Below are 72,089 nucleotides of genomic sequence, written 5' to 3' on the forward strand. Positions count from 1 at the left end.
GTAAACGTTTCCTCCGCTTAGCTGGTGTGTCGTGTGTTAGATTAGGAATTGGAATTCCCCTACCCCGTGTGGCCGTGTCCCTTGTGTAAAGGAAATAAATAATAAAAAAAGACAAAGTAAATTACATTTTTCTCCCTAGGGTAAAAAACAAATAAAAAGAGGACTTTCTTTTCACTAATGGAGATGGAGATGCCTTGTGTGACTCTTTCGTTCTCCAATTATTAAGAAGCGCGTACAATTTATTAGACCATAAAATATTGATATTGTTGTTCAACTAATTGTGTTTTTTTTTTGGTGTCTTCAACTTCTTGTGTTTAGAAGAGAGTGATGTTTTTCTTTTCAGTTATGGTAAGTTGATTAATAATTTTATCCCATAAAAATAAAAAAAAATATTATTTTATTGAATGCTAAATGGACTAATACTAATTAATTATTGAATGGTAAATAAGTTCTTTTTTTTTTCCGAATTGTTTCAAGTTTGCCTTAAAATAAGTTAAAGCTTTTAAATTTTAATATTAGAATTTATATATTGGTGACAAAAAAGACAAATATGAAATATGTGATATGATCTATATATGTATATATAACGTCTTTAATGGTGAAACGAGTAAACTCAGTCAATAATTCAACATATATTCAACAAAACAACAAGTCAGTCAACATATTTATATGTTCTTGTTACGCGCTTATATTATTAAATGAAAAAAAATGAAAGGGAGAATAAAGCCTTAGCTTTCTCCTGAAAAGTTTTAAGGCAACTACTCTCATGAAAATGCCAAAAACATCTTTTTATGATGATTCTTGTTTAAAAAGTATAATTTATTTATTTAACAACACTTTAAATAAAGATAACACTTTTACTTCAAATAAAATCAAGCCCTACAATCTATCATCCAATGGTCAAAATGATATATCTTCACATGATGATAATCATTAAATCTTCATTGGAGTACCTACCAAGTTTTAATATTCGAAAGCGGACTTAACTAAAATATGTCTGACATCGACAAGAAGTCTAATATGTGTTAAGGGGGCAAGACTTAACTTTCTCAAGTCAACCGAAAAAATAAATAAATAAATAAATAACTAAAAACACATATTAAAATTATTATTACTAATTTTTTTATTTTTATTTTAATAAACGTAAGAAAAAAATCCAATTTAGATATGATAAATTAAGAAGTAATATTAGAGAAATTCATATTTGTATATGTTATCTTGAAATAAATTAAATGTTTAATTACTGTGTTGGTTTTTATAGTTTCGTAAAATTTTTAATTAGGTGTTTATATTTTTTTTTCTTTTAATTGGGTTCATGCACCAATTTTTTTTTCAATTAATCCCTCTTAACAGTAATTGACTTAATTTTATAGGGATCAAACTAAACAAAAAAATTGGTGTAGGAACCCAAATAAAAGAAAAAAAAATTATAAGGACCCAATTAAAAAAAAATTTGGTACAAGGACTCAATTAAAAGAAAAAAAAGTATAAGAACCTAATTAAAAATTTCATGAAACTATAAGAACTAATAGAAGAGTAATTAAACCTAAATTAAATAGTAGATATTATCTTATAAAATAAAAAACATACTCTATGAAATTTTTGTGGCAAGCAAGATTAATTAAAATACAACCATCCACTTCCATTTCAAATCATTATTAATTAAATAATAACAAGTGTTTTTTTTATTTTTTTGAAAATATGTAACGTAAAAAATCAAAGTATTAGGCAGGTATTAATATCGAAAATATTCACATATTATTATTATTTAATCTAAGAGTCGGATTAATGAATATAAAAAACTTGTCCTATAAGTGTTTTTGATCATTGAGAAATAATAATAATAATAATAATAATAATAATAATAATAATAATAATAATAATTAAAAAATATATTTTTTTCAAACAATATTATATCACTACAGCAAAATGCGGAAGATAGCGACAGTTAATTAGCGGCTGTTTATCAAACCGCCACAAATTGATAAAATTGGGCGGTTACGGAATCAAATCAAGAAAAGAGCCAAAAGCTCTAAGCATCCTGTCACTCACTCGACCAAGTTTAGAGCTCTAAAGTCTGAATGACTCTCCCTTTTCCAACCCTAGCTTCTCTTCGACCACCAACGTAATGACACCATCGATCATCACCCCCAACGTCTTTGTCAGAACCACAGAACCATCACCGTCATCTTTTTCTTCTTCTCCTCTACCCTCTCGAAAACCCTTTCTCTCTTTCTCTTCCCTTGTCTCCTGCCTTCTTTGTCTCGCCGCCGGCTACCATCCAGCGCCGTCGCGACCATCTTCTTTTCATCCTTACAACCTCGCACTGTGGCTCGCTAGCTCGTCTCTGCCTCTCTCATTTTCAGTTGCAGAATTAGAACAGAACCACTCCAGTTCCAACGAGTTCAGATGCAGCAGTGGCTGATCACTGTTACTACATTCCTCTCTGCTATGCTCTTACTCTATTATTCGATTCAGGTTCTCAAATCACATTTTCTTCTATGTTTTAGTTAATTTAGGATTAGTTATATATATGTTTATTAATACTTAGCCAATAAAACTACTTTTATATTAATTTTTAACCAATAAATTATAAACTCTAAATTATAAGAGTATAAAAATAAATATCGTTTTAAAATATATTTTTTGTTTTGTTTATTAAAAAAGAAATACATAATTAATTAGTGATGATCATTTATACAGAAGTCAAGAATATGTAATGTATAAATAGTATTTTGAGAGAGTCTATAGGATCAACAATTTTATTAAAATTTGGCCAGTACTTAATCAGTAAAAGGAAAGTAAATAATCCTATATTATTAGATCTAATTTCATACCATTAAAAATACTAATAATAACTAATTGATGACTATAAATTACAGAACTTACTAACCCCTAGCACTTCTCTAGTATTTTTCTATTGATAAAAAGTGTTTGCCTAATAACACTTCTTCGTTCTCCTGCTATATAACATGTTGATAGCTATCACTAACTTCATCTATTCTTCAATTTTTCCAAGCCCCTCTCCCCCCGGTTTCATAAACACACACAGAGTGATTGTTTAAGTCTTTTGTTTCTACTTTTTTCCCTATAATCTATATTATGATTGGTAAAAGGAGGAATAACATATAAACATTTAATTTGTAACCCAAAAATGAGTTCTGATTCTGATGAATACGGTCTTCCTCTCCCAGAGAGTTGCATCATCGTAAGTGCTTTCTATATATGCAGTAACAATATATATAATGTCTTAATAATAATCTACATTCTCGAAGCTCTTGTTCAAGTGAATGATGAGTGGCATGTGATTTTGCATGCAGGTGGGGTTTGGTGGAGTCTGTGTGGATTTATTGGCAACAGTGACATGTTTCCCAGTTCCAGATTCCAAGATGAGAAGCACCCAACTCAAGGTATTAATTAATAATTACTATCTTTCTTCTTTAATTTCACAATCATATATATATATATATACAACTTCTTTTTCTTCTCCTTTTTCTTTTTGTTTTAAAAAAATAAAGAGACAAGAGATCATAGAAAGCTTTGTCGGGCAGGCGGGCTGTTTATATGATGGTTCTAAAAATCGGATACACTTGACTGGTTTAAATGAAATAATCGATAATTGATAACTTGATGGTTCGATTTAAACTAGAATATCGGTTGTAAAAAAATGGGTTAAAAATTAATAAGTTAGTTCATAAAGGATTTAACAGATTCCATAAAATTTGGATTATTAAGTGATTTTAGTAATAAAATATATTTTTTTAATTTTTTAATAATTATAAAATAATTTTTATTTAATTTTATTTATAAATTAATTTTTTATCTATTATTTAATTTTAAAATTTATTTTTTATTTTATTGCCAAAATATGTATGAAGATCACGATTAATAGAAGATCTATTTGGTTGTTGTTTTTAATTGTTAGTAAATATAAATGATAAATAATAAAAAAATAATTATAAAATAAAAAATAAATTTTAGAATTAAATAATAGATGAAGAATTAATTTCTAAACAAAATTAAATAAGGATTATTTAATAATTATTAAAAAAATTAAAAAATATATTTTGTTACTAAGACTATATTTAATAGTTCAAACATTATGGAATTATGAAATTTTTTACGGAGTTAGTTGATTGGATTGAAAAATTTAAAATGAGCAATAAATAAGATAAGATAAGATTTAGACTCAACTCTAATTATATCTATAAGGTAAAAACCTTTCTAAAATTTTAATTATACTGACAAATTTAAAATTCTCAATTAGAATTTTACTAGTACTTTAAAATCCTACATCCAAGACTTGATCTTACATGTAAAAAAGCAATTATTTTAAAAAATACAATATTTTATCATATAACATTTGATAAACTTACTAATAATATAAAATTATAAATTAAATTCATATTAAAATAAAAAACAACAAAAAAATCATAGTTAAATCCATGGTAAAGTCACAAAAGATACAAACATCAATTCATCAACATTTTTTTGTTAAAATTAATAACACAAATAATAATAAAAGAATTACCTTAGTGATTTAGTGAAATTATATAAAGTAAGAGTGTTTCAATTTACACCACTCAGTGTATATATAATATTTTTTTATAAAATACACTAACATATTAAAAATATTAGTAGAATTAGACCTGAATCTCCATTTTACTAATTATAGTTCAATCTACTCCACCTCCAACTCTATTTATTACGGCACGAATTGTTATATCAATCCTATTCGAATGAGTTAGATTGAATTGGATATCGATAATTAGAGTTAATATTGTCAATTCAAAAAAATCTAATTAAAAAAATTAATTTTTAAAAAAAATCACATTTACAAAAATATATTTATTTATATAAAAAATATTATTATATTCGATTAAACTCTTAAATATTTCAACTTCTAGTTTCTTGTATAACTTTAGTGTATATCCATTTCTCTCTTGATTAAGATAAAATATTTTACATTTTTCATCCTAGTATTTAGTAAAAAAAATAATTTTTTTTCTCTCTTTTATTTTATCTTATTAGTTTATGCTTCTAATATTTTATTTTTTGTTTTATATACATTAGTAGGTTAAAATTATTTCAATTTGAAAAAGTTACCTTAACTTACTTTATCTCCCCCGGCTCTTTTCCTCTTTCTATATATCATTTCTTTAATTTCTCCATTATGTACCAACTCAATTGTCTGCTACCATCACCGTTACTATTGCTACTACAGTCAAGCATCCATTATGGCTTGATTAAGCAAAGTTTTTTGAAGAGATTCTTTACACTATATTTTTTTTAATAAATTTAGTTTCAATCTCAGATAATAGTTGCTCCTTTATTTAAATACTAACATAGACAAGAAGCAACTTAATTAAATGTTGACATGTGTCATATGACCACATTAATTAACTACTATGTCAGCATTTACTAATAGTGGGGGCTCAAAACTGAAAATACAGGTCCAAGGTGGTGGAAATGCTGGAAATGCTTTAACATGTGCTGCTCGGTTGGGATTAAAGCCAAGGATCATTGCAAAGGTTTCAATTCCTTCTATCTTTCTTATTTATTTATTTAAGGCACATGATGACTACTTCAATGATGATATTATAATATTATTGTTCCACAACTTGATGGTTATTGGACATTGGTTGTGGCCAAATAAAGGGTCAATTTCTAATTAAATAATATTTCTTTTATATAATTAATGAATAGGTTGCAAATGATATTCAAGGTAGGGCCTTGTTGGAGGAGCTAGAAGTTGGTGGAGTTGACACTTCGTTTATGGTGGTATATGTCCACACCTATAAAAATATCTTTATCTATTGTCTTAATAACGAGTATGAGTTAATTATTCTTGTTTATTTTCTACCTTATAACTAGAGAAATTTATTGTCATGTGTTAACATATCTGTAAAAAAATTATATAATATTCAATTATATATTTGAAGAGGCAAACTCTTAATACTACGTGTGTGTTTGTTTTAGAAGATATTTATCATTTATGAGTTATGACATAAAACTTAATTAATATATTGAATAATTAATATTCATTTTAAATTAGTCCAAAGTTCTGTCAATTCTTGAAATAATGAAAATAAAATTTTAATATTTGAATTATGTGATAAATTAAATTTTTTAAAAGCTAAAATGTAAAAAACATTTTGAAGACTAAACCAACATTACACACATAACCAATGCAAGGTTATTCTTATGTGTTTGCCCTAGTAATTTTGGTTAATATATTTTGGTGATGTTTTAACCAAATTTATTATCATTTACTTTTAGGTTTCTAAGGAGGGGACTACGCCATTTAGCTACATCATTATTGACACCCAAACGTATGTACCATTGTTTAATGATTTATACATTAACTTCATATTTATTTTGTTTTATTTTCTTAAGAGACTTGACTAAGTGCCATAACTTTTATTCACCTAATTAAAATTAAGTGGAACGATATAATAATGTTTTTTGTGTAAGTAAAAGTTTTAGGTGCTAATATAATGTGCCTTCCAAAAGATATTATTTCTTTTTCTTTTCGATAATTAAAAGTTTAAAGTATTGTTTTAGTCTTTAGAATTTGAAATATGTCTTAATTTTATTTTTAATATTTGAAATAAATCTATTCTTATCTTAAATATTTTATTTTATCCTATTTTAATATTTTTGTCAATTTTTTTAAAAATATTCTTTTTTATTATAATGTTCTTCTAAATAATAGTAAAAAACGTAATTATATTAATCATAATAGTAGTAGTAATTTGAGAGTGAAAATTGTAGAAGAATAAGAGAAAAAAAGGCAATAATAAAAGAAAAATTATATTTTTAAAAGTTATAATTTTAACCAGAGAACAAAATTCGAATAAAATAAAATATTATAAACAAAATTATAACTTAACTATAATGTTAGTTAGAAATTAAAATAATACTTTATCTTATTAAAAATAGAATATTTTTTAGATAGTTTGTACTAGCTCAACCCAAAATAAGAGAGAAATATTTTTTATTTATAGTTTACTCCATTTGATGCCATCAAGAACAAATTATAAATCACAAGTTTTTATCAAAACACAACAAATACACTTCAAAGTCTCAATAATCAAGACATAAAAAAGTTGCATGCAAACAAAATAACAAAAACAACTCAATAATCAAGACATAATATATTTTTATCCAAAAAATCTTTTAGTTTCTACAACTCCACACTGTCCATACAATTACAAAGAAACAAATAATCCACTTTTCTTTTTCATATTTTTCACCTCTTGATTCATCCAACTTTTAAACCACTCTTTTACGTTCTTCATGTCTACCCAGACCACATCTCCTTACCTTTTGAGCCAACCACTATAAACGAGAAAAAAAAGTTGCAATGCAAAAATAAATAATTTACCATTTCTAACTCATTTTCACATAGAACACACAATGTATCTCTTTATATATTATTTCTTCTTATCAGTTTATTCTTAGTGTTCATCGCATCTGTTATCACGAATTATACAAATATTTTCACTCTCAGTGAGACTAATCTTTTCCATATGTCATAAAAAATAGGAAAAGTCTAAGGGGCTAACAACTTTGTTAAATTTTGGCCAGTATGTAACCAGCAAAAAAAAAGTGAGTTATTGGATGAAATCTCACACCCATTTCACACCATTAAAACCATCATTGATAGCTATTTGATGGCTACAAATCACAAAGTTGCTGCCCCTAGCATTCCTCTAAAAAATATGCTTCATTATTGGAACTCCGTAAAGCTTTTCTATTATTGTATTAACAAATGATTTGGTTGAGCTGAGTATCTACGCCATACTATCCTATAACCCAGGACAAACTTTTCAGAATATTTTCTCATCAATTAGTGGTTTTTCTCTCTTAAAAAATACCCTCTTCCATTGAAGGTTTCAAACCATTAGGATCCAATCCAAACACAGTCACCAATCACATGCTCTTTTTTATTTAAAATATTAAACAATCTTAAAATTTTTTTCTCTAACTCTTATCTCTTACCTAAAAATCTTTCAAAATCTTGTTCGTTTCTTTTCCTAACACATGTTGCATCTTTTCTTACTCACTTCTTTATATGTCTCATTTGTTTTTGCAACATTTACAATCTCCTTCTACAAACCATTATAACCTTTGCAATTGTTTTCCGTCATTACTATGTGCATGTCCACATCATAACAACTTAACAAGAGTTATTAACTTTTTTTTCATAACTACTCATCTTCATCTGAGAATCTCCACTACCACTTGAATAATATTACTATTTTTTCAATCAGTGTATCCCCAATTCCTAAGCTGCCATGCTCATCTGGCTTCTGAATAGTACTCCACTTTAATGTTAGTATTCATTTTTTCTCATTTTATTTTTTCCAAAAGAATTGCATTGAGATTATCCTTTTTGCAACCTTTTTTGGCATCTTAGACATTTTCAAGTAATTAGTAATCACTGCTTTTATGATCATTAATCTTCTGGTCTTTGATAACAAGTTAGCCTTTCAAAAACTCAACTTTTCAATTTTGTCCAAGATGGATTTTCATGTAGCAATTCCTTATTGGGTTTGCTTCCAAGGGAATGCCAGCTACTTAATTGGTAACATCCCAACTTGATATTTCATAGATCATTTCAACTTTTCAATCTCACCACCATGACAATTTACTGGAATAATGAACGACTTAACAAAGTTAATTGTAAGTCTTAACATCATAACAAAATACCTAAAAATTCTTTGATAATTCCTCAACACCCTCAAATTTGATGGACAAAATAAAATCGTATCGTTCGCAAATTGTAGACACATTGTTAATCTTCTTGAGTCAAGCCTATTCACTCGCTATTAGTGCACCATCTTAAATCTATGGATTTTGAATAAATGTTGTTCAAACCTCTCCAATCAGTCCTCCCATCAAAGGTCTCAATCTTTTTTCAATTACCTTAGAAATTACTTTATAAATGCATCATACCATACTAATTGTACGCAAGTCCTTTATCTATTTACCCCCGCCCAATTTTACTGCTAACACTACCTAAGTCATAATTATTTTCTTTGACATTTTTCCTTTACTAAAAAACATCCTAAACTATGTTCGTGAATTTCACTCCTCCATGTCTTCTTGATGAACCTAAAGTTATACCCATCTACCACAGTGCTCTTGATAACTCATATGCCCACCCAACATTCTTTATTTTCTCATCAGACGAAATATTTTTAATCAACTCTGCTTGTTCATTCGTTATTCTCCATATCATACCTTCCTCTTCTTTATCATTAATATATATTATTGTGAACATACATTTTTAAAATACCTCTTTGCCAATTGTTTAATTTCTCGCCAAATTCTTCACTATTTGCCCAATTTTTCACTTTCTCGATTCTGCTTATTCTTTTTTTTTTTAATAGTAGATTTTACATGAAATATCTCATTATTTTTACCAACGTCTTTTATATACCTATCCCTTTATTGTATCTCCAATATTCGTCTTGTACCACACCTCTAATTGATTTTTCAAAGCTGCCTTTTTAATTAAGTTCTCATCTTGGTTAATTCCATATTTTAACATTTTTTCAATGTTTCAATCTCCCTTTTGAAACATTTTACTTTCTCTTCAATTTTTCTGAACGTCTCTCTATTCCAATTCTTTAGAATTCCCCTAATGTTTCTCAGTTTCATAGCAACCGACTTTTCTTCTGTTTTTCTCCATTTCTTATCAAACATCTTGAATTAAGGATGTGTAAACTAAACGTCCAAGGATCTGAACGATTTGGGTCACCAATCCTTTATCTCCTTTTCAAAAATTATCAGCACATAATCTAATTTAGCACACTTGAAGGATCTAAACTTTTATGCAGGAAATTTCTGAACCCACGTCGTATCCAAGCATAACTTATTTATCTTGCTTATACTCTTTCCATCTCTCTAAGTGTATTTTCTGTCCACCAACGACATCTCCATTACCTCAAAATCTTGTACCCCTCTTTAAAATCTACCATGCCCTCAGTGTTGACTCTGTCATTACTCCTCTTATTTGGATGAGTAATCTCATTAAAGTCCCCAAATACCATAATAATAGGGATGTTATCGTGATTCTTGATGCAGTTAATCTCCTCCTATACTACCTTTTGTTCATCCTCCCTCTCGGTATTTAGGGCGTACACAACCCCAATTAGTACTTGATCATCACTTTCATCTATGATACCCTTTATGACCTGTTGGATCTTAAAGAATGCCTTCTCCCAAACACATTATCCCCATTACTATTTTCAGCTGCAGCCATATTCCACTCATAGTCAATGTTGTCCATAACCATTTTATCTCAAAATCCTTCACCTTTGCTACCTTCGTTTTCATCAGGCCTAAAAATCTCACACAATTTTTGCTCACTATTTCTCTAATCATTCCCATTTTACCGCCATTCTCCAGTCCTCTACAATTCTATAAGAGAATCATTAGGCATAGTTAATAAATCACATGTCTCCTTAATACTCTGTTTTAGAATTTTTTTTGTATCGTGCTTTTGTCTCCTTTCTCTTCGTGCTTCTAGTCTCTCCATTCTCCTCTCTCAAGTACTTTTTTGCTACATTTTCTTCATGTGTATACAATTTCAATTTGTGTTCCCAAAGTTCATGTTCTATTTGCCTCCAAAATTTAGATATTCAATATCTTTTTTCTTTCTCAATATTTTTGTCTCTCCTTTCAATCTTTGTCCTACCTTTCTTTTTGGCATCTTCTTCTTCAAACTATTGTTCTTGTATTGGTTGCCTTTCTCTCTTCTTCACTTATATTCCTATCCCCTATCTCACGTGCCTCATTTTTAAACTTGGTGGTTTAGATGGGCCAGAGCCTGAGTCCCCTTCATTTCTAATCTCATTATAATCCTTATTCGCCCCATCCTTCTTTAAATATGCTCATTTTCTAAATATCTTATTTCATTATTTTCACTTAGCTCATTAAGTAGACCCAGATTAGGCTCTCTTACAACCTCTTTTATATCTCTATCATCTTACCAAGTTTGAGTTTTTGACTCATTAGTCCAAGTTTTTCTTCCTTTACTACCTAAATTTTGATTCTGGGCCTTGATGACATCATTAGTCCTTCTCCATCCATGCACAGCCATTTGCGATTTCACTTCTATCAACCTTCCCACTTCCATATTGTTGGCTATCCTAAGCATATCATCTTATTCACCGCCACTAGCCTCTGTCTACGTGCCAGTGTGCCTCGCTTTCCTTATTGTTTCATTGGACATATTTCTATCATTCTCACATACTATAGTGTCCTGCACACCCTTATGCTTCCCATGCATCCCTTGTCCTTTTATTGTCACTTTCTTCTCCATTAGCATAACCTATCATTAGAATGCGTATTCATTTGCCCTATCTTTCTTATAAATTACCTGAAATTCCTCATCATCAATCAATATATTCAAGTATGCTTGTATGGTGGGATCGAAACTTGAGTCCACTAACACCTTAAAGGAGTTATAATGTTAATTTTTCTATCTATCCACTTTTATCACTATCCCCCAAACTCCCCCTCTATATTATCCTTATTTCAAGCATGTATGGGAAGTCCTATGACTTCCACTTAAAGCCTCCTCGACCTATTTGTTTCTTTAGAAGTCCATCTTTTGACGTCTATGAAGTGATTTAGTAGAAAAAAAAAATTGTGCTGCTTCCTCCATATTTTTCTTATTGTCAAAAGTCATCACCATCTTTACCTCAGTCATGTTGTACCAGTTCCTCATCACTGTCTATTTCACCTCCAGAAAGTCTATTGGATTAATTGCTTCCTCAATTAGACTCTCTATTTTCTCAATCATTCCTCCATTACTATCTAATACCACATTTGATTTTTCACATTGTGTCATTGTCGTCTCTTGGATCTATCGTTCCTAGTCGTCCCCTTCCAAACTTGACCACATCCTTATACAATCTTTTTCTATTATATCTCCTTCTTTCATATCATTTATATCTTTTACTATGTTATTCTTCTGCTTGGGTCTTCTCATTCTTTTCATCTTTATTCATCTTACCCAATTTTACTCTTTTGTATCTAACCTCTGATAATCTTATCTTGTATCTCTGCACCACTCACCCGTCCAGTTTTTGAATGACATTCAGAGTACCAATTCTCATCGCAAACTTCACAAAAACAAACATTAGCAGGTTCCTCATCATCTTTTTCTTTGACAAGAACACATCCACTACTCTTCCTTCTCTTTCAAACACTTGCAGATCTATGCTACCATTGTATTTAGTGGTAGGTTGTTAGTGAATACAGTAATTGATCGATATTCTTGATCCCTAAGAACTTCTCCTACTCTCTTATCATTATTTGTGAGAGCCTCTGAGGTAGTAAACTGTGATGTGTGATTGGTTGGTTTGATCTCCAATAGATTTTAAGTCTTCTCCTAGTCACAATTTGTCACTTTTCTCGTTCAAATCCCTCACTTTCTCTTTGGTTTTCTCTCTATTTTTCTCTTTTCTCTCTCATCTTTCTATTCCACTTCTCGTACTGAAAGAAAAAACTCAACAGTACAAAAGTACCTTATTCGATAAATTCTCAATGACATCTATCTCGTCATTATATTTTTTACTTAATCTATAACTAATCTTATAAAAGAAATAATTTGGACTTATAAATTTGTGGTTAATTTTATTTATTCTCCATAATTTGTAAAGTTAAACTTTTAAATATTATTCTTAAACATGTTATTAGTTCTCTCAACTTTAGTTCTTTCCACAAATATTTTCACTCAAATGAATTTTGAAACATGAATAATGATATTTAATTTATTTAATATAAATTTCTTGAACTGCCAAAATATGTAGAATAAAATTACACAAACATGTTAATAGAAATGATGTAGATTCTTATTTATTATTCATTCTAATTCTACCTTCATCTGAAGATTTTATCTTTGACAATTTCTGTGAGTAACTTTAAATTATTATCATTATATAAAATTATTAAAGAGTGTAAATTATTGGCTAATTATATTAATTAATGATAGTATTTTATGCATTCAGGAAGACACGAACTTGTATATTCAATCCAGGAGAATATCCTCCAATGAAACCAGAAGATCTTCATAGTACTAACTTGGTATCTATATTGGCTGGATCAAAAGTGGTTTATTTTGATGGAAGGATGCTTGACACCGCTATTGTCATTGCTCAAGAGGTAATTAATAAGTTACATAATTAAGTTGAATCATGAAATGTTTTCAGCTCACGGAAAATTTTACTCACTAGATTAGTGATGATAATTTACTATTATTATATTACCTATTTAATTTGTGAATCACTAACTCTTAACAAAATATGTAATGTGTAAATAACCTTACTATTTTTTTAAATAACCTTACTATTATATTACACCGTTGAATAATTGTTTTATCGATGTAATTTATTTTGTGTAAAGCCTCTTTGATTAAAATAATTGATATACCTTTCTATATATCAAATTAACAATAGTATAAAAGTTTAAAATGTATATGAAATATGAAGGGTTAATGGTCAAATTAGTCTCCGAAAGATAGGTCAATCGTCATTTTTATCTTCGAATGATTTTTTTAATCAAATTAGTTCCCAAAAGATTTAACATTAATCTCGTTTGTCCTTCCGTTTCTGGGCTAACAGTTTTCGTCACTAGGTGTCCACGTAGAACGTTAAATGACAACTGAGTAGTGACAAAACGACGCCGTTCTATATCATTAGTGTGTTTTGAATAACTCAGCATTGTTTTATGCTATTACTGAGGTAATTCTTCCATTATTCTACCACTGTTCTCCTTTCTCCAAAAACTAACAAAAAGTCACCCAAAATAGAGTGAGAAGATAAAGCTGTTTCGATCACTGGAATGGCCGTGGAAGCAATAACCGGCGAAACCTTGTAAAACCCTAGCAACAACTATCCCGGCACAAAAATCCTCACCCGAAACCAACCAACATTCAACCCTAACCCCAGCAACTACACATTCAGACTAGAAAGAAAAAACCAGAAAAAAGGAAAGAAAAATCGACGTAGAAGGATTCGTACCTCTCACCTAGAGACAGCGCCTACCACGACGGCGCAGTAAGACCCTAGAAACCCAGACAAAGAGGAGCATTCGCATTCTGTATAGCGTCACCGATGATTGCTTCCTCCACCATTCCAATGATCAGAGCTTCTTTGTCTTCTCTTTCTATTAAGTGACTTTTCGTTACCCTTGAGTGAAAGGAGAAGACCCGCGGCCGTACAACGGTGCCCTAGAGATCGAGAGGAATAAGCGTAGTCACAATCTGTTATGTGTCGTTGATGATTGCTTCCTCTACCCTTCCAACGATTGGAGCCTGTTAGTATTTTCTGTGTTTCGTTTATTTTAAGTGAAAGGAGAAGAGAAGAGTGAGTGAGTAATTTCAGGGTGGAGCTGTAATTAAAACGGCATCGTTTTATCACTGAGTTATTACTTAACACTACACGTGGAAAATCGTTAACGGAACGGATTAAACATTTGAGGGAAGACAAACGCGATTGATTTTAAATTTTTAGGGACTAATTTAATTAAAAGAATTATTTGGGGATAAAAATTATGATTGGACAATCCTTCCAGAACCAATTTAACCATTAACCCGAAATATGAATGAGTTTTTAGAACAGAATCTTATTGATGTTTAATTTTTACAAAATTTAGTACAAATGATATTTATAGTAAGTAATTATATTTAACGATTGGATCGATAAAAATTATTTTTTTTATAAAGAGTTAAATTGAAACAATGTATGTGATTTAATATGTATGTGTAGGTATATAAAAGCTTTAGGTATCTAAAACAAAAGGATACACCCAACATTAGAAAGTGGAATAACAAGATATTCAATTAAATTAAACAAAATTTGTTATTTAAACATTATAAATCAATAATCATATATTTGTATAGATTTATGTATACTATATATATATTTTTTAAGTAGAATAATCAATTTTTAAAATAATCAAATTGTTCACTACAGATTAATCAAACATTTCTACAACGGAATAAACAAATTTTTCATAAACACAACAAACCAATAACCACTATGTTTTTGTACTTTTATTCTTATTTTTTAATTATAAATGTGAATCTAATTCGATTATATATATTATCTATGTGATGTTTGATTATAACCATGAATTTAATTTAATTATATTATTTATAAAATAATTAATTATATTGGTGCTGATTTTTAATGTATATTTAATATGGTTAAAAGTTAATTATTATGATGATATTTTAAAATGATCAAGCGAATCATTCAATAAATCTTAAAATTATTTGATTATATTTGACCATTATACAGGCATTTCAACAGAATATACCTATTTTAGTTGATGCTGAAAAACCAAGGGTAGGATTGGATAATCTCCTAAGATTGACCGATTATATTATATGCTCAGAAAATTTTCCACAGGTAATTAAGCAAAATATAATATCATGAAGTAGCTTAGCTTATATTATTGCTTGTGAGTTTTATAATAGTTTCAACTTTGGTTTCTAGCTAAAACAGAGAACTTGAAAAGAATATGACAAACATTCTATTAATACTAAAAATCTACCATCAAATAAGCTATTTTAAATTCATGTATATTTATTATATGTGTTTTACATATTTTGGAAGCAGATATATACAATAATTAATCACTAAAATAATTAAACTTTTTGTAACATAATAACCAAATTTTCACAACAAATAATTAAAATTTTCAAGAAAACAAAAAAGTTAGTCACCAATGTGTTTTTGTAATTTTATTTGTATTTTGATTATAATTGTAAATTTAATTTGACTATTTTGTTTTTGAAATTTGATCATAAATGTAAATAAGTCTGATATTATATATATATATATATATATATATATATAATTTAATTAGAAATGTTAATATAAAATTGTTTTATATTTTATATTAGTGGTTAATTGATAACTGATTTCTAGTGTCTATTTGACGTGTTTAAAATATAGATAATAGTTAATAAAATGAAAATATATGAGAGTATGAATTTCTTCTTTCAAATATGCAAAATAACATTAGTTTACTTTTGGTGAAAATTAGGGTACCTTTTCCCCATTCACAAAACTATTTTCTCATTAGTTAATATGAATTAATTATTTATTTGCTAATAATATAATAACATAGTTTTTTTTTTTATTCATCATATTTGACAGGCTTGGACAGAGGCATCAACTATCTCAAAAGCACTAGTTTCAATTATGTTAAGGCTACCAAAACTCAAATTTGTGATTGTAACATTGGGAAAAGATGGTTGCATAATGCTTGAGCGATGCGTGGATGGTGAAAATACATCTTTTTCTTTCCCCTTTTGATTAAGTTTTGAATTTTGTCTAGTTTAATTCATATGATAGAATAGAAGATTAATTAAGCACAAATTGTAGCTTCTAGTTCATTAGCAATATTTTCTATGCATCTAATTATTTTTATGATTTCTATACTGAAAATAAGTGGCTATATATGCAGATATTTCTTCATTAGAAGAAATGGATATTGATAGCACATTTGAGTCATTATCAAAGAGAGAGGATGATACCATAACTATGCCTACTTGTATAGCTTCGGTAATAATATTAACTTAATTATGGTACATTTTTAATTTGATTAAGATTTTTTTTCCTAGTAGTAATTTATCTTTTGCTGCTGAAAAAAGGCCCTGCAAGTAAAATAACAAAAATCAATCAAACAAAATTTTGTACATTTGAAAATTAAAAAAGCATTTATAATTTAAAAATTATACATCTAAAATTCATGTTAGTTAATTGTTGGTTGATTTTTATTATTTTCTCATATTTTTATTATGTTCATATTTTGCGGTAAAGTATATCCGCTGCTAAATGCTTATTTGTAGCGGTTATTTAAGTGGTTAGAAAAAACTATCACTAATAGTTTAGCCACACCTTATTTTAGAGCGGCTCACAAATTGTCACTATCTAGTTTAAAAACTGTTGCTATCTATCGGAATTTTTGTAGTAATATTGATTAGTTTATGTGTGAGAAACAATTGAATAATAATAGTTTTAGTTAAAATTTAGGATAATATTCTACTTAGGTCGATAATTATTTTTTTCTTTTTTTTTTTAAATTAATCCTCTGCCACCAGTCTATGATGAGGTTTAGAACAAAAGGAGAGGGATGTATGTGTGGGAGGTTATATATTGGAACAGCTGAAAAGATTCCACCATCAAAGCTTATTGACACAACTGGTGCTGGAGATGCATTTGTTGGAGCTATTTTATATGGTAACATCTTTTATAAATATTAATACTATTCTTAACCATTTTATTTTTCAAATATTTTATTAAATACCTCAATGTTATCCTCACTTTATATACGGTCAAAAACATACTAATGGATGATGTATTTTTTTTAACTCTATTTTTTGCAATTTAGTGGAAAAAACATAGTTTTATATAGATATAGAAATTTGATAATATGGAGTGGGGAAGAATACCATAATATCTGATCTTGAATCTTTTGTGAGTTAATTTTTCTTTATTTTTCTGTTTTTAATTCTATTAGATTTTAACTATTTTTCAATTTCTTCACCACGGTAATATATATTATAAGAGTTTGCTTTATATAGAAATTATTATTGTGCATAAATCCAGTACCTTCATTAGTATCTCGTATAGAGTTAATAGTAACTGATAACATTGAATTATTTTTAAAATTCTTGAGATACAAAAATAGAATAAAAATTAACAAAAATTGATATTTTCTTCATAGGAAAAAAGTGTTCTCATTATAATTTTGGTTATACATGGAATTATTTTTTAATTGAATATTATAAGGCTAATGTATCATGAATTTAGTACATTATTTGCCATTCAATTTTCATTACTTCTAGTCTTTACATATTGCTTAATTAATTAAAAATATATCGCACAAATTTGTGTACGATACAATTGTAAAATTTTAAAATGTTATGTTTTTGTTTTCAGCAATATGTGCCAACTTTTCGCCACAGATAATGTTGACATTTGCCTCTTATGTGGTAAGTAGTTAATCATATAAATGAACATAAAATGGTATTAGATTTAATTTAAGGGAGATAATGACATTCTTATATTGATAATGTCATTTTCTTTTTATAATATAAATAACATTAAGAGAGATTGGTATTATTGATTATAAAAATAGCATTATCAATTTTCTATATTTAAAGGTATAAATGTTGATGAGAAAATTACACATATATAAATACAGATGTTTAATTTATAGCTTATTATATCATAAGTTATTAGCATTTAATGATGATTGGGATGAATTACTTTTCTTTTTCTCTTTAAAGTATATCTAGCACTTTAGAAGAGCCAAATTAATAATTTTCATTTTTATTTTGATGGAAATTTCAGGCAGCCACCAATTGTAAAGCTCTTGGAGCTCGAAGTGGTCTTCCATATCGTACTGATCCCTGTCTTAAATCTTTCACACACTAGAGCCTCAATTTGGGTGCCTAAAAATTCAATATATATAGTATAAAAAAAAATCAAGTGTGTTAAAAATATTAGTGTTCCGGTAATTTTAGTTATTGATTTTAACTATGTATATGTTGTATGATTGAGATAAATAAATAAAATTATTGAAACACTAATATTTTTTTATATTTAAAACTCTTCTATTACTATATGGAAAAATATTAGAAAAACTAACAAATAAATTTCTTACTATTTTTGTATGGACATCTGCAATTTTAACCAAAATTTAATATTTATAAGTTTTGACTATTGAAAAATGAGACAAATAAATATTTATTTATTTTTATTGAGACACATAATTCTTCTCTTACTCATATGGTTGGCAGCGGTATTCGAACTCGCAAGTACCTGTCCCGCTCCTATTCGATTAGGACGCACGGGTAATTATTCGACCCGATACGGGACGGAATCTGACTGAAGCAGAGTTCTTATCGAGACGGGATGGGTCGAGTTTAGGGTGTATCCGCCCCGATGTATATAAATAAAATAAATAAAATATATAATTTAAATATATGCATATATATTGTGAGAAGATTAGGGTTTGTGTTAGTGTGTTATTGCCTCTTGTTCTCTCAGTCGTCGCTCTTCTCTTTCACTTCTTCTTCCTGAATATGAAGCTTCCATGGCTAAATCTGATGGTTCCATGCTTTCATCCCTCTACCTCTAATCTCCTCCTCCTCCTCCTCCTCCTCCTTCTATCACGCTGCCTCACTGCCACTGTGTCGCGCTCTAACCCCTTTTAGCCACTGTGTGGCGCTCACTGCCAACCTCATCTCCTCTTAGCCGCACGTGATTCACCGGCATCGATGCATCACCTCGTCCTTGCTGCTTCATCGTTCACCTAGCTTCGCCATTGTTCATCACGCTTGCTAGTTGCACTTCACCGCAGTTCGTCACGCGTCGCTAGCATGACCCCCTCCCTTCTACTTCGTTCGCCAGCGTGACTAGAAGCTCTTCAGTAACCAGAAGCTACACACCTCCCAGACTCTTCTTATACAATCCACTACGCATCTCCATTGCTTCTCAGTGAGCTTCTTTATTTTAATTTTCAATCTTCAATTTTAATCTTTTTTTACTAATCTATGTTTTTGTTGTTGCTGAAAAATGTGTAATTTTTTGAAAGGTTTTAATTTGTTCATATGCATATTTTTATGTCTTTTATTGTGATGATTTATATTTTTTTTTTCAGAAATAATCTAGTATAAACTTCAACCGTTAAGACATTTTTGTTGAAGTTGATATTCAATATTTCTCATTTTAATTATTTATTTATTGCTGAAAACTAATGGCTAAAAAATCTGCCAATTTCTATAACTTTCATAGATTGTGAAACTCTATAGAAGATATCTGATTGTGTGTGCCAACTATCCTGAGTACTAAATGCGTTATGCGGAGTTCATAAAAACTAATGGGAGATTTATATCATCTAATTTAGTAGGATATATATGTTTTCGAAGAGTTTGTTTCTGTAAATTACTATTGTGGGTGTGAAAATTTTGTGGCAGATAGAAGTAGAGTTGTTATAGCGAATGCTGAATATCTCTGTCGCAATTGATGTTGATCGCAATTTAAAACCATTTTAGAACTTTAAAAATTAGAAAATGGTAAAGGAGATTTGAATTTGATTATGGTGTTATATTTGTTCATTTCTCATACATTAGTTTATTTTTTTAATTGGATGTTATTTGACATTCAATAAATTTTATATTTTTATTTTAATTTATGTATAAAATTTATATTTTTATTTAGATTTATGTATGGATATATAAATTTTAAAGTATTATTTAATTGTTATAGGGCGGATACCTGCAGGAATGTGTTAGGGTACTGTATTTTATTACTCGCGGATAGTGGTAAAGCGGATAGTATCTAAGTTAAAGAAAGGCAGGACGGGATCGGATGGGGCAAAAATCTGCCCTTACCTGTATAATACCCCGAGATTTTGAAAAATTAAATAATAAATTATTCATAATTTATTATTTTATTTAAAAAATTATTTTCTTAAAAGTAATTAAATCAAATTTTATAATACTTTAAATTTAAAATTTATTAGAATTTTTAAATAATTTTTATTATAAAGAAGTATTTTGAAAAAGATAAAAGTTTTATTATTATTATTATTACTATTATTATTAGTATTGTAGTTATTATTATCATTGTTATCATTGTTATCACTATATTATGATTATCATCTTATTATTTATTTTTCGAAAACAAAAAGAAAGAAAACCACAATGTGGCTTATATATGCATTACATATATATATGAAATTGAAACATGTTTATATATATAGTTCACTAATAAAATATTCAAATCCAATAATATATATAAGAGAAGAATATTCAAATCCAATAACTAAAATTCAACTAAGGATCATAGTTCACTAATCCTAGACTTCTAACACAAAATACCTCATTATCACAACAACCTCCACAATAGTTATACCTCAAATCAATAATTCACCAAATCATTAGTTAATCAACAAGCATCAAACCAACCATATTCATCAACAATAACATTCAACCATAATTCTCTCCAAATTAACATAACAACATTCACCATCCAAAATTAATAACTAATTATCCAATAAACTTCAACCAAATATATTCATCGACAAATTACTAAACATTAAACATACACCTGCATTCCAACTTATCCTATGGTCATCTAGCCTAAGTTTTCACAGAACATTATATATTAAATGCAAGAAACCTAAACCATACCTTGGCTGATTTTCACGTAACGACCAAAGCAAATTATTTAAAACCAAGGCAGTCCCTCAAAAATCAACTAATCAGCTTCCTCCAAGTTCCAGTATTCACAATTTCAAGCTCCAATTATTTATTCACAACCTAACACACATTCATAACACATATATATCCAATTTAATACTCAAAGCTCAAATTTAATGAAAATAAAATAGAATTATCATATCCTCACCTTACCCAAGCTTCACATAAGTAAGAGTGAACATTTTTCTCAAGCTAATTGGATCCTAAAACATCAGAAATAAAAGAAATTCAACCTTTCCATTAAAAAATTTGAAAATTGAGGGAAAAGAGGGATGAGAGTGATTAAACAAGTTACCAGTACAATTATTCCAGTAGAAATGTAGAGCTCGACGCGGTGAACGCGTGGCCACAAACGGTGCGGCAATCGGAACTCGGACGGAGAAGTTATGGAATTTGGAAAGTAACGTAAGGGTTTCGGTGAAGTTTTTGTTCTTCCCTCCCCTGGAAGCTGAAAACTTCGTTTCTGTTGGAATGAAGGGGACAAAGGGCTTGGGTTCACTTAAAAGGGCTGCTCTGGTTGGACTGACAGTCTGGTTTGGATCCGGTTCAATCGGTTCGGTCTTTTCGGTCTAATTTTGGACCGTTTTCTTTGAAATTAGTGTCAAAATTCTCGTTTCGATGAGCTCTACCCTACTTTAATATAATATTCACATTTCTAATCCTCCTTATTAAAAACTAATTTATTGACTAATTATCTACTAATTTAACCGGGGTTTACATATAGCTTACCGTGCATCACATTTTTATTGCATTAATCATAATCATTCATATATGAATAACCATACGTGTATGTATATATGCATATATATGAACGTGGTGTGAAGGCAATGTACATATGTGTATATATATATATGAAAAGCTAAGACACCTAATCCTTTTTATCACATTTAATCATCATCATTCAGCTTCCTTTGGTTCCATTTTTACTTTTACTAACGGTGAGAGTGAGAGATCGAAGTTGCATGGAAAGAAACCGTGACCCCACCAAGAACTTCTGGCTTCGATTTTTTGCGATCCGTAACTCCAATAAAAAATCTAATCTGGTAAAAGTATTCGTATCCTCGCTCCTCCTCTATACGTTGGTAATACTTTTGTTCGGTAGAAGTTGACGGTGACGTAGCTCCTCTTCTCCTTGAGTTCGGCCAATTGGAGTTTTAGGAGGCACAGACGACTTCTGACGTTTTCTTTTTCAGCAACTCGGTCAGAAAGCTTCTCCAAAATTTTCGTTGATTCTGATTTTATATGAAGGTAGGGGATTTCATGTTGAAATTAACTGTTTTAATTTATGAATACCATGAAAGTCTAGTGGATATTTGCAAATAATTTATGATTGTTTGGAATGACTGAATGATAATTTTGAATTGCATTTGTGACTGAATGTGATGAATATGTATTTGATTTCTTGATTGTTTAGGAATGCTGAGAATTCTAATTGTTGAGTTGGAAAGTCGGTTTGATTTGTTGGTATTGAACTGAGATTTGAAAATGATTTCTGATTTTAGAAATGTTTGAAAAGAGGTTGAGAATGGTTCGGTTGGGACTCGAAAAGGGTGGTAAAGTCCGAGTTTTAGGGGAGATGCTGTCGAAATTTTATTATGAAACTTAACACTTTGTTTGAAATATTTAGAAAAAGGTTGGACTTGAGAAATTGTATTATTTGGCTTTTGATTTATTAAGAAAAGATTTACGTTGGGTTTGATTTATTAAGAAAGATTTTATGTTTTGAGTTTGATTGTCGTCCTCTCTAAAATCTCGAGACCCTGTCCTGAGATTTATTTAATAAATGATTCCTTTAAAGAGGTTTAAATCTAAAATGGTTTTGAAGTTGGGTTGGAAAATCATGGTTAAGAAAGAACTGGTTTTTGTATGGAAGAAGAACTTGTTGTAAGTAAAGTGGTTTCGGAGGTTTAGAATGGTTATAAAGAGAGGTATTGGTTTTAAATAAAAATGACTTGAATCCGGTTTATTAAGTAAAGGGACCTCTGTCATAGAAGAGCAGAGAGCAGTGACGAAAAAGATATTGAATGTTGTTGGGCCTTAGTGCCAAGTGTCTAGTGAGGATAACGATACGTAACGCTCACTTGACACAATAGAGACGACTCAGTGACGACGGCGATACGTAACGCTCACTGAAGGCTGTGGGCTTTATGTGTGAATGATTGTGCGGAGATGCCCGTGTGTATGGACTCGCTTCTATGAGAAAGTGGCACATGCTTCAGCTGGAGAATCAGTGCCTGCAAGAAGTAGAAACTTGCAGAGGTTATGCCGCTGGAATGCCTTATCTGACTTGCGAGTCGGATTGTGTCCGGTGCGGGTCGAAACCGACAAATGAGCTCATTACCTGCGACAGGACTAGACATGCATCATCATTGTTTTCACATTTGCATTTGATTGCGTTTGCTTATCTTGTCCCTTTGTGATTGTGCTGTTTGTCTTATTGCTATTTGTTTGTATGTTGATCTGTTTCCTGTGCCATTAGTTTGTGTATTGAGGTGGCTGAGAACTGAGGTTGTGATTGAGATTTGTCTTTAAGTTCAGAAATTTAAAGAAGGTAATTAATTATATAAAGTAATAGTAAAAATTATTTTCAAAAGGTTTGATAAAAATATAGTTTTATTGAGTAAAGTTAATTATTTGCATTTTATTTCATTACCCTTACGTCATTCCCATTCCCTACTGAGAATGCGTGGTTTGTTCTCACCCCAAAATCTTCCACCCTTTTAGTGACACAGGTTCGAAGACTCAGTTTGAAGCTGCGGGTGATTATTAGTCTTATTTGAGTTAAGTTTATGTGTTGAGTCGCTTTCCTAGAATTTCCTCGCCTTTGTTAGTTAAGATTTTATTTTATACAGAGGGATAGGAGTTGTATTTGAGTTTCATTTGAATTCTTTTGTATGATATTTATTATTCTTACTAACTATGTGACTAATATTGCTTGGAGATTTTTGATATATGATTTTAATTAATAGAAACAAAACTTTTTGGCTTTTTCTTAAAAATTGAAACACGAAATCGAATTAAAGGCTCAGTATTAAATAGTAAATACGGAAAACATGTCAGTAACACCTCACTTTTGGTACGATTATGACGTGCTGAAAGTTAGGGTGTTACAACCTGCCCCACTGTCACCCCTACTTACTCAGCAGAAGGATACATGTAACTAATTTTTAAAAAATCTGATATTTATTTGTCTTCTACTCAAAAAATTAAGGTTTTGGCATATAAAATTTTATCAATGTATAAGCTTTGGCTCATTTTACAACAAGAAACACATGAAAAATCATCAGATTTTTCCAAAAGTTTATATCCAACAATGATATACCAATAAATTTTAACAACTAATCCATCGAAAACTAAAGGGGATAAAAAAAATGAACATGCCAAATTATTTGCAAGTTGTAATACATAATATTCAAATCCTTATACTCGAGTCATAAGTCAATGATAATAAGGTGGTAGGACTCAAGGTGAATTCATAATACATATATAATTAGAAGGATTTATTATTAACCAAGAAGTCTGAAAAGAGTAAAAAAAAAACGTGATTGAAAACACTCACGTATCGATGAAAAGAAGATAAAGTGTGTTCGGAAGGCGAAAAGGTAAAATAAGACACTAAAGGTAGAAATAGAATAAAGACAAGATATATATAAATATAAATATAAGTTTAGGCCGGCTAGGGTTACAATAATAAAATATCAGTTTGACAACAACATTTTCTATCTCTCCCAAATATACATCAACGCCTCTGTAGGCGAGTTTTCAAAATAAAATTACATACATATAAGTTTTTCAAAATAAGTAAGGAGAGATCTAAACAAAAGTAAAACAGGAGTCCAGTATACTTCGCCATTTTCCAGATGAATCACAGCTCACTGTTGAGCACTAGGACCTGCTTTTGTAAAACAAGAGATATATACGAAATGAGAACTCCCAATCCATGGATTTTTAGTACGGTAAAAGTGCCAAATAGATACTGAATAAAGTAACAGGAACTCACTAAGCAATCTTATACTCCATACATCATCATATCCATCCTAAGTACTCTCTAATTCATAATTTGGCAACTATCATAAGGGAGTCTAAATCTAAGTCAACCTTTTCCACCTTTACACAACTCTCCAACAGAATAGAACCAGCCTTCAGCGTCAACCAACGCTAGCATGAGGGACCTCTCAGATGAGCAAACACAAGCAATGCAAACAAGTAATACATAAGTATATTCAAGTAAATCAATTAGCATATAATCATGTAGCATATACAATTAGGCAAACCAAATACAATTAAGCAAACCTAAACAAATCAAACATATACAAATGATGTATGCCTGCCTTATGGCTGATGAGTCTCATCTGTCGATTATATAACCAACCCGACATGTCTAATAGCAAACCCTGGACAGTCCCTAGGCACGCATCTCCAAGAGTCCATGCATATATATATAATCATTCATCAATCAATTCTCATCTTATTGGAAAATCTGGGGAGTTAAAGTTCCTTGTCACAACTTGTGTTGAAGAGTCAACAGAATCTCAAATCTCAACCTGGAGCAAGTAGAGCTGACCCATTGCATCTACCTAGGAAAATTCGTGACTCAGATAAATTCTCATATCACATGTCATTCTCGACCAGGAGCAAGTGGGGGCGAACCACTGTATCTACCTCGGGAGACTCAAACCATAACCCGGAGCAAGTGGAACATCGCCACTGCATCTATCCATGTAGGTATATCTCAATCAGAATCATTTTCAATATCAATTTCATTATCAAATTTCATTATCCATCTCATTATCAATCTCTCCTTCAATTTCATCTCAATTCATGTTCAATAGTAATTAAACTCATTCTTCATCATCCTTCATCATCATAATCAATTATCACTCATCATCACAATCATCCTAATTATACATCACTTCACATTTTGTTCATTTTCCTCTCACTTCACCAACTCATCTCTTTAGCTCTCATTTCTAACTCATCAATCCTTACATACACTGGCTCTAGACTCTTATCGGGATTTATAAAGCTTTAGAAGGCTCGAGGAATGGTTGAAAGCTTAAAAATTCACTTTTCGAAAAAAAAAGGAGTGGTCACGTACGCATGCACATGTTCGCGTACGCGGAAAGTTTGGGCAGTGAAGCTCGCTCGCGTATGCATGACTTGCGTCGCGTACGCATGAGCGTAAACGTGACAAAGTGGTGTACGCAACCCATGTTCGTCTACGCATGAGCATTGGCAGTGACCAACTCCTGCGTACGCACGATGTTGTCCACGTACGCATGGCATATCAGACTTTCAAAAAAGCTGATATGCTGCAGAAACCAATTTTTCAGCCTAAATTTCAAACCTTCATATCTTTTTCCACAAAATTTATTTTTCAACCATTCTTGAACCGTTGGAAAGATCGATAAATAAATTTTCACAAAAATAAAAAATTTAAAAGTTCCCAACTCCGAGGACCGAGTTACAGCCTGCCAAAGTTGGCAAAAAATCAATTTTAACCAAAAATAGAATTTACCAACTTTTCCAAAAGTTCACAAGCCAAAACAATTTTTACTCAATAAAATGACCCCAAAACACTCAATCTCACACATTCACAACCAACCAAACTGAAACCTACTTCATTCACACATTTTAACTCAAATTCATCAATCTCGCACCTCAAGTCCTCAAATTTCACTATTCTAACAATTATAACCCAATTCCTCATACTCAATTCCAATCTTACCCTTTCAATCTCAAGGTCAACATACATTTCAATCTTAACTTACCAAATCTTACCTTTTCCGACCTCCGGCCCAAATGCACGGTCTTTGGCCCAACATTTATCAATTTAAAACATAATTCACAAATACACAATCACTATCCAAATCATTAATTTTCACAAGACATCAACTACACGTATCTATTCCATCCAAATACATAATTCAAACTTAATCCTAGGGGCATCTAGCCTAGGATTTCATATCACATTACATGGTATTTAAATGAAACTTAAACTGTACCTTTTAAAAATCAAAATCAAGTTTCTCACTTGTGAATTTCCACCAAGCTTTAGCTCCAAGCTTCACCAATGAGCAATCTAATGCCTCTAACACCACTCTATACTATTTTCACATAATATACACAATTCTCAATACACTAGGGTTTCATAAAATACCATAAACACAAGAGAAGTGGTTCTTACCTCTTGTCCACTAGAATATATGATGAAACTCAGCTAGAGCTCGTTCTTGAGTACCCCTAAACCATCAAAATCATAAGATTTCTCAATACCCAAAGCTCAAATTTGAATTCAATATATACTACAAAAATGGGGTCAAAGAATTCGAAATTCTTATCAATATTTTTAGATAAAATTGTAGAGGATGAGATAGGCTTCGCGTGACCACAAAGGATGCGGCAATCGGAGCTCCGGAGAGAAAGTTTTGGTGGATTGAATGTTGGTGAGCTAGGGTTTTCTCTCTTCTTTCCTTTCTTCTCAATTTCAGCACAAAGCACTAAATGAATGGGTGTTGGTGCTAAATGGCCATTAGTAAGGGCTAATATATGTTGGGCTTGGGCCCAGTTAACTTATCTGGCCCGTTTGGGCCAAAACCTTTAAGATTAGCATTTTAATTTATGTTTTAAATATTTTTACTTTCTAAATCATAATTTTTAACTTTTTAACCTTCTTTACTTATAATTAATTTTTTCAACCATAGTACCGGACAGATCTAAGCCGGTACTGCCAGTCAAATTTTCAGTGCGCGTTTTTACGCCAAAAACTATGTTTTCTGACACGGAAAAATTCTCTGAATCCAAATATCATCTTTAAATTCTCAAATTAAGATTGCTAAATTTTCCAACCCTTTTTTTCCATATTTAATTAATTACTTATTTAATTATTGTTCACCGGATTTTACACAAGTGACTGAAATGACAAGTTAAGTCCTTAGTAACTTTTGGCTCATTTTAGCAGCAGTTGAAACTTTGCTAACAGAATTTCTGTCAATAAGTGAAATAATTGGTTGGTGATTTCTTTTCTAGTGCTTAACAATACAAAAACTAAAACAACTACGTATTATTTACTTATAGTGAAAAATTTTACACATAATGAATTTTTAAATATTTTCATAAACCAAATAAAGCCCTAACTAGATTTCAGAAGTGAATGATTAACTAGGTATTAATTAATTAGTAAGTCTAACACATAATAAAAGTTAACGTTGTGACTAACATTGGCCATCTGACAGATTGATTGCCCAAGAAAAGACCTAAACTAGATGATTAACTCCGATCAAGCGACAGTCAGACAACTAATTTTGTTCGATCGCTAACGATCTCGACAAACCAACCAACTGCTTGCCTAACTGGTCAAAGACCATCAAATCATTGACACCACTAACCAATCGACCAATATATTGATATTGCCTGCTGACCGCCTGTCGACAGAACTATGTCGATGGACTGACCGCCAATCTACCAACCTACCACCCTTTGACTTATGTTAGACATTTTACTGTCCAAATGCCCACAAAGGACCCAAACCAATTGACCAAGCGACAATCGCACAACTTATTATGTTTGATCGGTGACGACTTGACTAACTAACAAGCCGGTCGCTTGACTGACCATAGACCATCTAATGATCGACACCCGCTAACCGATCAACTGACCACCTCCTAACCCCGACCTACCTGTCGTCTGCTTGATGATACCAAAGGAGCTACTTACTGCATATTTATCTCGCATGTCAACTAATGACCACTCGTCGACCTACCCAATCAATTCCCAGTCGACTGACTACCTAGCCCGATCAACCAACTACCAATCACGACTGATCGATTGACTGCTATCTAATTCTCGCTTATTGACCTACTGTAACTTGTCGATTCACCGCTGACCTGCCGACCTATCACTGACCTATCCCAAATCACATACTCAGTCGTCAACTGACTGAGAGACCCACACCCTATGACCTACGTCGACCTACCGGCTATCGATCTCCAATCACTGCTTGACAAATGACCTTGCCAACCTACCCAATCTACTACCAACTAACCTCGGCCAACATAGACAATTGACGGACCCCTAGCAAGATCCTGATCAATTGTTGGACGACCTTGAATTATGCAAGCTGACTATCATCGCCCATCCCTAACATCTCCCAATTGGCCTTGGATGTACTTTTTGGTCTTGGTCGCCTTGGCTAACAACGAGCTTTTAACCCTATGTATCTCTTGATACTATGGGTCTTTTACAAACCACATGACTAGGACTAAGTCCATATAGAGTTAATGCTATTGACAACATTATATATTATTTTCTTTCTCTAATTTGATAATATATTTAATATTTATGGCAAGAACCTTAGATATTATTAAATTTTTTATTTCATAGGAAAAATGAAATATTGACATAGGTTATTTTAAAATATTTACAATTTTGTAATATTATCATGGACAAATATATTTGTATAAATATAAATATAAAAAAATATATAATAACTTGATTTAATAATAAATTTTTAGTATATACCAAACAATTTTAATATATTTTTTAAGTATTGTACTCTATATTTTTTTTTTGGAGTATTATAATTTACTTTGCCGTATGTGTACAAGTATACAAGTACAATTATGTCCAATTGAATTAACTATTAAATTGGTATTCTTGTAATGACAAAAATACTCTTAAAAGACTTGAAAGAAAAAACCTAGAAGATTTTAAAATTTGACAAAAATAATGAAAGGTAAGATGGTGACCTTACTTTTAATGGAAAATGCTGAATTGGCTTGCTGGATTGCCGAGATAGAAAATTGTGTTAACCCAATGCGTTACCTGAAATTATTAATTTTTTAAATTCAATTGACAACTTGAAAATTTATTTTTCCATTATTTAATATCTTCATGGTGAATCCTAATTTAATTACTGCGATGCGAGCTCAATACCATTTTCAATTAGTTTCTTCTCAATCGAACTTTTCACACTATCTAAATTCTCTCCCATGTATACCTTGATTTCCTTCTTTACACCATTGTACATTACTTGGAGCCAACTCAAAAACAAACTTGGAAAGAAGAATAGTAATTTTGGAGATGACGCCATTATTATCAAGTCCAATGTGGTTGTCGTTAGGGTCAAAGTCCTTCTAGACGGTATCGAACTCAACTCCGACGATTTGGTTGGAGGAGTTGCCGTTGGTAAATTCATTGGTGAGAGATTTACTGGGATCCCAAGGAAGACAGGCAACCTAAATAAAATTAAGTACAATTTTCTCTTATGAGGAAGGATGACGTGTGGTACTCTTACTCTGTTATAAAACCTTTTTTTATTGTCAAGGTTAATCCTTACATCTGATTCTAATGGCTAGTATCAACACCACACGTGGATGCAAGGTTCTCGTACATACCAGCATATCAATGTGATTACTGATGCGTGATCATTTTATCTATATTTTCTATTTATTTTAGATACAAATTAAGTGAGTTTTAATTAAATTTTAGTGTTTAAAACCTCTTTGAATGCTACTTTGAGTTGCTTTAGTATTTTAATTATTTCAAATAAAGTTTACATTAGTTTGGCAGAGTTAGTATGCAAGAAAAGAGAAGAGTTGGAAGCAGCCAAGCTGGCGCTAAACGCGGACCTGGGCATTTAGCGCCAGCAGCTCAGAAGCGCGAGAGAGCTCTCTACCCACTAGGGCGCTAAATGCCAAACCTTGGTATTTAGCACCAGCAAGCCAGAATGGATAGAAGCGTTTCTACCCCCTAGGGTACTAAACACCGAATCTGACGTTTAGCGCCAGCAATGCAAATCACACTTCATAAAAAGAACATCTTTAGTTGGATTTAGCTTTTAATTATTTTATGTTATTTTAATTTAGTTATTTTTAATTACAAACAAAATCTTTTAGGTTTAGAATTTATTATTTTTATTTTAGTTTCAAATCAAATTAGGTTAGATATAAAAGTGAAAAGATTCAGCCCTTCGGGGGGATCTTCTCTCTTCCGCACTTTCACAATTTCTAAACCCTAGTTTTCTCTTGAAGTCATGAGCCACTAAACCTTCTTGGTTAAGGTTAGGAGCTCTATTTATTTCTATGGATTAAGACTATTATTGTTCTATTTTAATTAATGTATTAATTCAGTTTCAAGGATTACTTTTGTTCTTCATCTTATGAATCTGGGTAGATTGGAAGAATAACACTTATTCTACATGCGTTCTTGTGATTCCTGGAAGAGTTATCTCACTTGAACACTAGCTTGAAAGTAAATTCCTCATAAATTGCTAATTACTTAGACTTAACGGGATACGTGATATATAATCCTCTTATATCTGGGTAATTAGGATTTTTGTGGCCAATAAACTAGAATTGAACCTAACCCTCTAATCAAAATTAAGTGATCAAGACACTGGCGGTTAACTAGGTTAGAGGAGACTAAATCACTAAAGAATTAGGGTTTAGTTACTCACCTCTTTGCCATGAAATGAATCTTGCATGATTGAAATAGTTTGTAAGATAACTTAATCCGGACGAATAAATAACTCTGAGACCTTAACTATTTTCTCAAATATATTTCACACCAATTCCACTGTTTGCTTCCTTAAACTTTGAATTTCTGTTTAATGCGATTTACAACCCTCAAAACACCACTTTCTGCATGCCTGACTAATTGAGTCATTCGACCATTGTTGTTCAGTCCATCAATCCTCGTGGGATCGACCCTCACTCACCTGAGGTATTACTTGGTATGACCTGGTGCACTTGCCGGTTCAGTTGAGGTATTCAAAATCTGTAACCAAGTTTTTGACGCCGTTGCCGAGGATTGACTATAATTGACAACTAACCGTTGTCTGATTGCTTAGATTAGGCATTTTCAGCTTTTGAATTTTTTTTTATTATTTGCTTTGTTCTTTAAATTTTCAAAAATTTCAGCTCTATTTTAATTAAAGTTTTCCTTAATTTCTGAAATTAAGTTTGGTGTCCCCCTTAGTAATTTTATTTTATTTTCCTGATCATTTTTCTTTTTATTATTTTTGATTTTAGTGGTATGTTTTTCTGTGTGATTTTCAAAATTTTAGTGTTATTCATTCAGTTTATTTTATCTTATTTCGCTTTATATAGGATACCTCACTAGGAACTCTCTACATTCTAACGTAGAGATTTTCACTTTTCTTTGGTTGCTGTCTGTTTATGAGTAGGAACCGGGACAAAGAACCCCTTCTAGACTTTGATCATGAGATTGAAAGGACTGCAAGAAGACGTATGAATGACAATATAAATTTAGATAGGAATGTTCCTCATGTAGTTCAATGTGATCAAAATGCTGATAATGTATTGGTTAGAATTCATGTTAATCAGCGAGGGAAATGTTATCAAGTAACTAGGATTGTCGAGGATATTCTTAATATGGTTGGTATTAATATGGGTTTTATGAATTGACCATATTTTATTTCCACATTCCCTGCTGCCGTGCAAATGGCAAAAGTGCCAAAGGGTGTGAAGAACCCTAAATTAGTAACAAAATTTGCAGAAAAAGTTGGTGAGTCCACCACTGAGCATATTGCCCGATATATGATTGAGTTAGAAAATTTAGCAAATGATGAGAATTTGAAAATGAAGTTTTTTCCTTCTTTATTAACGAAGAATGTTTTTACTTGGTTTTCGAACTTAAGACCTAACTCAATTATTACTTAGGCACAATTAGAAACTACTTTTCATGCTCAATTTTATAGATGAGAGTTAAATATGAAAATCACCGATTTGGTCATTTTGAAGCACGATGATGGTGAATCAAGAGATGACTTTATGATTTGATTTAAAAACACTCAAAGTTGATGTTATGTTTTCTTCCTGAAAGTGAGCTAGATAGCAACTATGGGTCTAGGCTTTTACACGAGTCGAAAGTTGCTTAATGTACATATACCTGATTTGGCTCACTTGGCTGAAAGAGTTAGACAGGTAGAAATTCTTCTAAAAGAAAAAGAAGTTTTCAAAAGTGAGAAAAAGTTTAAGAATAAGTCTTTTACTCGAAAAGAAAAAGTTTTGTGTATCAAAATGGGATCTTCGAGTGAAGAACCTGATTTTGAATTTTCTGAAGTCGATTTGGTTGAACTAAAGAAAGGGCAACCTTATGTTTGCTCTTCACTTAAAAAAATCACAAATGTTGATAAGTTCAATAATGTGAAGTATAAGAGTAGTAAAAAGTATAGTTTCAATATCTCAAAATCAGAGAAAATATTTGATTTGTTTCTTAAAGATAAAGAATTGGTTTCACCAAAGGGCAAAATATTGCTTTTGATTAAATATTTGAAAGCAAAACCTTATTGTAAGTTTCATCAAGCAACTAGCCATTCAACTAATAATTGTGTCTGTTTCAGGGACTTGATTCAAGAAGTAATTATGGAAGGACGATTGAAGTTTGATGATAGGAAAAAAGAGATGAAGTTTGATACTTATCCTTTTGATGCTGAAGCAAATTTTGTTGAACCCTATTTGATAGGGATAAACTTAGCTGGTTTTACATCCTTCAAGTTTGATTCGGCCTTAGGGGATTATGAAGGGAATGTTCGACAAGTCTACCCTGGAGTAGGTGAGGGGCTGTTAGAACTTCTAATGCATCAGAAATTAAAGGATTGAGATCTTTCCATATGCCCTTAATACAATATTGTATTTAATGCTGAAGCCGTAGCCATTTTCAAGAGGGAAAGGATGAAAAAAGAATTAGCTCATAAAGAATAGCAAGTTCGTGAGAGACATCCTTCTCGGCGTCAGGAAGGTCAAAGTTCTTGAAATCTTCAATAGAATTCCTCTCCTTCAATTAATCGTTCTCAAGTGCTTGGAATTCAATGGATTAAGAATTGTCATGAGTTTCATGATCGAGAAGTTCAAGAGCATTAGTAATGCCAAGCTCAAAGGGGCTATCGAGGATTCAATCAAGGTCGTTACCCATATCCTCGAGGAAGAGCAAGAGAAAATCGAGGTGGAAGATACTTTCGACAAATTGCATCTGAGAGGCCATCAACTTCTGTGGATACAGGGGCAACACCTTCTGTTCATACAAGGGTTGTTTTTCTATCAGATGGGGAGACTTATCCAAAGGAAATACCTTCTGCAGCAAAAAATGGTAAAGGTAAAGCTGTCAAAGCTGAGCCTATTAAAACTAATAAAAAAGATGATGATCTCGATGAGGAATATTTTAAAAAAGGTGATGAAGAGATGGTTAGCACAATCTCCATTATTACTATAGAGTATTTGGAAGAATATGAGGGAAATCCTAGTGAGAATTATAATTTAGAAGATGAAGAGACTTTTGCTTTCATTTGTGAGAATGAAGAGGTAGGTTGTTTCAAAAGGCCTACAGAAAAGCAAAAGTTACACCTTCGACAATTCCATATTAGCGCTACGATGAGTGGCATATGTGTTAATAATATTTTGATCAATGGGGGAACGACAATTAGTTTATTACTGGAAAGAATGTTAAACAAGGTTGGAAAATATTTTGATGATTTGATTCCTACTAATATTTTGGTAACATACTACAGTGGAGTTTTGATGCCAGCAAAGGGTTTAGTTACTCATCGAGATTAGGTTGGTTCGTCATCTCTAACCACTGTATTTGTAGTGGTATCTTCAAAGGCGAGTCATAATACATTGCTAGGCCAAGATTGGATTCATGGTGTTGGGGTTGTACCTTCAATTGGGCATCAAAGCATCATTCTTTGGACTGATGAAGGAAAATCTAAAGTGTTAAAGGCAAATGAAAGTCTTTATGTTAAGCAAATGCATGTCCATTTAAAAGTGTATAATTACAAGATGAAACCTTTTAATATCGATATGATGCTTAACTATTACAACTATGAAGGATGTTTTTTGACTTCAGAGGGGCTGAACATGAAGCTTTGACATCCAAAGCTCGATTACACTCCTACAGGGTGGGAGTAATTGCCTTTTTGCTAAATAGTTCGATTGTGTTTTGCAATGGCTGATAATCAAAATGTGCCGAGCTATTTACTTTCTTTAAAAAATTATTTAAGTAGTTTTAATTCTGCAGCATGTTCTTCTATTTCTAGTGATGATTATTCTAATAAAATTGAGTCAAATAGGGATTTAAATTCAGCAATACGTAATTTATTCCTAGCACAGTTTCAGTTTCCAAAGTCAAATCTGAGTAATTTATGTTCTGTAGCATGTATTTATATTCCTAGGTCTATTATCGTTAGCCAGTCTTGTGTCGATGTATCTTAAGATCTTTGCTTTGTAACTAACTCGACTATTGATTTGGCTAATAATTCTAATAAAGTGTGTGTTTCTTCATGTGGTTCAATAAATTTCTCTTTTGATTGCATTTATGACCTCGAGCCTTTAGGTTTTGAGAAGACCTCGATCATTGATGATAATGTTAAAAAAGGATTTAAATCTCAAGATTTGCTTGAGGAGATTAACTTAGGTGTTAATGGAGAGGTTAAACCCACTTATATTAGCAAACAAATAAATGAGTAATTTTGAATAAAATTGATTAAACTCCTGATTGAATACAAAGATTGTTTTCCTTGGGATTACGTCGAGATGCCAGGTCTTGATTGATCTTTGGTATAATATCGATTACCACTAAATCTGTTCTCTCAACCTGTGAAGAAAGCTCCAAGACATTTTGCACCTTGAATAAACCTTAAGATAAAGGAAGAAATTGAATGCTTGATCAAGGCTAAGTTTATCCAGACTGCTCGACACATTGACTGGGTATCGAATATTGTTCCTGTAATAAAGAAAAATGGGAAGTTGCGTGTATGTATTGATTTTTGAGATTTAAATAATGCAATTTTTAAGGATGAGTATTTTATGCCTATAACAGATATGTTGATCAATTCTGATGCTGGTAATGAAATTGAGTTTTATGAATGGGTATTCTGATTATAATCAAATTTTTATTGCAAAGGATGACATATCGGAAACAACTTTTTGATGTCTTGGTGCTTTGGGTACTTATGAGTGGGTTATGATGCCTTTCATTTTGAAGAATGCAGGGGCAACATATTAACAAGCAATGAATACAATTTTCCATGAGTACATTGGAAAATTTATAGAGGTTAATATCGATGATGTGATGGTTAATTCAAATGACGTTGATCAACATCTTGAAAATCTACGAAAGGCTTTTGCTACAATGCATCGAAAAGGCTTAAAATGAATCTCTTAAAATGTGCTTTTGGAGTGTCGACTGAAAATTTTTTAGGTTTTGTGGTTCAGAAAAAGGAAATTACAATTGACCAAAATAAAGCTAAAGCCATTTTGGAATTACCACCTCCAAAATCGACGAATGTGGTCCAATCCTTTTTGTGAAAAGTGGATATTTTGCGAATATTTATTTTGAATTTATCTGGTCAAACCCGGATATTTTCTTCTTTGGTGAAATCGAGAGATGCTTCACAATATGTTTGGACTGAAGAGCATCAAAAAGCTTTCGAATCGATAAAAACTTATCTATCTAATGCACCAATTATGGCTACGGTTCAACCTTATGAGCTGTTAAAATTATATATTGTAGCTTCAATGAATACAATTAGGTATATGCTTGCTCAAGATGACGATAATGGTAATGAAAAGGCATTTTATTATTTGAGCGGGGTTGTATCTAATATCAAGATAAGATATTTTTCTATAGAAAATTTATGTTTGTCACTTTAATATGCTTGTACTAAGCTTAAGTGTTACATGATTGCAAAGAATATTTAAGTTATTGCACAAACTGATCTTTTCAAATATATGTTGTCCTACTCAGTTTTATGTTATTGAATAGGTAAGTGGATGCTTGCTTTGACTGAATTTGATCTATAATATGTTCCTACTAAGGCTATTAAAGGTTAGGTCATTACAGATCTCTTGGTTGATAAACCAAATAATCTTCATGATCAGGGGACAAATCAAGAAGTAAGTGTTGTTGAAGTTGAACCTTAGAAGCTATATTTTGATGGTTCGAAATACAAAAATGGTGCTGGTGTCGGAATTTTGATTATAACTCCAGATGAAATTTCATCGAAATTTCTCTGAGTTAAAATATCTGTGTTTGAATAATGTGGCTAAGTGTGAAGCTTTAATATTAGGACTATAGATATTGATTAGTAAAGAGGCACAAGATATTTAGATTTTCAGAGATTCTCAATTAGTGTTAAAACAACTTTTGAAAGAACTTAAATTTACAAGTGAAGTATTGCAAAGATATTTATCGATGGCATGAAAATTATTGGTGTCATTTCGAAATGTGATATTAACACATATTCTGAGGATTCAGAATGAAAAATCAAATGAGTTGGCCCAAATTGTTTCAAAGTATAAAGTTTTTCCTAAGACGTTAGAGAAATTGATAAAGGTAAAGTAAATTCTTGTCCCTATCGAGGAACGTGAACTTTTTGTCATCACGGATTGGAACGATGATAATTGGAGAAAGCCAATTCCGAGGTATTTAGAGAATCCAAATGTTCAAGTTGATTGAAAAATAAGATTAAAGACAATGAACTTTGTATCTTAGGAGATGAGTTGTATAGAAAAGGTGTCGAAGAGATTCTTATGAGATGTTTGAGTAAGTATAAAGTAATGATTGCTCTTGGAGAGGTTCACAATGGCATTTGTGGAGCGCATCAGGCTAGAGAGAGAATGAAATGGGTACTTCGACGTGATTGGGTGTTTTGGCCGACAATAATTAAGAATTGTATTGAATATACAAAAGCGTGTCAAGAATGTCAGAAATATGGTGTAATACAACAAATACTTGCCTTTGAATTACATTCGATTATAAAACCTTGGCCATTTAGAGGTTGGGCTTTGGATTTTGATTGGAATGATTCATCCTCCACCATTGAAAAATCATAAGTTTATTCTGGTAGCGATTGAATATTTTACAAAGTGGATCAAGGTTGTTCCTTTGATAGAAGTTAGTCAAAATGAAATCATTGATTTTATCGAAAAATCATAAGTTTATTCTGGTAGCGATTGAATATTTTACAAAGTGGATCATGGTTGTTCCTTTGATAGAAGTTAGTCAAAATAAAATCATTGCTTTTATCGAAGAACATATAATCCATCATTTTAGAATTCTTCAAACTTTAAGTATTGATCAAGGTACCATGATTACTAGCCAATGTATTAAAAATTTTGCAGCATCGAGAAATATAACTATGGTGACTTCAACCCCGTATTATGCGCAAGCAAATGGCCAAGTTGAGACTGCAAATAAAATTTTAATAAATTTAATTAACAAGCAGATTAGTCAAAAACCTCGTACTTGGCATGAGACATTAAGCCAAGTTTTATGGGCTTATCGAAATTCACCAAGAGGCTCGACAAAGACATCTCCTTATAAATTGGTATATGGCCATGATATGATGCTATCTTTGGAAATCAATCTTAATACTATGAGAGTGATGAAACAAGATGAATGCTAGTCGAGGATTATTGGAATGCAATGTTTGATTAATTAAATGATTTAAATAGTGATCGTGTCTTAGCACTCGACAATCTTATTCGTCAAAAAGAGAGTATAGCTCGTATTAATAATCGATGAGTAAAGGAAAAGTGTTTTGCATCGGTGAATTAGTCGTATAGGCTATTCTACCATTAGATAAGAAATCAAGAGTTTATGAAAAGTGGTCCCCTTATTAGGAGGGACCTTTTCAAGTGATCAATTTGTATTCGAGGAATGCCTATAAAATAAAAATTATAAGTACTGGTTTCGAGGTCAAATCAATTAATGGAAAGTATTTGAAATGATATCGATACTTGGAAAATAGTATTTGACATAAAAGGCAAACTAATAAAACTAAATTTTTAGAACATCAAAGTTATATAAAGTAAGTAAAATGAAATGCAAAATAACTTGGCATCCCAATCCTTCAAAGATAGGGTTCCAGAAGTTCTTCCAAGTCGAACCTGAGATAGACTCTTTCTTCACCGATTAAGCTGAAAACGAGAATTTCTTCATGTTTTTTGAGCTGCAATTTCTCGTATTTTCTTTTAAGTTTAGCTTGAGTACTTTCCGTCTCACACAGCTCTCGATTAAGATCTTTCGTTCTCTTATCAGCTTTGAGGAAAGGACCCCATAGTAAAGCTACATCTGCACAAATATGAGCAAGTTCTTTTTCCAACTATTCTTCCTGATGGACTAGTCGCTCGAGAGCTCTAGCTGCGTGAGTAATGTTGGCTTCATATTTTTTATAAGTTTTTTGTGAAGATGTATATGAAACATCAAGTTGAGCAGATTCTGTCTCAATGTCTGTCATACCCTTTTTGTAGTCAATAAGTGATAAACCATTATTTTATGATTCATATTATATTTAATTGTGTGGTTTTATCAATTCTTTACCCACTTATTCATATGATAAGCATGTATTTACAATTCCTTCCCAAAATTACTCATGATTGAAAACTTGCTTCCCAGAGACTTTTAATTATGTATTTTAATTCTCTTTTATCCCATTCGATACCGTGATTCGTGTGTTAAGTGTTTCAGGCTTCATAGGGCATGAATGGCTTGGAAATTAGAGAGGAGGCTTGCAAAAATAGAAGGAACACAAGAAACTAAGGAGATGACCAACGAGCAATGACGCGAGCGCATGACCCACGCGAACGCGCGAAATGAAGAATTCGCAGCGACGCGGACGCGTGCCTGACGCGAACGCGTGGATTGGAGTCTGCACGCATGACGCAGCGAACGCGTGACAAGGAAAATCGCTGCCTGATGCGAACGCATGGACGACGCGTACGCGTGACCTGCGCAATCTGCAAAAATAACAGAATACGCTGGGGGAGATTTTGGGCCGCTTTTTGACCCAGTTTTCGGCCCAGAAACACAGATTAAACCTAGGGAACATGCAGAGACTTGAGGAGGCGTCCACACATATTGAGATTCATCACATTAGGATTGCTCTTAGTTTTAGATCTGAGTTTTAGAGTTGCGTTACATTGATAGTTTATGCTTTTGCTTGGATTTTGGATGTTGAAAGTCATTACCTCCGTTGAAGACATCACTTTAGTTTGTTTCCTTATTCTTTTATTTTTACTTAGTCACTCATTGACCCTATTCAATTAAGTATGTTACATTTTGAATTTATTAATATATGAAGTTATTTTTATTTTAATTAATTTTAATTCTCTATTTTATTTTAATCAATTATGTCTTCTCGTATTTTTATGATTATTGATTTCATGTCAATGGAGTAAAATTTTCACTTGACATGGGGGTTGATTAAGAGATGACACTTGAGTTGGAATGCTCAAGTGCTTGGTTAAATTGGACGTTGTTAGCTAACTTCATACTTACTAACACTAGACCTCTCCAAGGGAGAGGGCTAGGATCTAAGGGTAAGAGTTAGTTCAATCACCATATCTTTCCTTATTTAGTGAGGGAAAATTGAGTGAGAACAACAATCTTTTTACACCACACTTGAGAAGATCCCAATAAGGATAGAAGTTTCACTTAATTATTCCTCCCAGTCAAGGCATTTTATTCAGAATATCAATAATTATTTTCAGTTTATTTTTATTGCCTCAGTTCACAATTATTTTAATTACTTATTATTAACTTCAACTTTCTCGGAATTTTCTGATTAATAAATTAGCACTATTTCCTGCAACTCGTTAGGAGACGACCTGGGACTCATACTCCCAGTATTTTATTTCTAAATTTTGTGACAACCCTTTTTAAATTGGTGAGGCAGATCTTAGCTGGTTAAGATCTATACGTGCAACACTGTCTCTTAATTGAAATCTTTAAATTGGTTAACTTCTGCCACGCATCAACAAGGTTGCTGTGAGAGATAAGCAAGTTATTGATAATTTTCTCAAACGTTTTTACTTGTTCGGAGAAGATGATATGTACATGATACTTAAGGGTTGAGCTCAAGATGTCAGAAAGCAGATTGTTCAAGTCATCCTGATTCGGCCATTCATCGACAGTATGCTTTGAAAATTTGACAAGTTTCTTTAAACCTTCAAGAGCAGGAAGAGATAACTCTTTTGGAAGTGAGGCTCTAGTGACCTTTTGACGGATGATTCCTGAGATCTCATGCCAATTTTATCAGATAAGTTGGAAACAGTTGAAAGGAGTTTTTTTAAATTGGTCTCGCCTGGAGCTTGATTCGATACAGGTTTATTGCATTCTTGATGAGTGTCAGCGTCGAGATTAGCTTTGTCAGTAGGTTCGGCTTCATCGACGTAAGCGGGTGTTTCTTAGCTTGAAGATTAGCTTGAGAAAAAGGTTTGATGTTTTCCTTGGTTTTTTCAATGGACTCTTCTCGATAGATGGAGAGAAAAGAGTGGTGAGATCAACATCAATCCTCCCAGAAGAAGCTTCATTTTCGATGGATTGAGTTTTTGAATGATGTTTTTGCTCTGGTTGAGCTCTAACATTTTCTTCTTTGTCAGATTGATCTACATCCTCTTCATTTTGCAGATAGTGCGACAAAACATGTCCACTTGATGATGAGGATGGTGATTTTTCTTTGTTTTCTTTGACATAAGATTTACTTTTGGATGGTGTGGTGTTCAAATTCAAAATTGATTCTTTAATGGATTTTTCAACCTAAAGAAGTAAATGATAAATGTCGAAAGTCAATATTTAATATTATGATTTTGTTAAAATAAAATAGAAGTTATTAGTATACCTTAATTTCCTGAGCAGGTGAGCTTGAAGAGTGCATCGAATCTATGGTAGTGCTGTTTGAGCTCGAAGTATACGAGGAAGCAATCAAATTGTTTGAATTTTTGGAAGAAATTCCCTATGTAATGATATGATTAAAAACATAATAATATATAAATATGTAAAATTATTATACTAAGAAATAAGGATGGAATGAAAGTCTTAAGAGTTATCATGTCAGTTGGTTTTATTAATGGTGAAGATTTACATGTTTTCTTCTTTTTCTGGTGTTGTAGTGATTCGATTTTCCTTTTTAAAGTTTTGGAGGTTGAAACATCAAGGGAATCTGTAGGAGATTTGATAAGTCCTTGGAAAATATCTTCTAATGTTTGACCATAATGGGAATAGTCGTTTTCCCACCAACCAACAAATGACTTGGTAACGTAATTACTACGAACGAAAAAAACTTTGGCTATGAACTTCTATTTTGCCAGCCAAGCCTTTTGGTAACTATGATAAAGTTTGGTAAGAATATTTTCAACCACCAAAAACTTTGGCTATGCGCTTCTGTTTTGCCAACGAAGCCTTTCGGTAACTAATGGTGTAGTTGAATCTTGATTGGACTTTTGCAATTATAGATTTCACCTTAATGGACGGGTCGGTCTCAACTAATAGCCTTATAACCTCAGTAACTATGTTTGAGTCCAACTTCGAATGATCCTGTAAAATAGTTTCCATCGTGCTCGTGTGCCTACCGTTGTATCTCCATATCTCCCAACAACTTTTTTTCGTATCAAGCTGGCTCGGATACACCAGTCGCACCCATGCCCATATGTCTTGCATTTTACATAGAACGTCTGTGACTCAGACTCATAAACATTGTAGTCGACTCCTCTAGAGATAGTGTAACTTCTAATTACTGCGACGACTGACTTTCTAGAACTATATTCCATTCCGATCCTGAACACCCCGTCCTCAAGATCAGCAACACCTACACAAAACAGAAATCGTCACTCATTGATCCATCCAAAATATAAATTAAGCAAAATGTATTATTCACTCATCACGTACCTATGTTTGCATATTCGACAGAATTTTGATGCATGCATGGCGTCAAGATCCAATTTTCGCATAAAAGGGGAAACATCCATCAGTTGACTATGTAAACCCCGCAAAATTAATAAATAATTAGTCAATAAATTAATTACTATTCAAAGATATTAGAAATAGTAATTTTTATAATCTAGAGGAGTAGAAATATTAAAAATACGAATTTTGACACTAATTTTAAAGATTTTGGCCCAAAATCGGACCAACAAGCCGAACTGGTTGGACTGGACCCAAACCGAGCCAAAGCCCAACCGATAAAACACCCAGAATGAACCTTCTCTTTTCTTCATTCCTGCTGGTACGAGAAGAAGGGAGATGTTATGTTAAAACATAAACCTAACGTCTCCGAAAATTTAATCGTCCGTAACTTTCAATCTGGAGCTCCGATTGACGAGCTGCCAGCGATCACGTGTTCGTCTCCAAATTCTTTTCAATTTTATCTGAACAAAGTGGTAAGAAATTATCATTTCTCTTTGAATTCTCCTTCTCCTCAATTTTGTAATTTTAGGGTTTGGGTATTGAGAAATTGAATGATTTTGATGGTTTAGGTGAACTGTAGTAGCGGATAATCACTAGGTTTTATCCAATTGCTTTGTGGGTAAAGTAAGGAACTGTTGAACCCTTGTGAAATATTGAATTAGTGAACCCTATGATGATTATAGATATTTGTAAAATAGATTGTGTTCTGGTTGATTTAGAGTTCAATTGGGCGGTTTGGAACGAAATCCGGGTAATTAGGCTTGAGGAATTGACATTTGGAAGCTTGGAGCTTGTGAAAGGAGAGGTTTTTAAGGTGTTCTAAACTTAGAGAGGAATCAGCCAAGGCATAGTTTTGGTTTCTTGTAGTTAATGTTTAATGTCACGTGAAAACTTAGGCTAGAAGACCTTAAGATAAGAATGAACTAAATGAATTTTTGATGGATTATGTATATGGTATAAGATGTGTGGTTTAATTGTTGTTAATGATTTGCTGTTGGAGTTGGTTGGTTTTGGGAAAAAATTTAATATTGGTATTTGTTTGGTTTTGATATAATTTGTTACTGAAAATGATTTGAATGACTGAGAGGTGTTTGGTTTGGTAGTTGGGACCCTTGAAGGTTGGTAGAAATTCGAGTTTTAGAGGAGATACTGCCAAAATTTCTTTAAGAATCGGAGTTTTAATTTGAAGTCTTATTTTAAAAAGAAAGAGATTATTATGTGGCTTGTGTATTTGAGACTATTTGTTGACCCTTTCTTGCAAAATGTGACCGGGCACTTTAACTCGCCGAGTTTCCCCATGGTCATGCATATATATATGTGTGTGTGTGTGTGTGTGTGTGTGTGTGTGTGTGTGTGTGTGGATTTTGAATATTATATATGAGCTTGGAGTTTGACTCCATGAAATATTATATTTGAGTTTCGAGTTTGACTCCATGGAATATTTTTTAGCTTGGAATTTGACTCCATGGAATACTATATTATTGAGCTTGGAGTTTGACTCTATGGAATATTATATTTGAGCTTGAAGTTTGACTCTATGGAATATTATTGAGCTTGGGGATGTGCGCACAGAGGGACTGTCCAATGGTTAACTACTAGGACATGTCAGGTTGGCTGTATAACCGACAGATGAGCTCATCAGCCATAGGACAGGCATACATCATGTGCATTTGTATGTTTTGCTTGGGTGTGCATTGTTTTAGTTTGCTTAATTGCTTAACTCTGCTTATCTGCTACTTGTTCTATTTGCTGTAATTGCATCTCTATCTGTGTTTTCCTTGCTTGAATTGTATGTGTATATTTTCTGAGAAATCCCTCTTGGCAGAGGTGTGAGGGGGGGGGTTTCCACTGGTGATTCGGAGGGTTGAAGGAGACAGAAAGTGAAGTGTTAAGTTAAAATTGGATTTAGAATTTGAATACCTTAGATAGCTTACCTAATTTCTGGTTTAGTTGGGTCTTTAAGCTGAAATCTGAGTGTCGGAGTTCTAGGAATGCATCTGGCTTTCCCGGAACCTTTAATATTAACTATGGGCATCTTTACCATACTAAGAACCCCCGGTTCTCATTCCATATATATTCCATTGTTTTTCAGATGCAGGTCGAGAGGCACCTCGCTAAGCGTTTGGACTTTCCTGTGCAAGCGAAGTTTGGTTATTTTGCGATGTTGTATTTTGTATTTATGCTATGTATATATGTATAAAGATTTTCCTCTGTATATATTTTATGTTTGTCCCTCCTAGAAGTTGACTTGGAGAAACATGTGTTTATTCTATAGTTTGAGTTATATTTTGGGTTGTATATATATATATATATATATATATATATATATATATATATATATATATATATACTTTGGCCAGCCTTAGCTTCGCAGGTCGAGTCTAGAGCTTAATATCTGTATTTTTGGAACTCTGATCTGTATATTATGTTTTTAGCCTTCTTTTGATCTCACCTATCCGTTTTACGAATAACCCTACGAGTGTGACATGATTTTTTGTTTTCGCTTTTGTTTAGCTTATGCTTCAAGGCTCCTAGATATGAATTCTTTCTACTATATTTATGTACGTATTTTACTTTTAGAGGTCGTAATACCTCGCCACCACTGCTTTACTACTTAAGCGTAAGGCTCTGTGTGGTAGGGTGTTACAAACAAACTGCGGGAGGAACCACTTCATTTTCCACTACTGCCTTACCTCCTACATCACCATCCTCGTCTTCGTCGCTGACTTCATAAGTAGCTTCGAAGTATTCTTTGCTATCACTGTTCTTTCCTTTGTACTCTTCAGCTTTAACATCCTCTATATCTGAATCATTTTAAATCACATCTTCCTCTACTTTTCAAACTCAACATACAGCTCAATTTTTGGGTGTCGCACCTGAGTCTACCGGTGAATATGGAACATATTCTGCATACTTGCTTTGTCAATGATCGGCATAATTGATGCGTGAGCATCTTTTCTATCTTTTCCTAGTAAATTTGCATTTGAAGTGTCAATTTTAATCAAGATTTAAATATTTTTTAGCCACTATGAATGCTACTTTGAGTTGTTTGTAATTTTGTTTATTTCAGGTAGCATTCGGATGGATTTGACAAGTTTGTGTAGCAGAAAAGGAAGAAAGTGAATGATGCTGTCAACCCTGACCTCCTTGCACTCTGGTGCACGAATTGTGAATCACACTTTTCACAACGCGTACCACTAACCAGCAAGTGTACTGGGTCGTCCAAGTAATACCTCACGTGAGTAAGGGTCGAATCCCACGGAGATTGTTGGTTTGAAGCAATCTATGGTTATCTTGTAAATCTTAGTCAGGAAGTCAATTATGTTTATCAGTTGAATTCCAATTAAACAATAGAGCATGGATTAAAGGTTACTTGTTGTGCAGTAATGGAGAATATGTTGGAGTTTTAGAGATGCTTTGTCTTCTGAATCTCTGCTTTCCTCTGTCTTCCTGTTCACGCACGCACGTCCTCCTATGGCAAGCTATGTGTTGGTGGATCACCGTTGTCAATGGCTACCGTCCATCCTTCCAGTGAAAACTACGCTCACGCGCTCTGTCACAGCACGGCTAATCACCGGTTGGTTCTCGATCCGGTTGGAATAGGATTTACTATCCTTTTGCGTCTGTCACTAACGCCTAGCCTTCAGGAGTTTGAAGCTCGTCACAGTCATTCAATCCTTGAATCCTACTCGGAATACCACAGACAAGGTTTAGACTTTCCGGATTCTCATGAATGCCGCCATCAGTTCTAACTTATACCACGGAGATTCTGATTAAGGAATCTAAGAGATACTCATTCAATCGGATATAGAACGGAGGTGGTTGTCAGGCACGCGTTCATGGTTTGAGGAAGGTGATGAATGTCACGGATCATCACCTTCATCATAGTTAAGCGCGAATGAACATCTTAGATAGGAACAAGCGTGTTTGAATAGAAAACAGAAATACTTGCATTAATTCATCGAGACACAGCAGAGCTCCTCACCCCCAACAATGGGGTTTAGAGACTCATGCCGTCAGAGAATACAAAGTTTAGATCTGAAATTTCATGAGATCCAAAATAAGTCTCTAAAAGTTGTTTAAATACTAAACTAGTAACCTAGGGTTACAAAATATGAGTGGACTATGATGGATGATGCAGAGATCCACTTCTGGGGCCCACTTGGTGTGTGCTGGGGCTGAGATTTAAGTGAGTCACGTGCAGAGGCCATTTGTGGAGTTGAACGCCAGTTTTTATGCCAGTTTGGGCGTTCAACTCCAGTTTTTGATCCTTTTCTGGCGCTGGACGCCAGAATTGGGCAGAGAACTGGCGTTGAACGCCAGTTTACGTCATCTATCCTTGTGCAAAGTATGGACTATTATATATTGCTGGAAAGCCCTGGATGTCTACTTTCCAACGCAATTGGAAGCATGCCATTTCGAGTTCTGTAGCTCCAGAAAATCCACTTTGAGTGCAGGGAGGTCAGAATCCAACAGCATCAGCAGTCCTTTTTCAGCCTGAATCAGATTTTTGCTCAGCTCCTTCAATTTCAGCCAGAAAAATACCTGAAATTACAGAAAAACACACAACTCATAGTAAAGTCCAGAAATATGAATTTTTCCTAAAAACTAATAAAAATAGACTAAAAACTAACTAAAACATACTCTAAACTATATGAAATTATCCCCAAAAAGCGTATAAAATATCCGCTCATCACAACACCAAACTTAAACTGTTGCTTGTCCTCAAGCAACTAGACAAATAAAATAGAAGACTAATAGGTTGAGAGGCAATAATATCTCAGATTTTTTGAATGAAGCTCAGATTCTACTTAGATGAGCGGGACTAGTAGCTTTTTGCTTCTGAACAGTTTTGGCATCTCACTTTATCCATTGAAGCTCAGAGTGATTGGCATCTATAGGAACTTAGAATTCAGATAATGTTATTGATTCTCTTAGTTCAGTGTGATGATTCTTGAACACAGCTTCTTTATGAGTCTTGGCCGTGGCCCTAAGCACTTTGTTTTCCAGTATTACCACCGGATACATAAATGCCACAGACACATAATTGGGTGAACCTTTTCAGATTGTGACTCAGCTTTGCTGAAGTCCCCAATTAGAGGTGTCCAGAGTTCTTAAGCACACTCTTCTTTTTGCTTTGGACCTTGACTTTAACCGCTTAGTCTCAAGTTTTCACTTGACACCTTCACGCCACAAGCACATGGTTAGGGACAGCTTGGTTTAGCCGCTTAGACCAGGATTTTATTCCTTTAGGCCCTCCTATCCACTGATGCTCAAAGCCTTGGGATCCCTTTTAATTGCCCTTGCCTTTTGGTTTTAAGGGTTATTGGCTTTTTCTGCTTGCTTTTTTATTTTTATTTTTTTTTCTGCAAGCTTTGTTCTTTGCTGCTTTTTCTTGCTTCAAGAATCATTTTTATGATTTTTCAGATCATCAATAACATGTCTCATGTTCATCATTCTTTCAAGAGCCAACATATTTAACAGTCTTAAACAACAAATTCAAAAGACATATGCACTGTTCAAGCATTCATTCAGAAGACAGAAAGCATTGCCACCACATTTAACTAATTAGAATTTCTCTTATTAAAACTCGAAATTTTATTGCCTCTTATTCAAAAGATCTACTACTTTATTCATGTTTAATGATGATGAGAAAAATAAACTATAGCTTAATTGGGGATAAAATCAAACTAGACACTAATTACTACTAATGATCATGTAATGAAGACACAGACATAGATAAGCACTTATCATAGAGAAAACGAAAAACAGAGAAAGTAAGAACAAGGAATGAGTCCACCTTAGTGATGATGGCATTTCCTTCTTGAGGCACCAATGATGTTCTTGAGCTCTTTTATGTCTCTTCCTTGCCTTTGTGGCTTGATTCCTAGTGATTTTTGGTATTTCTATCCTCAGTTGCTTCCAATAATTATGTGGAGGGAAGTGCATCCCCTGAGGTATCTCTTGATTTGCAGCCACATGTTCTACCACTGAGCTATAGATCCTTTACATAATTGTTTTACCACACCAAACTTAGAATGTTGCTCGCCCTCGAGCAAAAGAAGAGGGAATAGATGAAGAAGAAGATGTGGAAAGAAAAAACTAGGATTATGAGGAGGGAAGGTGGGGATCCTGTGGGGTCCACAGATCTTGAAATGATCCTGTGAGGTCCACGGATCTTGAGGTGTCAAGGCATTTACATCCCTGCACCAATGTGGGCATGCAAAATGCCCTTGCACACAACTCTGGGCGTTCAGCGCCAGGTTGGTGCCCATTTTGGGCGTTCAACGCCCATTTACTAGCCATTTCTGGCGTTGAACGCCAGAACCATGCTCTGTTCTGGCGTTGAACGCCAGACAGGTGCTTCCTCCAGGGTGTGATTTTTCTTCTGCTGTTTTTGATTCCGTTTTCAATTTTTTATTATTTATTTTGTGACTCCACATGATCATGAACCTAATAAAACATGAAAAATCATGAGAATAAATAAAAATTGGGTTGCCTCCCAACAAGCGCTTCTTTAATGTCCTTAGCTGGACTTTGCTGAGCTTTTAATCTAGCTTCAGCCTTGAGCATTCTTGCTCAGTGTTGCCTTCAAGATAATGCTTGATTCTCTGTCCATTGACAATGAACTTCTTATCAGAATCAATATCTTGAAGCTCCACATAATCATATGGTGATACACTTGTAATCACGTATGGTCCCCTCCACCGGGATTTCAGTTTCCCGGGGAATAGCCTGAGTCTAGAGTTAAACAACAGAACCTTCTGTCCTGGTTCAAAGATTCTAGATGACAGCTTTCTGTCATGCCACTTTTTTTATTTTTCTTTATATAGTTTGGCATTTTCGAAAGCTGTGAATCTGAACTCCTCTAGCTCATTTAGCTGGAGCAATCTTTTTTCTCCTGCTAATTTGGCATCAAAGTTTAGGAATCTGGTTGCCCAGTAGGCCTTATGTTCCAGTTCCACAAGCAGGTGACATGCCTTACCATACACCAGTTGGTATGGGGAGGTCCCTATAGGGGTCTTGAATGCTGTTCTGTAAGCCCACAGAGCATCATCCAAGTTCCGTGCCCAATCCTTTCTACGGGTATTTACTGTCCGTTCCAGGATTCTCTTTAATTCTCTATTAGAGACTTCAGCTTGCCCATTGGTCTGTGGATGATATGGAGTGGCCACCTTGTGGCGAATTCCATACCGAACCATGGCAGAGTAAAGATGTTTATTGCAGAAGTAAGTGCCCCCATCACTGATTAACACTCTAGGGACACCAAACCTACTAAAGATATGTTTCTGGAGGAACTTCAGCACTGTTTTAGTATCATTGGTGGGTGTGGCAATAGCCTCAACCCATTTTGATACATAGTCAACTGCCACCAGAATATAAGTGTTTGAGTATGATGGTGGGAAAGGTCCCATGAAGTCAATTCCCCATACGTCAAACAACTCAATTTCCAAGATTCCTTGTTGAGGCATGGCGTAACCATGAGGCAGGTTACCAGCTCTTTGGCAACTGTCACATTTACGTACAAACTCTCGGGAATCTTTATAGAGTGTCGGCCAATAGAAGCCACATTGGAGGACCTTGGTGGCTGTTCGCTCACCTCCGAAATGGCCTCCATATTGAGATCCGTGGCAATGCCATAGGATTCTCTGTGCTTCCTCTCTGGGGACACACCTACGGATAATTCCGTCTGCACATCTCTTAAAGAGATAGGGTTCATCCCACAAGTAGTACTTTGCATCAGTGACTAATTTCTTCTTTTGTATTCTATTGTACTCCTTGGGTATGAACCGTGCAGCTTTATAGTTTGCAATATCGGCAAACCAAGGTGCTTCCTGAATGGCAAATAGATGCTCATCAGGAAACGTCTCAGAGATCTCAAGAAAGGGGAGGGACGTCCCTTCCACTGGCTCTATTCGGGACAGATGATCAGCCACTTGGTTCTCTGTCCCTTTTCTGTCTCTTATTTCTATATCAAACTCTTGCAGAAGCAATACCCATCTGATGAGCCTGGGTTTTGAATCCTGCTTTGTGAGTAGATATTTAAGAGCAGCATGGTCAGTATACACAATCACTTTTGATCCTACTAAGTATGATCTGAACTTGTCAATGGCGTAAACCACTGCAAGTAGTTCTTTTTCTGTGGTTGTGTAATTTTTCTGGGCATCATTTAGAACGCGACTGGCATAATAAATGACATGCAGAAGCTTGTCATGCCTCTGTCCCAATACTGCACCAATGGCATGATCACTGGCATCACACATTAACTCAAATGGCAATGTCCAGTCTGGTGCAGAAATGACTGGTGCTGTGACCAGCTTAGCTTTCAGCGTTTCAAACGCCTGCAGGCATGCTGTGTCAAACACAAATGGCGTGTCAGCAGCTAGCAGATTGCTTAGAGGTTTTGCGATTTTTGAAAAATCCTTTATAAACCTCCTATAGAATCCTGCATGCCCCAGAAAGCTTCTGATTGCCTTAACATTGGCAGGTGGTGGTAATTTTTCAATTACCTCTATTTTTGCTTGATCCACCTCTATTCCCTTGTTTGAGATTTTATGCCCAAGAACAATTCCTTCAGTCACCATGAAGTGACACTTTTCCCAGTTTAAAACTAGGTTGGTTTCTTGGCATCTTTTCAGAATAAGTTTCAGGTGATCAAGACAGGAGCTGAATGAGTCTCCATATACTGAGAAGTCATCCATGAAGACTTCCAGAAATTTTTCCACCATGTCAGAGAAAATAGAGAGCATGCATCTCTGGAAGGTTGCAGACGCATTACATAGCCCAAATGGCATCTTTCTATAAGCAAACACTCCAGATGGGCATGTGAATGCTATTTTCTCTTGATCCTGGGGATCCACTGCAATCTGGTTATAGCCTGAATAGCCATCCAAAAAGCAGTAATAATCATGACCTGCTAGTCTCTCTAGCATCTGGTCTATGAATGGTAAAGGAAAATGATCCTTTTTGGTGGCTGTATTGAGCCTTCTGTAGTCAATACACATGCGCCACCCTGTAACTGTTCTTGTAGGAACCAGTTCATTTTTTTCATTATGAATCACTGTCATGCCTCCCTTTTTTGGGACGACTTGAACAGGGCTCACCCAGGGGCTATCAGAAATAGGATAAATAATCCCAGCCTCTAGTAACTTGGTGACCTCTTTCTGCACCACTTCCTTCATGGCTGGATTTAGCCGTCTCTGTGGTTGAACCACTGGTTTGGCATTATCCTCCAATAGGATTTTGTGCATGCATCTAGCTGGGCTTATGCCCTTAAGGTCACCTATGGACCACCCAAGAGCTGTCTTGTGTGTCCTTAGCACTTGAATAAGTGCTTCCTCTTCCTGTGAATTTAAAGCAGAGCTTATGATCACTGGAAAAGTGTCACCTTCTCCCAGAAATGCATATTTCAAGGATGGTGGTAGTGGCTTGAGCTCGGGTTTAGGGGGTTTTTCCTCTTTCAGAAGAAAGTTCAGAGGCTCTTTCATGTCCTCTGAATCCTCCAAATCAGGCTGAACATCTTTAAAGATGTCTTCCAACTCTGATTCGAGACTCTCAGCCATGTTGATCTCTTCTACCAAAGAGTCGATGAGATCAACTTTCATGCAGTCTGTTGATGTGTCTGGATGCTGCATGGCTTTGACAGCGTTCAACTTAAACTCATCATCATTGACTCTCAGGGTTATTTCCCCCTGTTGGACATCAATGAGGGATCGTCCAGTTGCTAGGAAAGGTCTTCCTAGAATGAGAGTAGCACTCTTGTGCTCCTCCATTTCCAGCACAACAAAGTCAGTGGGAAAGGCGAATGGCCCAACTCTGACAATCATGTCCTCAATCACGCCTGATGGGTATTTAGTGGAACCATCAGCAAGTTGAAGACATATCCGGGTTGGTTTAACTTCTTCAGTTAAGCCAAGCTTCCTGATAGTGGATGCAGGTATCAGGTTGATGCTTGCCCCAAGATCGCATAAAGCTGTCTTGGTGCAATCACCTTCTAATATGCATGGTATCAGAAAACTCCCAGGGTCTTTAAGATTTTCAGGAAAGCTTTTCAGAATGACTGCACTGCATTCTTCAGTGAGGAGAACTCTTTCTGTTTCTCTCCACTCCTTTTTATGACTCAAGATCTCTTTCATGAACTTGGCATAAGAAGGTATTTGCTCAAGTGCCTCTGCAAATGGAATCTTTATTTCAAGAGTCCTTAGATAATCTGCAAAGCGAGCAAATTGCTTATCCTGCTCCTCTTTCCGGAGTTTTTGAGGATAAGGTATCTTGGCTTTATATTCCTCAACCTTAGTGGTTAAAGAAGCCTTTTTAGAGGGGTTGTTATCAGCACTTGTGTGTGTCTGATCCCTCACTGGCAATTGAGTGCCAGAGTCAGAAGCTGGAGTGATGTTAGACGCCAGCTCACTGTCTGTTCCTGGCGCCTGAACGCCAGAAATGTACCCATTTTGGGCGTTCAACGCTGGATTCTGCCCCATTTGGGCGTTCAACGCCAGATTCTTGCCCATTTCTGGCGTTGAACGCCAATCCTGCCTTGTTTCTGGCGCTGAACGCCAGTTTTGGGCATGGTCTGGGCGTTCAGCGCCAGCCTTCCACCCATTTTCTGGCATTTTAGTGCCAGAATTATTTTTCCCTGGGCTCTTACTGTCCTCAGGTGAATCTTTGGTGGGTCGCTCATTTCTTGAATTTTTGATGCCTTGAGGTGGGGTATTTAATGTTTTCCCACTTCTTAATTGAACTGCTTGGCATTCTTCTGCTATTTGCCTTGATAGCTGCTGCTTTGTTTGCTTAAACTGTTCGTCCATATGTATATTAGCTATCCTTGTCTCCTGTAGCCTGTCCTTGAATTCAGCTAGCTGCCTTGTTAGAAAATCCAATTGCTGATTGAATTCAGCAGCTTGTTTTACAGTACTGAATTCAGCAGTTACTGTTTTAACCTCTTCATTCATGGAAGGGTTGCTGCTTAGATACAGATGCTGATTCCTGGCAACTGTATCAATGAGCTCTTGAGCCTCTTCAATTGTCTTTCTCATATGGATAGATCCACCAGCTGAGTAATCTAGAGACATCTGAGCTCCTTCTGCAAGCCCATAGTAGAAGATGTCTAACTGAACCCACTCTGAAAACATTTCAGAGGGGCATTTTCGTAGCATCTCTCTGTATCTCTCCCAGGCATCATAAAGAGATTCATTATCTCCTTGTTTAAAGCCTTGGATGTCCAGCCTTAGCTGTGTCATCCTTTTTGGAGGGAAATATTGATTCAGGAATTTTTCTGTCAGCTGTTTCCATGTTCTTATGCTGGCCTTAGGTTGGTTATTTAACCACCTCTTAGCTTGATCTTTTACAGCAAATGGAAACAGTAATAGTCTGTAGACATCCTGATCTATTTCCTTATCATGTACTGTGTCAGCAATTTGTAGAAATTGTGCCAGAAACTCTGTAGGTTCTTCCTGTGGAAGACCGGAATACTGGCAACTTTGCTGCACCATGATAATGAGCTGAGGATTCAACTCAAAGCTACTAACTCCAATGGAGGGTATGCATATGCTACTCCCATATGAAGCAGTAGAGGGGTTAGAATATGACCCCAGAGTCCTCCTGGACTGTTCATTTCCACTTATGTCCATGATGGATATATGGATATAACTTGGACTGATTTATCTTTTTATTTATTTTATTTTATAAGAAGTAAATACTTAAATAAAATAAAATAACTAAAAAGAATTTGAATTTTGAAATTAATTTTTTTTTTTATAAAAAATAAAAACAATTAGTTAATAAAAAAGAAATTTTTGAAAAAGAGGGAAGATATTTTCGAAAATTAGAGAGAGAGAGTTAGTTAGGTAGTTTTGAAAAAGTTAAGAAACAAACAAAAAGTTAGTTAGTTAGTTGAAACAAATTTTGAAAAGATAAGAAGTTAGGAAGTTAGAAAAGATATTTTGAAAAGATATTTTTGAATTTAGTGAGGAGAGAGAAAAACAATAAGATAGTACAAGATTTAAAATTTTTAGATCTAATGCTCCTTGTTTTTTGAAAATTTTGGAGGGAAACACCAAGGAACACCAAACTTAAAAATTTTAAGATCAAGACACAAGGAAAACTCAAGAACATTTTGAAGACTCACAAGAACACAAGAACATGAAGAAAGAACACCAAACTTAAAATTTTTAGAAAACCAAACCAAATTTTCGAAAACCAAAGGGAATTCAACAAGAAAACACCAAACTTAAAGTTTGGCACACAATTTAATAGAGAAAATATTATTTATGAAAAAGAAGGTTTTGAAAAGAGTATAAAAGACTCTAACCCAATTACCAAGAACACAGATTAACGCTCTAGCCAAATGAGTTATGGAATTTTCGAAAATTTTAAGAAAGATTATTTTTGAAAACACCAAACTTAAAGTTTGGCACAGGATTTAATAGAAAAATTATTTTTGAAAAAGGTTTTAAAAAAATATGATAGCCAATTACCATGAACAAAAACACCACGTTCTAATTAACTGAGTTATAAATTTAAAGTGTTTTAACAAGGGATAAATAATAAAAGACTCTAAACCAAAAAGAAAGATTTTTTCCTAATCTAAGCAACAAAATAATCCGTTAGTTGTTCAAACACGAACAATCCCCGGCAACGGCGCCAAAAACTTGGTGCACGAATTGTGAATCACACTTTTCACAACGCGTACCACTAACCAGCAAGTGTACTGGGTCGTCCAAGTAATACCTCACGTGAGTAAGGGTCGAATCCCACGGAGATTGTTGGTTTGAAGCAATCTATGGTTATCTTGTAAATCTTAGTCAGGAAGTCAATTATGTTTATCAGTTGAATTGCAATTAAACAATAGAGCATGGATTAAAGGTTACTTGTTGTGCAGTAATGGAGAATATGTTGGAGTTTTGGAGATGCTTTGTCTTCTGAATCTCTACTTTCCTCTGTCTTCCTGTTCACGCACGCACGTCCTCCTATGGCAAGCTGTGTGTTGGTGGATCACCGTTGTCAATGGCTACCGTCCATCCTTCCAGTGAAAACTACGCTCACGCGCTCTGTCACAGCACGGCTAATCACCGGTTGGTTCTCGATCCGGTTGGAATAGGATTTACTATCCTTTTGCGTCTGTCACTAACGCCTAGCCTTCAGGAGTTTGAAGCTCGTCACAGTCATTCAATCCTTGAATCCTACTCGGAATACCACAGACAAGGTTTAGACTTTCCGGATTCTCATGAATGCCGCCATCAGTTCTAACTTATACCACGGAGATTCTGATTAAGGAATCTAAGAGATACTCATTCAATCGGATATAGAACGGAGGTGGCTGTCAGGCACGCGTTCATGGTTTGAGGAAGGTGATGAATGTCACGGATCATCACCTTCATCATAGTTAAGCGCGAATGAACATCTTAGATAGGAACAAGCGTGTTTGAATGGAAAACAGAAATACTTGCATTAATTCATCGAGACACAGCAGAGCTCCTCACCCCCAACAATGGGGTTTAGAGACTCATGCCGTCAGAGAATACAAAGTTTAGATCTGAAATGTCATGAGATCCAAAATAAGTCTCTAAAAGTTGTTTAAATACTAAACTAGTAACCTAGGGTTACAAAATATGAGTGGACTATGATGGATGATGCAGAGATCCACTTCTGGGGCCCACTTGGTGTGTGCTGGGGCTGAGATTTAAGTGAGTCACGTGCAGAGGCCATTTGTGGAGTTGAACGCCAGTTTTTATGCCAGTTTGGGCGTTCAACTCCAGTTTTTGATCCTTTTCTGGCGCTGGACGCCAGAATTGGGCAGAGAACTGGCGTTGAACGCCAGTTTACGTCGTCTATCCTTGTGCAAAGTATGGACTATTATATATTGCTGGAAAGCCCTGGATGTCTACTTTCCAACGCAATTGGAAGCATGCCATTTCGAGTTCTGTAGCTCTAGAAAATCCACTTTGAGTGCAGGGAGGTCAGAATCCAACAGCATCAGCAGTCCTTTTTCAGCCTGAATCAGATTTTTGCTCAGCTCCTTCAATTTCAGCCAGAAAAATACCTGAAATTACAGAAAAACACACAACTCATAGTAAAGTCCAGAAATATGAATTTTTCCTAAAAACTAATAAAAATAGACTAAAAACTAACTAAAACATACTCTAAACTATATGAAATTATCCCCAAAAAGCGTATAAAATATCCGCTCATCACACTCCAACAAGAATAACATGAGCTATAGAGGTCCAATTGACACGTTTTTCAGTGGCATTGGAAAGCTAACTTTCAGAGCTCTCCAACGATATTTAATAGTCTACACTTTTTTCAAGCACACACGGCCAAGGTGGCGCCTAACTTGGAATTTCCCAAGTTAGGTGCCATGATCACACAACATCCTCCATTGCATTCGGCCAATGCCACGCCTAACTTGGAATTTCCCAAGATAGGTGCCAATCCCAACTAAGGAATGGTCCCCACGTCCACATTGATGATGGATACGAAGATATTATTTATTTTTTATTAAAACTTTATTTTATTTGCAAATAGAAAAGGATATTATTTAGTTTTAGAAAATATATTTTACATTAATTAGTATTAAATATAAAAGGGAAAAGATTTAGCCCTTCGGGTTCACTTCTCTTTTACGCACGTCATTCTACAGTTTACAGTTTTTCTAAATCCTAGTTTTCTCTTTGAGTCATGAGCAACTAAACCTCCACTGTTAAGGTTAGGAGCTCTGTTTATTGTATGGATTGATACTATTACTCTTCTATTTTAATTAATATTTTTATTTAAATTTCAAGAATTTATTTTTGTTCTTCATCTTAAGAATTTGGGTAGATCGGAAGAATAACCCTTATTCTATTTGAGTTCTTGTGAACCTTGGAAAAGTAATTTACTTGAACAACAGCTTGAAAATAATTTCTCCTAAATCACTAATTATCTGGACTTAACGGGATACGTAACATATAATCCTCTTATATTTAGGTAATTAGGGTTTCTGTGGCTAATAAACTAGATTTCAGCTTAAACCTCTAATTGAAATTAAGAGACCAAGGAATTGGCAGTTAACTAGGTTAGAGAAGACTAAATTACGAAGGAATTATGGTTTAGTCAAATATAGTTTGCCATGAATTGAATCTTACATGATTAAAATAGTTGGTAAGAAATAGAAGTCCGGAAGATAAACAACTCCAAAACCTTAACTATTTTCTCATATATATTTCACAACCCATTTACTGCTTGCTTTCTAATTCTCTGAATTTCCTTATTGAACTCTCAAACACCATTTTTTTCTTGTCTGACTAAGCCAATCACTCAATCATTGTTGCTTGATCTATCAATTCTCGTGGAATCGACCCTCACTCACCTGAGGTATTACTTGGTACGACCCGGTGCACCTGCCGATTAGTTTGTAGACTTTAAAATTCCGCATAAATAATATCAAACTATATTAGACCAACAAATACTATAATAGAATTTTGGTACAGAATACTACTCACTCTCCTCAATATATCGTTCCCCATGCTTTGACAGAGACCGTTCTGAAACTCCATGAACATCATGGTGCATGAAACCACAAACGAAAATGGATTCTCACACGCAAAGCTCACTCCCTCATGAGTATTTCGTATAATCTCACTGTTATGATACACCATCAAATTTGCAGTACTCTCCATCTGACCAAAACCACACTCAAACAACTCTCCTCTTTGCAATAAAATGGTACTGAACTTTGGCTTATATAGAGAGAGCACTCAACATGCAGACTACGTTTTGCAACACCAATGAATCAAAATGCGATACATTGACAACATGTCCCTCACGTGCTAAGTCAGCACGCCCTCCATGTGTTGCAACTGCCCAACTGACATGTCCAATGATCTCTACAAATACACTAAATACCCCATTTTCATTAAAAACACCAATAATATTTGGAAAAGTATAGGGGCCAAGTGTCCACCAACCAAAAATTAAACAACTTAATTAATAATGATTAATTTTAAATTATTTTTTCAAATTCAAAATTTGATTAATTGACATTAATGGCATTTTTGAATCAAAGCTTACCCTAATTTATTTTCACTTCCACTCACCATTCACCACATAAAACCACAAATCCTAATCCCTCTTCACAATGTCCCACACTGTCGCGGTTTTGTCCTCACGCTGCTAGCGTCGCTGTAGCACCGTCCTCGCGCGCCATCGCCGGTCATCCTTGCATCCCTCTCTGCCACCTCATCTGCCATTCGCAAAGGAAAGACATCCACCATTGTGCTTCTACTTCACCCTCCTTGCGTCCCATCACGACTCCCCCATCGCTTGCCTGACGTACCCTCGCCACTCGCGACTCTCCATCCGTCACGACGCAGCCACCACCAAGTCCCCATTCGTGACGCGCGATCAACTACTCCGATCCATGGTGACTCCTCCACTCATCGCAACACGCCACCGTGAGTCCTCCCACTGTCCACGCAATGCTGTCCAAGACGTCACCACCGGCCACCCTGCGCCTCTTCTTCTCCTTCTCCTATTTGGTTTTGAATGATTTTTTTAACTAGTTTTTTTTATGTTTTTTTCCTACATTTCGAATGATTCTTTTTATTAGTTTTGGATGATTCTTTTTTCCTATGTTTTGTATGTTTTTTCATTAGGATTTGGATGATTCTTTATCTTATGTTTTGGTGCTTTTTGTTTTTTGGAGTTTCGAAGTTTTTTTTTGGAAAGAAGAATTAGTGTTTGCGTAATAAATGGTAAAAGGTGAATTAGAGTAAGAAGAGGCAATTAATAATCATTAATTTTGTATCTTTTAAAAAAGAAATTTAAATAACCACTAATTAATGACAATTAATGTTATTAATTAGTATAGAATATAATTCAAAAATATTTGTTTATAATTTTCGAAATTCTACTGCTTTAATTATTTAGTTATTTTATTTTATTTCTTTTACACATGTTACCTCATTGGGAATTCTCTGCACTCTGACATAGAGATTCCCACTTTTCCTTGTTTTCTGTTTGTTTATGAGTAGGAACAGAGATAAAGAGCCCCTTCTTGGTTTTGATCCTGAACCTGAGAGGACCTTCAGACGGCATTTGCAACAAGCTAAACTCTACAAAGCTAGTGAAAATCTCAGTGAGATATTTGAAAAGAAAGCTGCAGAGTCTACTATGGATCCTAATCATGTTGTCAACACTAATGTGGTAAATCAGAATGAGAATGAACAACCTAGAAGAATGCTGGGCTCATACACTGCTCCCAGTCCTAACTTTTATGGGAACAGTATTGTGGTACCTCCTATAGCTGCAAACAACTTTGAGTTGAAGTCTCAGTTAGTCTCTCTGGTGCAGCAAAACTGTCAGTATCATGGACTCTTGCAGGAAGATCCAAATCAATTTATCTCTAACTTCCTACAGATCTGTGACACTGTAAAATCAAATGGAGTGAATCCTGAAGTTTACAAGCTCATTCTCTTTCCATTTGCTGTGAGGGATAGAGCAAAGCAGTGGCTTGATTCTCAGCCCAAGGAGAGCTTGGACACTTGGGATAAGGTAGTCAATGGATTTTTGTCCAAATTCTTCCCACCACAGAATCTGACTAAGCTAAGGGTGAATGTTCAGACCTTCAGGTAGAGAGATGGTGAGACCCTCTATGAAGCCTGGGAGAGGTACAAGCTGATGACCAGGAAATGCCTTTCTGACATGTTTTCTGAATGGACCAAGCTGGAGATATTTTATGATGGCCTCTGTGAAATGGCCAAAATATGTTTAAACAACTCTGCAGGTGATTCATTACACATGAAGAAGACGCCTGAAGAGACTGCTGAGCTTATTGAGTTGGTTGCTAACAACCAACATCTTTACTCCTCTGATAGGAATCCTATAAACTCTAGGGCTCCTCAGAAGAAAGGAGTATTGGAAGTGAATACCTTGGATGCTATTCTTGCTCAGAACAAGGTTATGTCCCAACAGATCAATATGCTTATTCAACATTTGAATGGGATGCAGGTTTCAGCTGTTAGTGCTCAGAATACCCCTCAAGAGGCTCCATATGACATGAATGGTGGCTTCACTAAAGTGAGAATTATGAATATGCTCAATTTCCTCCTGAACAGGTTAACTTTATGGGGAATATTCTTAGAAATCCCAACAATGATCCATATGCCAAGACCTTTAATCAGAGATGGAGAAATCACCCAAATTTTAGGTAGAGAGAGCAACCTCAGAAGCCATAGAATTTTAATAATTCTTAGGGCAGTTTCCATCAGAATAATTTTAACAACCACCAGTTTCAGCCATCTCAGCCACAACAATCTCAGCAAGCAACTCCTCAACCTCAGAAGACTACTGATTTAGAATCTCTGGTAGCAAGCTTTATACGGGAAACCAAAGCATCACTCAAGAACTTTGAGGTTCTAATGGGTCAAATAGCCACAAAAATTGCTGAAATTGATCAAAGGACCACTAATAGCCTTCCTGGTAACACAATTTCAAATCCAAGAGAGGAGTGCAAGGCTATCACCTTGATAAGTGGACAAGTGGCAAGTATGGAAGCACAAGTTACTGAGGAGCTAGCTGAAAAAGGAGCTCCGGAGGAAAAAAAAAAGAGGAGGTTGAACACCCCCCACCTAGGCGTGCAGACAATCCTTTTCCAGTCACTCTTGACATACATCTGACATTACCTAAAGCTCCTGAATACAAGTCTAAGATGCCATATCCTCAGAGACTGCAAAAGGAGACCAAGGACAAGCAGTTTTCAAAGTTCTTGGAAGTTTTCAGAAAATTACAAATTAATATTCCTTTTGCTAAGATTTTGGAACAAATACCTCTCTATGTTAAATTCATGAAGGAGTTGTGGTCAAAGAAGAAGAAGCCTTTAAAGGGATATGAGACAGTGGTCCTGACCAAGGAATGTAGTGCCATAATTCAGAGTAACTTGCCAAGGAAGATGCCAGATCCATGGAGCTTTTAAATTCCATGTATCATTGGGAGCACTACCTTTGAGAAAGCCCTATGTGATCTGGGTGTAGGCATAAATTTAATACCCTTGTTTGTGATGAAGAAGTTGCAAATTTAATAGGCACAACCAATAAGGATAGCATTACAAATGGCAGACAAATATTTGAAGCCTGCATATGGTTTAGTGGAGAACATCTTGGTCAAGGGAGGAAAGTTCTTCCTCCCAACAGATTTTGTGATTCTTGATATAGAGGAGGATGAAAATGCTTCTATAATCATAGGAAGACCATTCTTAGCCACTAGGAGAGCTCTTATTGACGTGGATAAAGGTGAATTAGTGCTTAGAGAGCATAATGAGAAATTAGTCTTTCATGTCTTAAAAGATATACATTCATCAGGTGGAGAGGAGACGTGCATGCAGACTGAGCTTATTGATCCAAACCCTCAAGAATCTCCTGGTGATGCACCACAAGATCTGCAGCTCAAACCTCCTTTGGTGACAATCAATAAAATTTCCCCTGACATCAAACCTAAGTTTGGTGTTGGGAATGTATCATCCACCAAGGAGGAGGTTCCAAAAAGAAGAAAGTACCCAGAGGATGGAAAAACAAAAAGATTTTCACTGAAGACTTCTCTCCAGGAATGAAGGCGGTATTCACTGCAAGCCCAATCCTGCCTCATACGGTGAATAAGAACCTGTCTCTTGAGCATATAGAGTTAATCCATGAGAGCATAGGGAAGAAGTTCACCATGAGGGGTGAAGATCTGAGCCCCTTTGATCCTCCTCCTTAGAGGAGCTGACCATCAAGCTAGTGACAGTAAAGAAGTGCTTGTTGGGAGGCAACCCAACCATAGCATCCTTTTGAATTTTTGCTCAGATTACTTTTCTTTTTATTTATATTTATCTTCAAGTAATATTTCTATAGTTTTTCTTTGTTTTATATGTCTTTTATTCATGCAGAGTGATTAGAACAGGAACAGGTGCAATCAGAAGGAATTTCAGACACTCTGGAAGAGTTGGATTCGGACAGGGTGGCGCCTAACTTGACTTTCTGAAGTTAAGCGCCATATATGCATACAACTTGGAGTCATCACCGGGTGGGTGGCGCCTAACTTGGATTCATGAAGTTAGGTGCCACCAATGAAGTCTTTATACCATTTACCACTGCCAGTCCAGCGCCTAACTTCACTTTTCTGAAGTTAGGCGCTGAAAAAAATGAAGAAGAATGGGGTGGCGCCTAACTTGGGTTGCACCAAGTTAGGCGCGAGAGAGGATTGTGCTACAGGGTGATCCACGCCTAACTTCAAATCCATGAAGTTAGGCGCCAACTTGTTTTCATTATATCATTCCAAACCAAATCACAAAATTTTCTTGAACCATATCTCATTATATCATTCCCCACCTCCTGCACAGATTCCCTTTCCATTTTTTTCCTTGCCCCCCAAATCCTATCAAAACCCCTTTGATTCAATCAACATAAATCCCTCCCCTTGACCAACTTGTGACCCCCTGAAAGAGTGGAAGATTGATGGTTTAGAAGTTATGGTAAATACTCGTTGCAAGTATAGTTACTAAACCAAGCAATCAACCTTTCTTACAAACGTTTTGGTTGTCACAAGTAACAAACCCCTTTGAAATTGATAACCGAGTATTCAAACCTCGGGTCGTCTTCTCAAGGAATTGCAGGGAAGTATGTTCTTATTATTGGTTATGAAGATTGTAAATTGGGGATTTTGGAAGTAAGGAGGGAATATGTTATATGACAAGTAAAATAAAATAATAATAATAAAATCTCTTGGCAAGGTATAAGAAATTGGAAGTCCAGACTTAGTTACCCTTATCAATAATAATGAAAGTTGAATTTTAATTCCACTTAGTTAACCTTTACTAAAGCAAAGGAAAGTCAAGGGACAAATTGGTTTGATCTTCGAATCCTATTTATTTCCTAAGAAAATATTGGGATTATTGAAGTTCAACTCAATTGGAAAGATAACAATTATCAATTATGCTGTTGAATTGGATAACTCCTGAGTTACTGATTTCTTAACCAAAACCAAAAGGGGAAAAGTAAATCTACTGGAATAAAAATGCCTTCAGATGGGATGTAACAGTAACATAAATTAAAGAGAGCAATCATAAATATGAAATACCTCAAAATATATTAAATAGAAAATCAATCTAAACATAAAGAGTCATAAACAAAATTGAGAAAATAAATAAAAGGACATTGAACCTGGGATTGAGAGTCACTCCTAAAACTAAGAGAAGTCCTAAATCCTAATCCTAAGAGAGAGGAGAGAACCTCTCTCTCTAAAAACTACATCTACTCCTAAAATTGTGAATATGAAAGCCTGTTTATGAATGGATGCATTCTCTCACTTTATAGCCTCTAATCTGTGTTTTCTAGGCCGCAAACTGGGTCAGAAACAGCCTAGAAATCGCTGGAGAAGAATTCAAACACGCTGATTTCCGTCACTGCGACGTGGCCGCAGGGAGCACGCGATCGCGTTGCCTAGCGTCAAAGAAACTATGACATATTATATATCAAATCGAAGCCCTGGACGTTAGCTTTCCAACGCAACTGAAACCGCATCGTTTAGACCTCTATAGCTAAAGTTATAGCCATTTGAGTGTGAAGAGGTCAGGCTGGACAGCTTAGCAATTTCTCCAGCTTCTTGTATTCCTTCCACTTTTGCATGCTTCCTTTCCATCCTCTAAACCATTCCTGCCCTGTAATCTCTGAAATCACTTAACACACATATCAAGGCATCAAATGGTAAGGAGAGAGGATTAATATTAGTAATTTAAAGGCCAGAGAAGCATGTTTTCAATCAAAGCACATAATCAGAAAGGCAAATGTAAAATCATGCAAATAGTATGAATAAGTGGGTAAAGAGTTGATAAAATCCACTCAATTGAGCACAAGATAAACCATAAAATAGTGGTTTATCAACCTCCCCACACTTAAACATTAGCATGTCCTCATGCTAAGCTCAAGAGAAGCTATAAGAGATAAAGAGGAATGTAAGAAAGTATGAAATGCAACCTATCTATATGAATGCAACTACATGCTAAGATGTTTCTATCTACTTGGTTAAAAGTAAATAAGCTCTTCAAGACAAACATAAACCAGATTTCACTAATTCAAATTATACAATAAAAGACAAGTAAACTTGTAAGAAGATAGCTCATGAAAGCAAGGAACACATAATCAAGCATTGAACCCTCACTGGTAGTGTATATCACTCTAATCTCTCAAGTGTATAGGGTTATTCACTCTACTCTTCTCTAGTCATGCTTTCTAAACCTTGTTCTTCATCTAACCAATCAACAAATATTTAATGTACCAATGCAAACATCATGAGGTCTTTTCAAGGTTGTAATGGGGCTGAGGTAAAGGTAAGGATATATGTATGGCCAAGTGAGCTATAATATGAATCTTCAATTAACCTAAGCTCTCACCTAATATACATATATTCTATATACTTTTAAATTCATGCCTAGCTACCCATAATTCCCACTTTTGCATTACATACTCATGAATCAATTTTTTCTTTAATTTTATCACATATGCATTGATCTTTTATTAACTTAACATTGGGATAATTTTGTCCCCTTATTTATTTATTTATTTATATTATATATTTTTTTTCTTTTTTCTTTTTCTCTCTCTTTTTTTATTTTATTTATTTATTTTTTTAGAGAGACATAAAAACTAGAATAACATATCAATGCATATGGAATTTTTAATTTTCTGTTTTACATGAGTAGGTACCCAAATTTTCCAATATTCAAAATTAGAAACATGATACATTCCCTTATTAACCCAAGTTTCCACAGTTTCTCCACACTTAATTAACACACTATCTTAAGCTAACTAAAGATTCAATTGGGATAATTAATTTGTTTTCTGCTTAAGGCTAGTGATGTGGTAGAATATAGAACAAATGGGGATTGAAAGGCTCAAAGTGGCTGACGAGGGTGATTTAAAGGGTAGGCTTATTTGGGATAAGTGAGCTAAAATCAAACAATGGCATCAATCATATGCAAGCATGTAAATACACTAAATAATAGACATATAGGTTGGAACAAAATATAGATTACAATCATAGAGAAGGAAACACACAGGAATAAAAATTTATGGTTAAATAATGTAACCATGTAAATAAGCTCAAAATCTCACAGGTTGTGTGTTCTTTGGCTCAAAAACCATGTTCCAAATACAACTTCAAACAAATTTAACACAAAAATTTTTCAAATTAGTGAAATGCTATAAAATTTCTTGAAAAAGAAAATATTACTTCAACCAAGTAGTAACTAAATGCACAAAAATCAAACAAACATGCAAATGCAACAACTAACCTAAAAAGAAAATTTAAATATTGGTGTTGAGACAAGAAAGTACTAACCCATGGAGATCGGTATCGACCTCCCCACACTTAAAGATTGCACCGTCCTCGGTGCATGCTGAGATTTGCAGGTGGACGGGTTGTTTCAACTGTTGCTTTTCTCGAAGGATTGTGCAGATGGACTTGTCTGTCTCCCCATGTAAACGTCTTCCGCTTCCCTTCCGAGTGGCAAGCAATCTGAATTCTCACTAAAGCGGCCAAACAACTTCCTAGACCCATTCAGTTGAGCTCTACACCAACCTTTGCGTCTAAACTTAAAGCTTCCAACCATAATGAACTTTGCAGGACAGTTCTTACCACTAACCATCTTCCTCTTACTCTTAATGCCACAAAGAGTTCTAAGTTGACCATCCGTCTCTAGTAGCCCATATTCAAGTGGAATTAGAAAGCTAAGGGATATGAATTTTACCCACTTGAATGTTGTGAAGGATGATGGCAACTTAGGGGGAGGTATTTTTAATGAAATTGCAAGCTCCACTCCCCTGTGCTCTTCTCTGATAATTACCACCTCTTTGCAAGCTTCTTCAATTTCAACCTCTTCCTCTTGGTAGCTTTCTTCCAATTCAATCACCTTTTCATTGCTTTCCAAGGGCATGGGAGGTTGTGCTTCTTCTTCTTGAATCTCCATCTCTTGATCAACCTCTTCCAAGTCTTCAACTGTGATATACCTTGGAGGTTGTACACCCTCCTCAGCATCGATTTCAAACGTCTTGAAAGGGGGTTCTATGACTGGACTTTTCCATGGAGGTTCTGCATCTCCTAAGTCTTCAACCACTTCTTCTTCTTCAATAATTCCGGCCTCCTCCACTTGTTCCAGTACAAAGTCATGCTCTGTACTGTTCACTGGAGTTTCTAGTATCTCCTTCATGCTACGTTCTTCATTAGATTGCCCACATGAAGCCATGAGGGTTCCTTGAGTGTCCTAACGTCGGGAAGCTAATTGATTTATCGCTTGTTCCAATTGACGGATGGTTGCCTAAAATCGATCCACTATTTTCTTGAAACGATCCTTTGTCTCTTGATGCACTCGGCTTTCATAAATAGGATCATAGTGCTCTTGGATTGATGGATATGGAGATGGTGAATATTGAAGTGGTGGTTCTTGTGAGTAATTGGGTTGGAATTGAGGTGGTTCTATATATGGTTCATATGGCTCATAAGGTGGTTGGTATGGTGGTTGAGGGTTAGGGTCATATGGAGGTGAATGGCAGAAAGGGGATTGTGAGTTTGGTGGTCCAAAGTTATGTTGAGGAGGGGGTTCATAGGTGTATGGTGGTGGTTGTTGATAATCAAAAGATTGCTCACCATAGCCATTGCCTTGATATGCATCACAGAATGGTTGTTGATAGTCCATTGGAGGTGGTTGTTGCCATGAGGGTTGATCAAATCCTTGTGGCTCCTCCCAGCTTTGATTCTTCCAACCTTGATGCCTGTTCTCATTATAGTTTCCATTCCTAACAACAACATTGGAATCAAACTTGAAGCGAGAGTGGTGAGAACTCATAGTTAGTTAATAAAAATTTAAAAACAAAAATAAAAGCAAATTTGAAATTCAAATTTTTGAATTTGAAAATTAAAATTTGAATTTTGAATTTTTAAAATTGAAATTTGAAGATTAAAATTGAATTTTTTTTTAAATTTGAATTTTAAATTTTGAAAATTGAATTTTTTTAAAATTGAAAATTGAAAATTGATTTTTTTTTTTTTAAATATTTACAATAACCAATAATAAGGCACACGTTTGCAATTTCCCGGCAACGGCGCCATTTTAAAAGAGCGGAAGATTGATGGTTTAGAAGTTATGGTAAATACTCGTTGCAAGTATAGTTACTAAACCAAGCAATCAACCTTTCTTACAAACGTTTTGGTTGTCACAAGTAACAAACCCCTTTGAAATTGATAACCGAGTATTCAAACCTCGGGTCGTCTTCTCAAGGAATTGCAGGGAAGTATGTTCTTATTATTGGTTATGAAGATTGTAAATTGGGGATTTTGGAAGTAAGGAGGGAATATGTTATATGACAAGTAAAATAAAATAATAATAATAAAATCTCTTGGCAAGGTATAAGAAATTGGAAGTCCAGACTTAGTTACCCTTATCAATAATAATGAAAGTTGAATTTTAATTCCACTTAGTTAACCTTTACTAAAGCAAAGGAAAGTCAAGGGACAAATTGGTTTGATCTTCGAATCCTATTTATTTCCTAAGAAAATATTGGGATTATTGAAGTTCAACTCAATTGGAAAGATAACAATTATCAATTATGCTGTTGAATTGGATAACTCCTGAGTTACTGATTTCTTAACCAAAACCAAAAGGGGAAAAGTAAATCTACTAGAATAAAAATGCCTTCAGATGGGATGTAACAGTAACATAAATTAAAGAGAGCAATCATAAATATGAAATACCTCAAAATATATTAAATAGAAAATCAATCTAAACATAAAGAGTCATAAACAAAATTGAGAAAATAAATAAAAGGACATTGAACCTAGGATTGAGAGTCACTCCTAAAACTAAGAGAAGTCATAAATCCTAATCCTAAGAGAGAGGAGAGAACCTCTCTCTCTAAAAACTACATCTACTCCTAAAATTGTGAATATGAAAGCCTGTTTATGAATGGATGCATTCTCTCACTTTATAGCCTCTAATCTATGTTTTCTGGGCCGCAAACTGGGTCAGAAACAGCCTAGAAATCGCTGGAGAAGAATTCAAACACGCTGATTTCCGTCACTGCGACGCGGCCGCAGGGAGCACGCGGTCGCGTTGGCTAGCATCAGGGAAACTATGGCATATTATATATCAAATCTAAGTCCTGGACATTATCTTTCCAACGCAACTAGAACCGCGTCGTTTGGACCTCTATAGCTAAAGTTATAGCCGTTTGAGTGCGATGAGGTCAGGCTGGACAGCTTAACAATTTCTCCAGCTTCTTGTATTCCTTCCACTTTTGCATGCTTCCTTTCCATCCTCTGAACCATTCCTGTCCTGTAATCTCTGAAATCACTTAACACACATATCAAGGTATCTAATGGTAATGAGAGAGGATTAATATTAGTAATTTAAAGGCCAGAGAAGCATGTTTTCAATCAAAGCACATAATCAGGAAGGCAAATGTAAAACCATGCAAATAGTATGAATAAGTGGGTAAAGAGTTGATAAAATCCACTCAATTGAGCACAAGATAAACCATAAAATAGTGGTTTATCACCCTCCCCCCCTTTTTCCCTATATATATACCCCACCCCCTCCTATATATATATACCCCCCTCAAAAAATACAATAAAATAAATAAATAAATAAATACATATATATATATATATATATATATATAATAATAAAGTTTTAATTTTTATCTTTCTTGTCCTTTTATCATTTTCGAATTCTTTTGCATTAATATTTGTTTTTTCTCCTCCATACGTTTTTTTTATGTCCCCCTTTTTCAGTTTTTCTTTGCTTGAGGACAAGCAAACTTTTATGTTTGGTGTTGTAGAGCGCACTCTACGTTTACCTTATCATTAGTGACACCAAAGGGAGGTGGATCATCTTCATGGAGGAGGACAACCTGAGGAATGAAATGGTCACCAGAATAACTGAGGTGGTTGAGTTCCTTTCATTCTATTTTCTTCCGTTCTTATTATGTTATATTCCTGTTTTCTACTGTTTTGTTTGAATGTCTGCATGATTTCTAGTAATTTTAACTCCTAGGTTCTAGTTTAATTCTATTATTTTTCATTCTGCTATTTTCTTTTAGTTTTAAAAAAGTTGTCTCATGTACCTCTCACTGAGCTTGAATCTAAAAAAAAAAAAAAGAAGTGATGTACTGCATGAGAAATTGAGTCTATGCTTAAGAGTAGTCTTATTTATTTAAATATGGTGGTATTATTAATAAACCCCAATTTGTGGTTTATTTTATGCTTAATTTAGGGAATTTTATCAACTTTTTTCACATTTATTCACTGAAATGGCATGGTTTCATGACTTTCTCCTAATTTGTGCTTAAGAGTGAAAACATGCTTTTTAAGCCTTTAATTTTCTAATTTTAATTCACCTTTAATTCCACTAGATGCCTTGATGTATTTGTTAGTGAATTCAGGTTGAAAAGGCTAGGAATGGATCAAAGGAGTGAAGAGAAAAGCATGCAAAGTGGAGAATTCATGGAAAATCAAGGATTTGGAGTGCATACATCGATGCGCACGCGTGACAGATGGGCACGCATAAAAATGAGGTTGTCCAGGCGACGTGTACCCGTGAGATGACGTGTACGCGTGAGAAGCAAAACGCCAGACGACGCGCACGCGTAGCCCATGCATACGCATCACAGCTCGCACGCGACCTCATTAAAGTGAAAATGCTGGGGGCAATTTTTGAGCTTCCCAGGCCCAAATCCAACTCATTTCAGAGGCTATTACATGCAAAATTTAAGATGGGTCAGGGGGGAGCAATTAGTGGAGTTTTTCACCATGCTTTAGTTAGTTTCTAGAGAGAGAAGCTCTCTCTTCTCTCTAGAATTAGGTTAAGATTAGGTTAATTTCTCTTAGATCTAAGTTTAATTTCTTGTTCTCATCTTGTTTCTTTTACATTTCCATGCTCTAGTAGTTTAATTCTCTAGTTTCCTCTTGTTAATTTCTCTTTTATGCCTCTTTTAAGTTTACGAACTCTTTGTTAGATTTAGGTTTTCCTTTAATACAATTTTTGTTTCATGTTCCTTTATTGTTGTTTAATTGAGTTGTTGTTATTGTTTCCTTGCTTTGGTAGTTGGTAGATTTATTATTCTTGCACTTTTACCAAGCTTTCCTTTTATGCCTTCCAAGTGTTTGATAAAATGCTTGGAAGGATGTTAGAGTAGATTTTTGTGTTCTTGGCTTGGGATGGTAACTTAGGTGAACTTGAGTTGCTAATGTCCAAATGATTGATTATTGGTGTCCATTGACTTTGGCTTCCACTAAGTTAATTAGTGAGGTGGCTAGGACTTATGGATTAGGATAGATAAAGCTCATTTGACTTTCCTTCACTTGTTAGAGGATGACTTAATGAGATTGATCCTTGCAATTATCATGTTGTGGTTAGTGACGAGGATAAAGATCCTTAACCATCAACCCTTGCCAAGACCTTCTTATCATTTGAGTTTCATTTACTTTCTTATTGATGAATCCATATTTTCCGATATATTTCAACTTGATTTGAATGGATTTCATCACATAAACTCACACTTAAGCACCAAAATAGCATACTTTTGTGTTTTGTCCCTAAATTGATCTTAAATGTGAAAACATGCATTTTTTTGTGCTTAAGTTAGCAATTTTAATTCCACTTTCATGCCATTCGATGCCGTGATATGTTTTGTGAGTGATTTCAGGTCATTTTGGCAAGATTGGCTATGCAAAAGTGGAACAAGGCATGTACAAGGGAGAACACATGAAGAAAACAAGGAAAAGCACACACAGACAAGTTTGCGTGCGCACAAAAAGAAATTAGCATGTGTGCGTGCGCACAACCCTCTGTGCGTACGCACTGGAGAACATTTAGCAAAGTGTGCATACGCACAGGACCCTGACGTGGTTTCATTAATGAAACACATGATGCGCGATTTCTAAGGGCTTTTGGCCCAATTTTGGAAGGCTAGATGCTGAATTGAAGTGCTATATCAAAGGGAATTGAAGACATATGAAGGCATTAGGTAGAATTAGGACTTAGACTTTATTTTTCATATTTTTCTTCATATAGTAGGAG

General features: G+C 34.3%; 1 protein-coding gene across 1 annotated transcript; it reads left to right on the plus strand.

Annotated features, from left to right (window-relative positions):
• Nucleotides 1-2,907: 2,907 nt before the first annotated feature.
• LOC107625126 (uncharacterized) lies at nt 2,908-18,625 on the plus strand. The gene is made up of 12 exons (XM_016327705.3): nt 2,908-3,208; nt 3,321-3,410; nt 5,454-5,531; nt 5,707-5,781; nt 6,280-6,332; nt 13,029-13,182; nt 15,321-15,431; nt 16,185-16,311; nt 16,495-16,592; nt 17,132-17,270; nt 17,973-18,025; nt 18,387-18,625. The coding sequence occupies exons 1-12, from the start codon at nt 3,155-3,157 to the stop codon at nt 18,468-18,470; spliced, it is 1,116 nt and encodes a 371-aa protein (XP_016183191.1). The 5' UTR covers nt 2,908-3,154; the 3' UTR covers nt 18,471-18,625.
• Nucleotides 18,626-72,089: the final 53,464 nt, after the last annotated feature.

Source organism: Arachis ipaensis, chromosome B2 (assembly GCF_059453495.1).
Source record: "Arachis ipaensis isolate K30076 ecotype BB chromosome B2, ASM5945349v1, whole genome shotgun sequence".
Taxonomy (NCBI): Eukaryota; Viridiplantae; Streptophyta; class Magnoliopsida; order Fabales; family Fabaceae; genus Arachis; species Arachis ipaensis.

Excerpts from the sequence above, each read along its gene's own strand:
- LOC107625126 (XM_016327705.3), top strand. The coding sequence starts at position 3,155 with ATGAGTTCTGATTCTGATGAATACGGTCTTCCTCTCCCAGAGAGTTGC. Across the intron at positions 5,782-6,279 it reads TTGACACTTCGTTTATGGTG|GTTTCTAAGGAGGGGACTAC; the intron begins GTATATGTCCAC and ends ATTTACTTTTAG. Across the intron at positions 13,183-15,320 it reads CTATTGTCATTGCTCAAGAG|GCATTTCAACAGAATATACC; the intron begins GTAATTAATAAG and ends ACCATTATACAG.